This window comes from Mobula birostris, chromosome 3 (assembly GCF_030028105.1).
Source record: "Mobula birostris isolate sMobBir1 chromosome 3, sMobBir1.hap1, whole genome shotgun sequence".
In the NCBI taxonomy this organism is placed as follows: Eukaryota; Metazoa; Chordata; class Chondrichthyes; order Myliobatiformes; family Myliobatidae; genus Mobula; species Mobula birostris.
The window spans coordinates 24,593,273-24,665,361 of NC_092372.1; positions in this window are offsets into that span (position 1 = coordinate 24,593,273).

Genomic DNA, 72,089 nt, shown 5'->3' on the forward strand with positions numbered 1-72,089 from the left:
AGAGCTGGACAGGTGATTGGCAAAAGGGGATACGAGAGGATCATGGGACAGGAGGTCCGGGAAGAAAGACAAGGGGGGGGGGACCCAGAGGATGGGCAAGAGGCATATTCAGAGGGACAAAGGAGAGTGAGAGAAAGAATGTGTGCATAAAAATAAGTAACAGATGGGGTAGGAGGGGGAGGTGGGGCCTAGCGGAAGTTAGAGAAGTCGATGTTCATGCCATCAGGTTGGAGGCTACCCAAACGGAATATAAGGTGTTGTTCCTCCAACCTGAGTGTGGCTTCATCTTTACAGTAGAGGAAGCCGTGGATAGACATGTCAGAATGGGAATGGGATGTGGAATTAAAATATGTGGCCACTGGGAGATCCTGCTTTCTCTGGCGGACAGAGCGTAGATGTTCAATCCCTTCCGACCTATGATTGTGACACTTCTCATGCTCTTAAACTTTTCGATGATTTTAAGTTCCCTGGCCCTCACCGCTTTATTTTCTCCATGGATGTCCAGTCCTTATATACTTCCATCCCCCATCAGGAAGGTCTCAAAGCTCTACGCTTCGTTTTGGATTCCAGACCTAATCAGTTCCCCTCTACCACCACTCTGCTCCATCTAGCGGAATTAGTCCTTACTCTTAATAATTTCTCCTTTGGCTCCTCCCACTTCCTCCAAACTAAAGGTGTAGCTATGGGCACCCGTATGGGTCCTAGCTATGCCTGCCTTTTTATTGGGTTTGTGGAACAATCTATGTTTCGTGCCTATTCTGGTATCTGTCCCCCACTTTTCCTTCGCTACATCAATGACTGCATTAGCGCTGCTTCCTGCACGCATGCAGAACTCGTTGACTTTATTAACTTTGCCTCCAACTTTCACCCTGCCCTCAAGTTTACCTGGTCCATTTCCGACACCTCCCTCCCCTTTCTAGATCTTTCTGTCTCTGTCTCTGGAGACAGCTTATCCACTGATGTCTACTATAAGCCTACTGACTCTCACAGCTATCTGGACTATTCCTCTTCTCACCCTGTCTCTTGCAAAAACGCCATCCCCTTCTCGCAATTCCTCCGTCTCCGCCGCATCTGCTCTCAGGATGAGGCTTTTCATTCTAGAACGAGGGAGATGTCTTCATTTTTTAAAGAAAGGGGCTTCCCTTCCTCCACTATCAACTCTGCTCTTAAACGCATCTCCCCCATTTCACGTACATCTGCTCTCACTCCATCCTCCCGCCACCCCACTAGGAATAGGGTTCCCCTGGTCCTCACCTACCACCCCACCAGCCTCCGGGTCCAACATATTATTCTCCGTAACTTCCGCCACCTCCAACGGGATCCCACCGCTAAGCACATCTTTCTCTCCCCCTCTCTCTCTGCATTCCGCAGAGATTGCTCCCTACACAACTCCCTTGTCCATTCGTCCCCCCCATCCCTCCCCACTGATCTCCCTCCTGGCACTTATCCGTGTAAGCCGAACAAGTGCTACACATGCCCTTACACTTCCTCCCTTACCACCATTCAGGGCCCCAAACAGTCCTTCCAGGTGAGGCAACACTTCACCTGTGAGTCGATTGGGGTGATATACTGCGTCCGGTGCTCCCGATGTGGCCTTTTATATATTGGCGAGACCCGACGCAGACTGGGAGACCGCTCTGCTGAACATCTACACTCTGTCCGCCAGAGAAAGCAGGATCTCCCAGTGGCCACACATTTTAATTCCACATCCCATTCCCATTCTGACATGTCTATCCACGGCCTCCTCTACTGTAAAGATGAAGCCACACTCAGGTTGGAGGAACAACACCTTATATTCCGTTTGAGTAGCCTCCAACCTGATGGCATGAACATCGACTTCTCTAACTTCCGCTAGGCCCCACCTCCCCCTCCTACCCCATCTGTTACTTATTTTTATGCACACATTCTTTCTCTCATTCTCCGTTGTCCCTCTGAATATGCCTCCTGCCCATCCTCTGGGTCCCCCCACCTTGTCTTTCTTCCCGGACCTCCTGTCCAATGATCCTCTCGTATCCCCTTTTGCCTATCACCTGTCCAGCTCTTGGCTTCATCCCTCCCACTCCTGTCTTCTCCTATCATTTTGGATCTCCCCCTCCCCCCTCCCCCCTCCCCCTCCAACTTTCAAATCCCTTACTCACTCTTCCTTCAGTTAGTCCTGACGAAGGGTCTCGGCCTGAAACGTCGACTGCACCTCTTCCTAGAGATGCTGCCTGGCCTGCTGCGTTCACCAGCAACTTTGATATGTGTTACTACAATCACCAAGATCCTTTTCCATAGTGAATACTGAAGTGAAATATTCATTAAGTACCCCTGCCATTTCCTCCGGTTCCATACACACTTTCCCACTGTCACACTTGATAGGTCCTATTCTTTTACGTCTTATCCTCTTGTTCTTCACATACTTGTAGAATGCCTTGGGGTTTTTCTTAATCCTGCCTGCCAAGGCCTTCTCATTGCCCCTTCTGGCTCTCCTAATTTCCTTTTTGAGCTCCTTCCTGTTAGCCTTAGATTCCTAACATTACCTAACTCTCCGAACCTTTTGTAAGCTTTTCTTTTCTTTTTGACTGCATTTATTACAGCCTATGTACACCACGGTTCCTGCATCCTACCATAACTTCCCTGTCTCATTGGAACATACCTATGCAGAACTCCACACAAATATCCTCTGAACATTTTTTCTGTACCTTTCCCTGAGAACATCTGTTCCCAAGTAAGCTTACAATTTCCTGCCTGATAGCTTCATAATTCCCCTTACTACAATTAAATGCTTTTCTAACTTGTCTGTTCCTATCTCTCTCCAATGGAGATAGAATTGTGATCACTATCTCCAAAATGCTCTCCCACTGAGAGATCTGACACCTGACCAGGTTCATTTCCCAATACCAAATCAAGTACAGCCTCTCCTCTTGTAGGCTTATCTACATATTGTGTCAAGAAACCTTCCTGAGCACACCTAACAAACTCCATCCCATCTGAAACCCTTGCTCTAAGGAGACGGCAATCGATATTTGGGAAATTAAATCTCCCATCACAACAACTCTGTCACTATTACACCTTTCCAGGATCTGTTTCTCTATCTGCTCCTTGATATCCCTATTACTATTGGGCGGCCTATAAAAAACACCCAGTAGAGTTATTGACCCCTTCCTGTTCCTAACCTCCACCCACAGAGACTCCATAGACAATCCCTCCATGGCGTCCACCTTTTCTGCAGCCGTGACACTATCTCTAATCAACAGTGCCACGCCCCCCACCTATTTTGCCTCCCTCCCTGTCCTTTCTGAAACATCTAAAGCCCGGAACTTGAAGTAACCATTCCTGACCCTGAGCCATCCAAATCTCTGTAATGGCCATCACATCATAGCTCCAAGTGCTGATCCATGCTCTAAGCTCATCCACTTTTTTCACAATATACCTTGCATTAAAATAGACACATCTCATCCGTCCATCAGAGCACATCCCTTCTCTATTACCTGCCTATCCTCCCTCACACACTGTCTCCAAGCTTTCTCTATTTGTGAGTCAACCGCCTCTTCCCCAGTCTCTTCAGTTCGGTTCCCACCCCTCAGGAATTCTAGTTTAAACTCTCCCCAATAGCCTTCGCAAACCTCCCCGCCAGGATATTAGTCCCCCAGGATTCAAGTGCAACCCATCCTTTTTGTACAGGTCACACCTGCCCCAAAAGAGGTCCCAATGATCCAGAAATCTGAATCCCTGCCCCCTGCTCCAATCCCTCAGCACTCACTTATCCTCTACCTTATTCTATTCCTATACTCACTGTCACGTGGCACAGACAGTAATCCTGAGATTACTACCTTTGCGGTCCTGCTTCTCAACTTCCTTCCTAACTCCCCATAGTCTTTTTTTCAGGACCTCTTCCCTTTTCCTACCTATGTCATTGGTACCAATATGTACCACGACCTCTGGCTGTTATCCCTCCCATTGCAGGATATTGTGGATGCGATCTGAAACATCCTGGACCCTGGCACCTGGGAGGCAAACTACCATCCGATTTTCTTTCCTGCGTCCACAGAATCGCCTATCTGACCCTATCACTACTGCCTTCCTCTTCCTTTCCCTACCCTTCCGAGCCACAGGGCCGGACTCTGTGCCAAAGGCTGTTCCCCCCACCCCCCCACCCCAACAGTACTCAAACAGGAGTACTTATTGTCAAGGGGTACAGCCGCAGGGGTACTCTCTAGTACCTGACTCTTCCCCTTCCTTCTCCTGACGGTTACCTACTTGTCTGTCTAATCATATTAGAATATAATTATAATATATAAAAATAATATTATTAAATACATTGTTATTTATAATAATAACTATTATTATAACGTGAAACACCCTGGCTTCCTTTGCTGCATAAGTTGAGGGAAGACACTCTCAAGTCCTGCTAAACCCAGGAGATTGAGACGGTTTGTCCCACCCCAAACCCCGGTTTGTTTGGATGCTGTGTAATTTGCTACCCTGTTACAAATTAGTGCCATAAAATTACAGACAGTACACTGCATATAATTAAAGGAATTATATTTATGAATCTTAACTCTTCTAAAGGGTTAGTAAATAACAAAAAGAAAAGGGCTCATTCTAATTAAACAGTCAAATGTGGACAAGTTGGAGCTCATCTTGAACTTCTCAGTCACTCACTCGCTGGGCCCTCGGTCAGCGTGAACGCCCACACCACCTTCCGAACGTCTCTCGTAATCAATCTCAAACAAACGGGTCTCCCACTGGGTCGTATGCTAAGACCAGTTCTCCCTAGCATCTTCTCTCTTCATCTCCCAATGAACAAAAGCCCAAAACCAACCTTATTGTCCCTCACCAAGAAAACCTCCTGCTAATTGGATGGCACACATTCCACATTATCCCTTATTCCCAGCAATAACTCAAACAGACTGAAAGCAGAACCTACTGCTCTTACAGAGCTGCTGAATGAAATACCTACAGCATAACAGCAAAGGTGTGAACCAGGGTATTACACATGCAGCCTCTCCCCTCCCCACACATGTAGGTTGTAAGCACAAATTGATACCCAGCTAGTATTTACTTATTGTTGGAACAATAAAGGGTTTTATTTAACACCATTTAACAAAGGTTTCATTTGTTACCTCAAAAGGTAGAGACTGTAGTTTGAGATTGTCTTTCAGACACAGATCTGCAAAACTTAATGAGAGCTTATTTTTTCCATTGACGGGATCAATGGAAAAAATGCTGTTGAATAAACAGGCCATTTAAAATAGAGTAAAATAAGTCTCTTGAGGACCTATGTTCTTCCATCTGGCAATAGTCGCTATTCAATGAATACGTTGTATGTTTTAGCTCATCGAAACAAAGGCTGTTTTGATTTACTGCATCTTTATATGAATGATGACATTAGCTAGCGGAGACACAAGAGACTGCAAGTCAAAAGCGTAAAATGTGCTACCAGGGGGAGCTTGGAGGATCAAGCAAAATCTGTGAAGCAAAGAGATAGTCAGCAATTTGGGTTGAGACCCCACGTCAGAACTGAGAAGTTATGACTTCATTTTCTCAGCCAACTGCTATCCTCCACAAAAGTTAATGGTTCAGTGTAGGTCCAGGTATGCAAACTTTCACACAGCAAACAATTCTTTAAGAACCTGAAGTCTTTGGTCATCTGGAGATGAGCTGCCTACAGTTTGCCCCATGTTTGAGACTTCCCAAAGTCCACAATGTTTTGATGACATTTGAGACTAACTTTCCTCCCAAAAGCACAAAGGCAAATTAAGGGACAATTTTATGAAATGTATCAGGATTCTAGGAATATCTAACAGAACTGGTGAGCGTTTAATGACATTTATCAAATGTCACACAGTGGTGCTTAATTACATTTGGAGGTCATAAATGAAAAGTGATCAATCTGCAATGGTAATTATATTTTCCTAATAATTGTAGATGAAATAATTTCAGATTTTTACTTTTTTTCAGTTTTTGAACATCCATGTGCTAGGGAAATTCTAAAGAGTCTCTAGAGTAGGTTACATGGTCGGCACAGTATTGTGGGCTGAAGGGCCTGTAATGTGCTGTAAATTTCTATGTTCTATGTTCATGATATCTTGCTTTAGTGTTTACTAAATTGATATTCTCAGGCATTTTTATTGGGACTAAATTGAGATCTGCTTATCAACAATTTGGTTGAGGGTAATCAATTTTCATATTACTAAGTTTGCTGATGGTACAATACTGGAGGAGGGGAAACTTATGAATTGGAAAGAAAATATAAAGAGGCTTCCAGTGTATGTAATCATGCTGAGTGAATGAGCATCAACATGGCAAATGGACTACAATGTGAAGCACTGGGACATGTTCCACTTTGCTGAACAGTAGGTTTTACTTCAAATAGTGACAATCAGGAAATATTGATATTCAAAGAGGCCTGGTGTCCTTGCCAAAAGTCTTGCAAAGCAAATTTGAAGGATCATTTGCAATTAACAAGGCACTTAAAAAAAAATTTCAAGAGAACTTGAGTATAGATATCATGTTACAATCACAGGGTCTCGGTGGATTGGACCAAGAGAAACCACGTTCATTTTTAGTCTATTTATATAAAGAACATATTATATAAAGGAAACAGCCTCCAAACTGAACAGAACTAGACTGATCCCTGGGATAATCTGATGCCATATGGAGAAGAGATTGAATAGACTATCCCCGTGCTCTGTCAAGTTTAGAAGAATAAGAGTTGATAGTTCCTTACTACAACAATCTTGACTCTTAACCTTCCAACCTATCTCATTTTAATCTTGCACCTATTTGTTCACCTACACTACACTTTCTCTGCAGCTGTTGAACTTTATCCTGCATTGTTATTGTTTTACCTTGTATTTCCTCAATACACTGTGTAACAAACTGTTCTGTATGAACGGAATGCACACCAAGATTTTTGCGCTACTTTGGTAAATGAGACAATAATAAACCAATTCCAATTCCAATTCCATCTCTTTGAAACTTACAAATTTCCTGCAGGGTGGCTGCAGGGAAGACGATTCCCCACACTGAGGTAGAAGTCCTAGGATAACGTTAGACAGGCAGGACTGAGAAGAGGAAAATGCCTTTACTTAGAGTGTGGTGAATATTTGAATTCTTTATCACAGAGAACTATGGCACTTCGGGTATTGTACTCAATACAAAGTTAATAGACTTCCAGATATCAAAGGAATCAGGGGCTTTGTGGACAGTGCAGAAAAAAAAATACTAAGATCGAAGATCAGTCATTCTCCTGACAAATGGAGAAGAAAGTTGCTATAGTTGCTCCTAATCCTTATGTTCATAGTTGTGGATGTTTCAGAACAAATGTGTACTTTGTGGTTATTAAATGGGCAAGTAAACATAGTGAGTTAGGGAAAGATTTATTATTTCATCAAGGTTGCCACCTTGAGGGATGTAGAGGGATGCAAACCCCAACCCAAATGAGAAAGCAGTATGCTAATATTTCTCCTGATTTTAGACCAGAAGAATGAAAATCCTTACAGTCTAATAAAGTGTAAACACTACAGAGAAAATGGAGTGCAGACAAACAATAAAGTGCAGGATTATAACAAAATACTGAAGATTAAGAGGGCAAGAGTCCATCATATAGAACAAGCGGTCCATTCAGGAGTCTGATAGCAGTGGGATAGAAGCTGTTCTTAAGCCTAGTACAATGTATTTTCAGACTTCTGTATCTTCTGTACAATGCAAGAGGGGAGCAGAGAGAATGTCCATGTTGGCTGGGAGCTTTCATTATGTTGGTTGCTTTCCTTTTGAGGCAGTGAGAAGTAGAAAACTGGAAAAGTTTTGCGAAGCCCTTTACTGATACTAGTACAGTATTATAGCGTCAAGATTCAGGGGTGTAGATAGAGGATGGAGATGAGGAGGAACTGCTTTTCTCAGAGAGTGGTGAATCTGTAGAATTCTCTGCTCAATTTAGCAGTGGAGGATAGCTGGGAGCCAACATAGGAGCCTGGTGTCCCGTTCACGTCCACAGAATCTCCTGTCTGCTCCTCTAACTATGGAATCCCCTTATCACTACCACACTCACCCGGTTGCTGTGGCTTTCCCTTGGTACATCGTTTCCCACCATTCCCTCCCCCCAAGAATATCCAAAGCGATATACTTATTATTGAGGGAAGAGGCCCTTTCTCTCTCCTGACAGGTATCCAGACACCTGGCTTCTGCATCATGGGGTGGCTCTGTCCCTGTGACTTATATTTTTTTTAAATCATAAGCACATTGCTAATTACCTAATGAAGAGTTTTGGCTTGAAATGATGACTCTTTATTCTTTTCCAGAGATGCCACTCAATCTGCTGACCTCCAGCATTTTGTGTGTGTGGTACTCCAGATTTCCAGCATCTACAGAATTCTCTTGTATTACAGAATGCTAATTATACACTTTTGTAAAGAAGCACGTCAACAGTTGTAAGTATGGCACTCATTTAAAATCTATAAATGGCTTCATTCATTCATCTGTTATGCGCCTTGTCTGTCTTCCTTCAGAAGGTTAAAATAATTTCATCACTCTACAATGTTATATGTATTTACTACAGACTCACCTCTAGTTTATAATTTTAGGATGGTTACTGCCACTTAGGAGTTATGGGGTGGAGATATATCTCTACCAAATGAGGGGTAATGCACTCCTTCCTTCCGCTAGCCTGCTAATCACTTTTGGGCAAGGTGTACCACCTGCTTATCCACCTGGTCAGGGTCATATGAAGCCATCTGACAGGTTGTAGATGGTGGTATGAGCAGCTGGTTCATATCACAAGTCCTGGTTATGCGACCAATGACATCAGGCAGACAATCTCTGAAGAGTATAGATAATGGCTGGGGCCACCCATCTTGTGAAGACACTGCCCAGAGGAAGATATTAGCAAACACTTCTGAAGAAAAATCTGCCAAGAACAATCCTGGTCATGAAAAGACCATGATAGACCATGTCATGCTACTTGGAATATAACAAACAAACTGCCACCTGTCCCGATCATTTCCACAGAATCTCCTGTCTGCTCCTCTAACTATGGAATCCCCTATCACGACCACACTCTTCCCCCACCCCCCACGTGACCCACCCTTCTGAGCCACAGAGCCAGACTCAATGCCAGAGCATGTCAGAATGTTGTCAAGGTATTACAGTATGTAGCCATGGGTTGATTCACTTACTGAGGAGTTACAAGTGAAATTGAATATCATGTGATCATCATCCAACATCCACATTTGTGACCTGGTGATAGAGGAAATGTCATAGATGAAGCTGATCTCTGGGTGTTATATGGTGTCAAAGATAATAAATTAACTTTGAGCTTTGTGGTTGGACCAAGGACAGTGCTCTGAGTAAGAACTCCAGAGCTGCCCTGTGGCTGGGATAATTAACCAGAGATAACAATAACTATTTTGCTTTGTAGCATTGTAAAGATGTTAATCTTTGTGCTTGTCAAATGTCTTCACCACCACTGTAGCCTTGAACGTAACAGAACTTGCTGCAGAAGCTTTGGTTACAACCAAAAGAATGCAATACTACTGTGAGAGCATGAAAGTCAGGTGAACACAGGGGTGTGACTCATGAAGAGTGATGACAAGCAATGATTGGTTCTGGTTCAGTGGTATTAGCTGGTGCTAATATATTAGTCCGCTTGCTGCAGCATTTCATATCAGTGAGAAAGGTATAACAATAGAGTGGTTGGGGCTATGAATACATCAGAATCAGAAGCAGGTTTTTATTGCTGACATATGTTGTAAGATTTGTTGTTTTGTGGTAGCAATACAGGGAAAGACAAAAATTACTATAGGCTACAAAAATTAATGGTGTGAAAGAGAAATAGCAAAGTAGTGTACATGCGTTCTTGGACTGTTCAGAAATCTGATGGCAGAGGGGAAGACGATATTCCTAAGACATTAAGTGTGGGTCTTCAGGCTGCTGTACCTCCTCCCTGATGGTAGCATTGAGAAGAAGGCATGTCATGGATGGCGAGGGAGTTCAATGATAGATGCTGCCTTCTTGAAGTAACACCTTTGGAAGTTGTCTTCAGTGGTGGGGAGGGTTGTGCCTGTGGTGGAGCTGTCTCAGTGTATAACCCTCTGGAGCCTCCCTCGAATTCTGTGTATTGAAGTCTCTATACCAGTAAGAATGCTATATATCTGTAGAAATTTGCTCGAGCCTTTGCAGACATACAGAATCTCCTCCATCACATAATGATGTATAACCATTGGTGTGCCGTCTTCAAGGTTGCATTAATATGTTGAAGATGCTGAAGTCATATCCCTTAATGACTATCAGAACCAGAATCCTGTTTAAAATCATCAGCATACGTCATCAAATTTAAGGACAAACCAAATCTCCTCAAACTTCTAATGAAATATAGCCACTGTCTTGCTTTCTTTATAGTTGCGTTGAGATGTTGAGAGCCTCAAAGATATTGACATTCACGAACTTGAAATTGCTCACTCTCTCCACCTCTAATCCCTCTATGAGAATTGGTTCACGTTCTTTCATCTTACTCTTCCTGAAGTCCATATTCATCTCTTTGCTTTTACTGATGTAGAGTGAAAGGTTGTTGTTGTGACACTACTCAACTAACTGGTCTATCTCGCTCCTGTATGCTGTCTCGTCTCCATCTGAGATTCAGCCCTTAATGGTTGTATCATCAGCAAATTTATAGATGCCATTTGAGCTATGCCTAGCCACACAGTAATGGGTATAGAGAGATTAGAGCAGTGGGCTAGTAACACATTCTTGAGGTGCACCAGTGTTGCTCGTCAATGAGGAGGAGATTTCTTTACAAATCCATATAGATTGTGGTCTTCTGCTTAGGAAGTCAAGGATCCAAATGCAGAGTGAGATACAGAGGCCCAAGTTTTATAACCTTCCATTAAGTACTGTAGGAGTAATGGTGTTAAGTGCTGAGCTATACTTAATGATCAGCATCTTGGCATAGGTGTTTGTATTGTATTGTATTGTCCAGGAGATCTAAGGCCGTGTGAAGAAGCATTGAGATAGTGTCTGCTGTAGACCTATTGTGGTGATAGGCAAATTGCAGTGGATATTACTGAGGCAGGAGTTGATTCTGGCCATGATTAACCTCTCATAGCATTTCATCACTGTCGATGTGCGTGCTATTGAACAATGGTCATTAAGGCAGCTCACGCTACTTTTCTTGGGCACTAGTATAATTGTTGCCCTTTTGATGCAGATGTGAATTTCTAACCTCAGGAGTGAGAGATTTAAAATGTCTTTGAATACACCCGCCATTTGGTTGGCACAAGTTTTCCGAGCCTTACCAGGTACTCCACTGGGGCCTGCTGCCTTGAAAGGTTTCACGCTCCTGAAAGTTAACCTGATATCTAGGACAGAGAACACAGAGTCACCTGGTGCAGCACGAATTCTCACAGTTGTAGTTATATCCTCCCTTTCAAAGTGATCTGTCACGTCTGTATTGATGCTTAAAGTAGTTCCTCTCAATGTACCTCTTGAATTCAGCTCTTGGATCTATTACAAACAAGAGATAATCTGCAGATGCTGGAAATCCTGTTTCTTGGATCTATGCTTCGCCCAAAGCCCTGATGCAGCTTGGAACTAACATTCCTGGTAGAATGAAAATCTATGCATCAGTCAGCAGATTGTTGATGAGCATGTGCTACCTGATAGCTTTGTCGATGGAAACTTCCACCATTTCACTTTTGATTAAGAGTCTGTTTGGTTGGTAATTAGTTGGATCTGTCTTGCTTTTCGTGAAATAGACATTTTTACTTATTGTTGGGTAGTCGTCTGTGTAGCAACTATCGTGAAAGACTTTGGTTTGAAGTTCAGCACACTCTGGAGTGGAGTTGTTCAATACAACTGGGATGTTGTTTTCTTCCAAGGCATTCGCTGAATCCACTGCTCCTAGTCATTCCTTTGTGTAAGCGAACTGAATAAAATTGAACAGAGACTGACTTCAGAGGAAGCAGAGGGTTTTATCTTGAACATGACTAGCATGTTGAAGCTAAGAGTTTTGAGAGCTTCAAGTTTGTAGATGCGAACATCACCAATAAATAAACTATCCTAGTCCAAGCATGTTGATGAAACAGCCAAGGAAACTCACTGGGAGGCTAAAGTAATTTAGCATGTTCCTGTAGAACCTTATCAATTTTTATCAATGCAGGACAGAAAACGTTCTGTCTTGATGCATGAAGTGTGGGTATGGCAACAGCTCTGCATATGACTGCAAGAAACTGCAGAGGGCTATGGACAGAGCTCAGCACTGCTGCCTGTCAGGAGTTTGTATGTTCTTTCCGTGACCGCATGAGTGTACTCTGGGTGCTCCGGTTTCCTCCCACAGTCCTCAGACATACCAAGTTGGTAGGCGAATTGGCCACTGTAAATTGTCTTGTGAATACGCTGGGGATTAAATCTGGGGATAGCTAACTGGCCCAGCTCGAGATGCTGAAAGGGCATATTCCACACTGTCTCTCAATAAATAAATAAGTAAAATCACAGGAACCAGCCTCCCTTCTATGGACTCTCTCTATACTTCTCGCTGCCTCATAAATCAGCCAGCATAAGATAAGATTATGAACAGATGGACTGAGTATATTCAGGAATTGTTTGAAGACCATTGAGGCAAAAAACTAGAAACTAAGAAAAACTTTGAAGGTCCAAGTATTTTAAAATCTGAAGTTCGTAATGCAATAAATAAGATGAAGAAAGGAAAGGCAGCAGGTCCTGATGAATTAGTAATAGAAGAAATTATCACCCTTGAAGATTATGGAATTGAAAAACTTACTGATTTAATCAATGACATTTATGAAGCTGGAATAATACCAGAAGAGATGAAAAAATCAGTATTTATCACTCTTCCTAAGAAACCTGGAGCAATAGAATGTGAATTACATAGGACCATAAGTTTAATGAGTCATATCACCAAGATACCTCTAAGAATTTTGATGACAAGAGCTAAAAATAAGATACAAGCTGAAATAGATAAAGAACAATGTGGTTTTGTGAAAGACAAAGGTACAAGAAATGCAATATTGATGTGAAGGATACTATCAGAACGAGCTATTCAAGTGCAAAAAAATTTGTTTGTTTTATCGACTACACAAAAGCATTTGATAAAATGAAGCAAGCACAATAAGCTATTCGAATTATTACAGAAAACTCTAGATCTAGATTCAAAAGACCTCCGCCTAATCAGAAATCTGTACCGGGAACAAACTGCCGCTGTAAGAATGGATGGAGAAATGAGTCAGTTTATGAAAATCAAGAGAGGTGTTAGATAAGGGTGTGTTTTCTCCCCTGATTTATTTAATGTGTACAGTAAAACAATATTACAAAAAATAAGAGATATCTTGGGAATCAAACTGGCAGTGAAAACATCAATAATTCCAGATTTGCAGATGATACTGTTTTAATTGCAAGTACAGAGAAAGAACTACAAAACTTAATTGATATAGTTATTGAAGAAAGTGCAAAGATGGGTCTATGTATCAATTGCAAAAAGATAATGTATGGTGATATCCAAAGAGAAGGAGAATCCTATCTGCAGGCTGAGAATAAATGGGGAAGACATAAAACAAGAACAGAACTTTTGCTACTTAGGAAGTTGGGTGACATCAGATGGCAGGTTCGACATGGACATCAAAAGAAGAATAGGGATGGTAAAAGACACCTTTACGAGAATGAAGAGTATACTGACCAATACTAAATTAGGCATGACAACCCGCCTCAGGGTACTGAAATGTTACGTTTATCCAGTTATGTTATATGGCTCAGGCTGTTGGACAATATCTAGTAACATGAGGAAATGAATTGAAGCAGCAGAGATGTAGTTTTTGAGGAGGATGCTAAGAATATCATGGACGAAACAAATATCTAATGAGAATGTCATGAACAGAGCAAACACAAAAAGAGAAATAATATATGAGATAATTTTCCCTTGATGTTAATCTTTAGTCTTTCCATTTCATTTATCACATTGTCCAATCTTCCTGCTTGATATGGGGTTCTTACATTCCAAGTGGCAATAATTTTCTTTTGTGTTACTTGAATTATATGAGCAGTAGCTTGGTGATGGTTGGGGATCCCCTGCTGACCAGAATCAACCCTACTGAGCAAAGCATCTTCAGAATTGTCTTGAAGATCTTCTTGATGCTGTTGTTGTGTGATACATTTTGTGAGTTTGATCATGGTCTTCTTAGCAAATAGATTCTAGGAAACCTAGTATCTAGCAACGGTTGTTTGCTATTGCCTACCGCCGGGCGAACTAAAGAAATTACCACTTCTCTTCCTAAGTATTTATCTGCCTGTACTATAGCCATTGACATTTGAGGTCCTAGCTCATCCACCTTCTCCATCATAAGTTCAGTTACTAAACCTGCTGGATCTGCCATTGGCCTTTGCTCGTGTCCTGAGCAGGAACCCTTGCAGGTGCTACCGTTCCGGGTCAGAACGGCCCTGGGAGCAATGAATGACTAAGGGGTATCTCTGCTTTCCTCAAAGCTCTGAAAGTCCTGAAATAGAGCCTCATCACCAGAGTTTAGAGTCATACCCAGGACAACTTTTAAGACTACTAAAGCCAAAATCAACAGACACAATCATGTGTAGTTCAGTAAGCAATATTGTTTTAAAACATTCTTAAAAATCTATTGATACTCAAATCTGGAGATATTGGCAGGTCCCGGATGGCAATCTCAGGTTGCGAGTGCAGTTCCCTTTTAAGGAAATGGGAGCGTGGAAGCCGAGTCGGTTTGCAGGTATGATTGAAATGTTAAGGCTTTAGACAATCACTTCCGACCATCCTGCCGATGAATGTACAAAATTGAACACCTCAGAGCAAGATTACTGTACTAGGGGGACATCAGGAACTACTGTGTAAAGGGCTCACACCAGCAGTTTCATATGCAGCACTGCAGCCCAATGGCTTTATCATTCTCTGCAATAACAGGACAGCTCAGTCTTCTAAAGCTGGAGGAGGTGGAGTATGCTTTAACTCAATGTGGTGCACAGACATGGTGGTTTTGCCCCAGTCTTCTCACACAACCTAGCAGCCAAGTGCTGTTCATTTTATCTGCCAAGGGAGTTTTCCACCATCATCCTGGCCAGCTTGAAGAAGTCTCTGAACACCTCAGCAACATAGCAACTGTGGAACCAGAGGAGCCAACACACTTCACCATTGCTATACCACCAACAAGAATGCTTACCACACCATTTCATGCCCACACTTTGGAAAGTCTGATCACCTGGCTGTACTTCTAATCCCAGTGTCTCAGCAGAAAGTAAAGACTGCAGCACCAGTGGTAAGGACCAAGAAGGTATGGTCAAGGGAGACAGTGGAGCACTTACAGAACTGCTCTGTGTCAGCGGAGTTAACAATATTCAGGAGCTTATCTTTGAATCTGAATGAACACAACACTGTTGTCACTGACTTCATCAAGACCCGTGTGGACGAGCACGTGCCTTCAAGAAAATACTGGTCATACCTAAACCAAAAGCCATGGATGAACCAGGAGATTCATAGTCTGCTGAGGGTCAGATTTGCGGCATTTAAGACCAGTGATCCAGAACTATTCAAGAAGTCCAGATACAGCCTATAGAAGACTATTGTAGGGGGATAACAAATTTTGATTGAGGTTAGAGATGGAATTGGATAAATGTCAGCTTTGGCATTTGTTCCTACCAAGAAAATCCTAACATCAGGAATCGCTGTGATGCTTCACTCCCAGATGAGCTCAATATCTTTTATAGATGCTTTGATAGGGAGAATGAAACTACTCCCGTGAGAATCCTTGCAGCACCTGGTGACCTTGTTATTTCAGTCTCAGAGGCGGATGTCAGAACATCTTTCAAAAGGCTGAACCTTCACAGGGTGATTTTGAACCTGTAGGGCATTGAAAACCTGCACCAATAACTGGTGAAAGTCTTCATGGACATCTTCAATCTTCTTACTGCTGCAGTCAGATGATCCTAGCTGCTTCAAAAGGGTGACAATCATACCTGGGCCCATGAAGATTACAGTGAGCAGCCTCAATGACTATCACCTAGTTGCACTCACATCTACTGTGATGAAGTGCTCTCAGAGTTTGATCATGGCCAGAATTAACTCTTTCCAAAGCAATGACCTGCCATTTTCCTAACACCACAATATGTCTATAGTGGATATAATATCACTGGCTCTGCACTTGGCCTTAGAAAACCTGGACAAAGCAATACCTACATCAGACTGCTGTTTATTGACTACAGCTCTGCACTCAACATAATCATACCCTCAGTTTGAATCAACAAGCTCCAAAACTTCAGCCTCTGTACCTCCCTCTTCCTGATAGCTTGAACCAGTCTGGCCATTCTCCTTTGACCTCTCTCATTAACAAGGCATTATTGTGCACAAAATTGCTGCTCACTTAATGTTTTTTTTTTGTTTTTTTGCACCATTTTCTATAAACTCTAGAGACTGTTGTACATGAAAATCCCTGGAGATCAGCAGTTTCTGATATACTCAAGACACCTCATCTGGCACCAACAACTTGAAGTCATTCCACAGTCGAAGTCACTAAGATCATATTTCACAGGATTAATAACAGCTGCAGAAAGTTGCAAACTCATCCAGTTCAACTATGGGCAATAGCCTCCCCAGCACCAAGAACTTTTACTTGTAATTTATAGTTTTTAAAATTATTATGTATGAATTGTGCTGCTGCTGCAAAACAATAAATTTCACAGCATATTCCAGTGATATTAAACCTAATTCTGATTCTGATTCTGATAACTGGAAGTGCAAAGGTATTACAGAAGAAGAAGAGAACTTTTGAAGTGTTAATACTTGAAAAAAATTGATTTTACATTATCTTAATATGATCTAAATTGGCATCACTAGCATGACTCAGTGTTGATTGATGTGTGATTGTTTGGCATTTAATTCTGCCACCTTATATCTGCTGCCTTCGGCATCTCCTAAATCCAATGACTCAGGACCCTTGGGCAAGATTTAATTCCAGTATTTATACTTGACTGATGGCTGCTGAACCACCTCTGGCACTTTGGCTCTCTCTGGTGTATTCTGTTCTCTCTATGAGTTTATTTGATAAATAGAAAACAATAGTAATTCAAGACTATGAGTGAGAGGCATGGCTCGACAGAAGGAAAAGCCTGGGTTGGATATGAAGTGATGTTCATTGATGGACACCTGTATAATGTTTGGTATTGGGAATGTTCTGCTTGCGAGGGCAGAGAGGGGAATCATGATGATGGAAAAGTAGGGTGATGCGGCCAGACATCCTTATTACCATTGACCATAACTTTCCTGGTTTACTTTATCTGGAAATGCACAGAGGACTGTGTGTCTCACAAGACGATCCGGATATTCCCTAACTGGAAACCTTGGATGAGTTATGAGGCCTAGTCCCTTTTGAAGGCTAGAGCTGCGGCTTTTATGTCCGGGGGTAACAGTCACTACACGGAATCCAGGCGTGAACTCTGGAAAGCCATTAAGGGCACCAAGAGGCAATATCGAGCCAAGTTGGAAGCCCGGGCTAACCAGAGGGATGCTGGTAGACTATGGCCGGGTCTAAATGAGATCACTGGGTGCAAAGAGAAGGCTGGGATATCAATAACTGTGGCGCTTCTCTTCCTGACGAACTTAATGTATTCTACACAAGATTCGAACAGAAGAGGTGCGTTCCACTCCCTCCGGATGAACCGGACCCGGTGGTATTGAGATTCATTGTCACCGAGGAGGACGTTAGAAGGGCCTTCCTGAAGATAAATCCAAGGAAGGTGACGGGACCAGATGGCGTCCCGGGAGGGGTTCTCTGGGCCTGTACAAGCAAGCTAGCTGGAGTGTTTGCTGACATCTTCAACTGCTCCTTGCTTCAGTCTAAGATCCCCTCTTGTTTTAAGAAGGCAACGATAATCCTGCTGCCAAAGAAGAGCAAGGTGGCATGCCTGAATGACTATCGACCTGTGGCTCTGACATCAATTGCCATGAAGTACTTCAAGCAATTGGTTATAGCACACATCAACCACAGCCTACCAGCCAACCTCGACGCTTTGCAATTCACCTACCGGTCAATAGGTCAACCACAGATGCCATCTCTCTGGCCCTACATTCCTCCTTAGGACACCTGGAGAATAAAGATATATATGTAAGGCTCCTTTTCATTGACTACAACTCTGCCTTTAATACCATCATTCCAAATAAACTGATTCCTAAGCTTCAGAACCTGGGCCTTAGCATTCGGATCTGCAGCTGGATCTTCAGCTTCCTCACAGACAGGACCCAGGCTGTAAAAATAGGGGACAAGCTCTCCTCCACAATCACTCTGAGCACCAGTGCTCCACAAGGCTGTGTACTCAGCCCCCTGCTGTACTCACTGTACACCCATGATTGTGTAGCCAAGTTTCCATCAAACTCAATATATAAGTTTGCTGATGACACCACAATTGTAGGCCGTATCTCGGGTAATGATGAGTTTGAGTACAGAAAGGATATTAAGAACCTGGTGACATGGTGCGAAGACAATAACCTATCCCTCAATGTCAGCAAGACGAAGGAATTGGTTGTTGACTTCAGAAGGAGTAACATGACCCCATTTACATCGGTGACGCGCAAGTAGAACAGGTCAAAAGCTTTAAGTTCCTCGGGGTCAATATCACAAATGACCTGACTTGGTCCAACCAAGCAGAGTCCACTGTCAAGAAGGCCCACCAGCGCCTTTACTTCCTGAGGAAGCTAAGGAAATTTGGCCTGTCCCGTAAAACCCTCACTAATTTTTACAGATGCACCGTAGAAAGCATTCTTCTGAGGTGCATCACAACCTGGTATGAAAGTTGTCCTGTCCAAGACTGGAAGAAGCTGCAGAAGATCGTGAACACAGCCCAGCACATCACACAAACCAATCTTCCATCCTTGGACTCACTTTACACCGCACGCTGTTGGAGCAGTGCTGCCAGGATAATCAAGGACACGACCCACCTAGCCAACACAATTTTCGTCCCTCTTTCCTCTGGGAGAAGGCTTGGGAGCTTGAAGACTCGTACGGCCAGATTTGGGAACAGCTTCTTTCCAACTGCGATAAGACTGCTGAATGGATCCTGACCCGGATGTGCGCCATACTCTCCAAATATCCGGACCTGCCTCTCCGTTTTTTTGCACTACCTTACTTTCCCTTTTGTATTTTCTATTTATAATTTATAATTTTAATTTGTAACATTTACTATCGATTTGTACTCCCGGGAGCACGAAGAGCAGAATCAAATATCGCCGTGATGATTGTACACTCTAGTATCAATTGTTTGGCGACAATGAAGTATACTGAGGTCATAACATGATTTCCTGCACTAGATCTGAGCTTGTTTTTTGCCCCTTCTTTTATCTATCTGCATAACCTCTATCTATAACTTTTTAGACTTGTGGTAGGTTTCTTTTGCTCTCTGGGTCCTCAAAGGCCTGTGAACAGAGGGATTTCTGAAGTGGGGTGCGGAATTGTGGTAAACCATGTATATATGTTGTAACTCGGTTACCTGTCAGGACGCACCCCTCTGCTGACTGCCCCTGTGGCTCCTCCCACAGAGTCCTGTATAAAGGTGTTCGTCTTGCCCCTCCCCCTCAGTCCGGGGCAGACACTCACTGTGGAGGTCCTATTGTACAGCGAATAAAAGCCTTTCAGTATTTTACCAAACCTCAGTCTTTTGGAGTAATTGAAGGTGCTTCAATTTTATTCGCTGTACGTTTTAAAACATGGAACAGGCCCTGAGACCAGAAAAATTAGACCTCAATCCGCAAACACCTGAAGCTGGAAATGCTTTCGAACTCTGGCCGGCCTGCTTCGAAGCGTATCCAGAGGAGATTAAAGCGACCGACCCCGTAGTGAAGCGCAGAGTTCTACTCTCCAGGGTCAGTCCACGGGTTTATTCGCTGATCAGAGACCAGCCGAACTACGACGGCGCGATGAACGCACTCAAAAGGCAATACCTGCAGCCGATAAACAGCGTCTATGCTCGGCATCGCTTAGCGACACGGCAACAATGGTCCGGGGAATCGAGTGCTGAGTTTGTCCGGGCCCTACAGACACTCGTGCGGGTCTGCAATTGCCAGGAGCAGACGGCGGCGCAGCATGCAGAACTCCTAGTGAGAGACGCCTTCGTTACGGGGACCAGGTCAGTGTACGTGCGCCAGCGGCTGCTGGAAAAAGCCGATCTTACCCTAAATTCAGCGATCGAGCTGGCTGATACGTTGGAGGCCGCTCTGCATAACTCCGAGGCTCTCCAGGCACACGATCCCCCGATGGCCTCGCGGGTGCCGCAGACCCCGCAACCCGCCGGCGAATCGACCTCGGCTGCCGCCAGTCATGAGTCCGCGAAGTGCTACTTCTGCGGACTGGAGAAGCACCCCCGGAAACGCTGCCCGGCCCGGCAAGCTACCTGTTCCAGCTGCGGAAAGAAGGGCCACTTCGCCAAGGTCTGTAAGTCAAAACCGCGAGCGGGATCGAGCAGCGCCGCGTGCGAGACGTGGGGGTCGCCATCTTCCCTGCACGCTGCCACCGCGTGCGAGACATGGGGTCGCCATCTTGCCTGCTGCCATCTTCCCTGCACGCCGCCACCACGTGCGAGACATGGGGGCAGCCATCTTGGTCGGCGCCACCTCCCACCGCCTACGACCAACGGGTGCTCACGGGGCACCCCACCACGCCGGACCAAGACAGCGACCCCACCCTGGCTTCCGTGATCCTCGACCAAAGCGCTGCCCACCAGCTCGCAAGGTCAATGATGGACATCCTGGTGGAGGGGCACAGGACAAGCTGCCTGTTTGACACAGGCAGCACGGAGAGTTTTATCCACCCAGCCACGGTGCAGCATTGTGGACTAATGATACGGCTGGTAAGTCGGAGGGTCACCATGGCCTCCAGGTCGCATACAACAGACATCCAGGGGGGTTGTACAGCAACGCTAGTGGTGCAGGGCACAGAATATCGGGACTTTACGTTACTAGTCTTGCCTCAACTGTGTGCCCCTGTGCTGTTGGGGTTGGACTTCCAGAGCCACCTGAAAAGCGTGACAATGGAGTATGATGGGCCCCTCCCACCAATTACTGTCATAAATCCCCTGTTTTATAGAGATGTGTCACGTACCCCGCTACTGACCACACACACACACCGACCCGCGCATCCCACCCAACATCATGCCAACTGCCACACTACCGACACCACTTGTGGCCTCTCCACCCTCAGGATCCCTCCCCCACCGCTGGTCGCCAACCTGACCCCCGACTGTAAACCCGTGGCAACTAAAAGCAGGAGGTACAGCGCGGGGGACAGAGCCTTCATTAAGTCGGAGGTGCAGCGACTGCTCAGGGAGGGGGTCATTGAGGCAAGCACAAGTCCTTGGAGGGCGCAGGTGGTGGTTGTTTGGAACGGGGAGAAGAATAGAATGGTCGTGGACTATAGCCAGACCATCAATAGGTTCACGCAGCTCGACGCGTACCCTCTACCCCTTATCGCGGATATGGTCAATCAGATAGCACAGTACAAGGTGTACTCGACCATAGACCTAAAATCCGCTTACCATCAGCTCCCCATCCGCCAGGAGGACCGCCCTTACACTGCCTTCGAGGCGGACGGCAGGCTTTATCAATTCCTGCGCGTCCCCTTTGGTGTCACAAATGGTGTATCTGTCTTCCAGAGGGCAATGGACCGGATGGTGGACCAGTGCCAACTGAAGGCCACGTTCCCATATCTGGATAACATCACCATCTGCGGTCACGACCAGCAGGGTCACGACAACAACCTCCAAAAATTTCTCCAAGCGGCCAAATCTTTCAACCTTATCTATAACAAGGACAAGTGTGTATTTGGGACCATCCGACTTGCTATCCTTGGGTGTGTCATGGAGAATGGAGTCATTGGCCCTGACCCCGACCGTATGCGCCCCTTGTTGGAAATCCCTCTTCCCAATACCCTCAGAGCCCTCAAAAGGTGCCTGGGCTTCTTTTCATATTACGCCCAATGGGTCTCTAACTATGCAGACAAGGCCCGCCCCCTGGTCAAGTCCACCACATTCCCCCTCTCTGCCGAGGCCCATGCGGCCTTCAACTGCATAAAAGGGGACATTGCCAAAGCAGCAATGCATGCGGTGGATGAGGCCATTCCCTTCCAAGTAGAGAGTGACGCCTCTGACTTTGCGCTGGCTGCTACCCTCAACCAGGCAGGAAGACCAGTGGCGTTCTTCTCCCGTACCCTTTAAGGCCCTGAAATTCGGCACTCTGCGGTAGAGAAAGAGGCCCAGGCCATAGTGGAAGCTATAAGGCACTGGAGGCACTATCTTGCCGGCAAAAGGTTCACCCTGCTAACTGACCAGCGCTCAGTCGCATTCATGTTTAATAATCAGCAGCAGAGCAAAATCAAAAACGATAAAATTCTGAGGTGGAGAATCGAACTCTCCACCTACAACTATGACATCATGTACAGGCCTGGGAAGCTCAACGAGCCCTCCGATGCCCTATCCTGGGGAACATGTGCCAGCGCGCAGATCGACCGGCTATACGCCCTACATGTAGACCTTTGCTACCCGGGAGTCACCCGGCTTTTCCACTTCGTGAAAGCCCGGAACCTGCCTTACTCCCTTGAGGAGATCAGGATGATGACCAGGGGCTGCCAAGTCTGCGCAGAGTGCAAACCGCACTTCTACCGACCCGAAAAGGCACCACTCATCAGGGCCACCCGCCCCTTTGAGCGACTGAGTGTTGACTTTAAGGGCCCCCTTCCCTCCACCGACCGCAATGTGTAATTTCTTAACGTAATTGACGAGTACTCGCGGTTCCCCTTCGCCATCCCCTGCCCCGACACCACTACCACGTCAGTTATAAAAGCCCTGCACAAGCTCTTCACTCTGTTCGGATACCCATGCTATATCCACAGTGACAGAGGGTCCTCGTTTATGAGTGACGAGCTGCGCCAATATCTACTGGCTAGGGGAATTGCAACCAGTAGGACCACGAGCTATAATCCCCGGGGGAATGGACAGGTAGAGAAGGAGAATGGCACAGTGTGGAAAGCCACACTCTTAGCCCTCAGGTCAAAGGGACTGCCGGTCTCCCGCTGGCAGGAGGTCCTTCCCGAGGCACTCCACTCCATCCGCTCCCTGTTATGCACAGCCACCAATGCCAGCCCTCATGAGCGGCTCTTTTCTTTTCCCAGAAAATCGACCACTGGAACCACCCTACCATCTTGGCTGACGTCCCCGGGGCCAGTGCTGCTCCGGAAACATGCGAGGAGCAATAAATACTCCCCAATGGTCGAGAGGGTTCACTTACTTCATGCGAACCCCCAGTATGCCTACTTGGTTTTACCTGATGGGCAGGAGGACACGGTCTCCATCCACGACCTGGCGCCCGCAGGAGCTCCGGGCCCCTATCCTGAACACTCCGTGGTGACTATTGACCCCGTACTCACCAATGTATGTACCTACAAGACACCGTGCACCCCAAACCCTATACAGACACCACATGACACTCCCATAACGGGCGTGACGCACATGCACGAGGGATTACCGACGCCTAACGTGCTGGCACCTGAAGTCAGACCGGAGCCAGCACAACCGCCATTGCCGGTGCTACGTAGATCACAGCGACGGACTCGACCGCCTGATAGACTTAACCTGTAAATATACTTCTTGTAAATATTGTCAGTCACTTCACCCCGCGGGACTCTTTTTTAAAAAAAGGAGGGGTGAATGTGGTAAACCATGTATATATGTTGTAACTCGGTTGCCTGTCTGGACACACCCCTCTGCTGACTGCCCATGTGGCTCCTCCCACAGAGTCCTGTATAAAGGTGTTCGTCTTGCCCCTCCCCCTCAGTCCGGGGGCAGACACTCACTGTGGAGGTTGTATTGTACAGCGAATAAAAGCCTTTCAGTATTTTTACCAAACCTCAGTCTTTTGGAGTAATTGAAGGTGCTTTAGGAATCCATTGCATTAGGTCTTTGTCTCCATAACACAACTCCAACTCACTTTGATGTGCCTGTTTGATGGCTTTATAGCATCAGCTGTAAGATTGGGCGTTCAATTCCCGCTGCTGTCTGCAAGAAGTTTCTCCTTGTGACTGCACAGATTTCCGCTGGACGCACTGATTTCCTCCCATCTTCCAAAGATGTACAGTTAGGGATAGTACAGTTGTGTGCAGTTAAGGATAGTGAGTTGTGGGCATGCTATGTTGGCGCCAATGTGTGGTGACACTTACATGATGCCCAGCACAATCCACATTAATTTGATTTGATTCACCAATGCATTTCACTGTATGTTTCAATGTACATGAGACAAGTAAAGCTGATCTTTATAAGCTGTTCATCTTTATAAATGTGAACTTTATGAAATGGATCCAGGTGTGTTGCCAATACACTGGTGAATGTAAATTGTAAAGAAAACCCTGAAATAAAATTCTGGTCAGGCGGCTAATGTAAAAATTAAATAACAAATGTATTGCACTTCTCTATCTCTTATATCCACTTGTATAAACTAAATCCAGCTGAATAAAACTATGTTTTCTTCAGCTTCAGAACAGTTCTTTATCCACCACATTGTTGGAGCTCTTATTACTTTCTTTTCCATCTGACAGACCATATTTCAGATGTCAAAATTCAATATTTAATTGTTGCAGGCTGCTGAACAGGCATACTTTTTCCACTACGTGCAAGAAAAAAATGATAGTCTTATGACCATGCAAGAATGATTCATACTGGTGAACAAGTCAGCAGCATAATGTAACCACAATGCCTGTCTCTGTCTATCAAACAGTCCCAAGGGAGCACACAGATTCCAAAAAAGCAATTTTTCTGAAACTTTGAGGATTGTCCTCACTTTATAAGCTTCAACTGCTCTTAATAATCAGTTAACCAACACCATTTTCTAATCAGCATGAAATCCTGTGCAGGTTTATTTAAAATGGAAGAGTTTTCTCTGGTGCATTTATTAACAAGAATGTCAACATCTCCCTTTGATACAGATCTGCAGATTGAACTTCTGAGATTATGTAGGCAGTATGAAGACTCAGCTCAGTGCTGTGGGTTGCAAGCATGCATGCAGCAAAAAGTGTTCTTTAAATTGCAATTTTGGTGGATCAAAAAAGGGTGCACTTCAGAGAAGCTTGAGCCTGAATTTAACAAGGTGCCATTCTGAATTTCCGGTGCTTCGGTTCAATTCTGCTGTCAAAATTCCCTAACCCATGTAAGGTAATAGGTTAATTGGTTTGGGTGTCTTTGGCTTCAATTTGATATCAGACGTCCCACCTCTCCCGGAAGTCTCCCGCATATTAGTAGTGGCTCTCTGATGCCCGCAAATTATATACAGTATCACGGAAATCAATTTTTTTGAGAGCGAGCAACAGAAAGCAAGAGAGAGCGTGAGAGCAACCACGAGGGAGAGCGCGCGCGTGCGAGAGAGAGCGAGAGCAAGCGAGCGAGAGAGTGAGAAAGAGCGAGAGCAAGCAAGCGAGCGAGGGAGCGAGAGAGAAAGCAAGCGGGAGTGAAAGCAAGCGAGAGCGAAAGCAAGCGAGAGAACTTGAGAGCGCGCGAGTGACCACGAAAGAGAGAGAGAGTGCGAGCGAGAGCGCGCCATGGCAGAGTGTTCCAAAGAAAATATAAAACGTATGTCACCCTAGACTACACTAAAGTGTGCCCTTGCCTAATAGGGGTCAAAAATAATGACAGTGTTGCTCACTGCACTGTTTGCAACAGGTTGAGGTGAGTTTAACAGGTGTCATTCATTCATTAGCATAGCTAACATTATTTAAACTAGCTGGCCAGCTGCTAAGGAGCTACTCTATTGCAGACATCCCAGCCCAGTGGTTATTGTAATGCTTTACAGCACCAGCAACGTGGGTTCAGTTCCCAACGCTGCCTGTACTGAGTTTGTATATCCTCCCTTTGGCCATATGGGATTCCTCCGGTTCTCCCACATTCCAAACGTCTATGGTTATGGTAAGTCAACTGTAGGCATACTACGTTGGTGCCAGAAGCCTGGTGGTACTTATGGGCTGCCAATGAACATCCCAAGACAGTGATGGTTGTTGATGCAAGTGACGCATTTCGACGTTTTGGGGTGGCACAGTAAGTGTAGCAGTTAGCATAATGCTATTGTGGCACCAGCGACCCGAATCCAGTTCCCTCCACTGCCTGTAAGGAGTTTGTACGTTCTCCCCCTGACCACATGGGATTCCTCTGGGAGCTACAGTTTCCTCACTTCCGAAGATGTACGACAGTAGGTTAATTGGTCGCATGGGTAGAATTGGCCAGTGAAAGCTCATGGGCCAGAAGTGCCTGAACTGATTTAAACTCCAAGCTTAAAATCATAAAATCTAGAAGGTTATAACTTTGAAAGAGGCTGTGTAGCTTTTGCTGGAGCTTTGAAAGTACATTCAAACCTCGTCCCTTAGCCCTGCTGATAAATTGTTCATGTACTGAGCAGCAATTATTTATCTGCACTTGTGTTTCAGATAGTGTACAGATGTATTTTTTTCTCTCTTGTGCATTGATTTATACATTGTGGCAGCAGCTTTTGAGGCATGATTTTACTGCAGAGTTTTGTATTGTTAGAGAGCTACGGAGTGCAAATTGCAGGCAATAAATCCTTCGGTGCTGCCTCTGTAATGATTGGGTAATTTATAGATCAATGATCATTTAGGTGCTCCTATCAATAGCCAAGAATCCATTTTAAATATTTGGGAGCTTAATAAGAATTGCCTCTCTTCTCACTCCACGTTCCTCTCCATGTGAGGGTACAGCAAAGTTAATTTATAATTACAAATTCTAAACTGATTTTTAGAAGGTATGAATGCTTATGTAGAATGTTTCAGATTAGATTCTGCACAATAAAAATGTGGGATTATAAAAGTAGTTTCAAAGATTAGCATTCTGTGGTATCACGTTGCCATGAGGTGTGAACATAGTTGTACTTCAATTATTGCCACTTCAATTATTTACATTTGCAGACTGTCTTTATTTGACCTGCACATTATATTCAAATGCCTTAAACTTGTGAATCAATGTAATGGCTGTTTTCTGATTCAAATAGAACATCTATTTTGCTGCCATCTCCTATTCCAACAATACATAACAAAGGAATAAACCTCCTGCCTTTCAAGACTCCCCTACAATTCAATATGATCATGGCCGACTTACCTCTGGTCTCAAATGTTCTTCTGTGTCAGATTCCCAATTTTACACACTAATCTTCCTCCAATTTAAATGATTCTAATGCTCTGGCTTCCACAGCTCTCTATGATAGAACATTATCCTCAGGGAGAAGAAATTTCCATATATGTCAGCATTTAAATAAGACCATAAGACATAGGAGCAAAATTAGGCCATTTGGCCATTGAGTTCTCTCCACCATTCTATCATGGTTGATTTATTATCCCACTAGGCCCATTCTCCTGCTTTCAACCCGCAACCTTTAACACCCTTACTAATCAAGAATACATCAACCACCAGTTTAACTATACTTGGCTTCCACAACTGTCTGTAACAGTGAATTCCACAGATTCACTATTATCTGTTGGCACCACCATACCTACACCTTACTAACCGTAAGCTGTACATCTTTGGAATATGGGAGAAAACTGGAGGACCCTGAATAAACCTACATATTCATGGAAAGGACACACAAACACCTTACAAACAACAGTGGGAATTGAACTCCTGATCATAGGACATAGAACATAGAAATCTACAGCACATTACAGGCCATTTGACTAACAACGTTGTGCCAACCATGTAACGTACACTAGTAACTGCCTCGAATTATCCTGCCACATAGCCGTCTATTTTTCTAAGCTCTATGTACCAATCTAAGAGTCTTTTAAAAGACCCTATTGTATCTGCCTCCACCACCATTAACAGCAGTGCATTCCACGCATCCACCACTCTCTGTGTGAAAAACTTACCCTTGACATCCCCCTTGTACCTACTTTCAATTACCTTAAAGCTATGCCCCCTTATGTCAGCCATTCAGTTGTGAGAAAAAGCCTCTGGCTATCCACACGATCAATGCCTCTCATCTTATACACTTCTATCAGGTCACCTCTCTTCCTCCATCGCTCCCGGAGAAAAGGCCAAGCTCACTCAATCTATTCTCATAAGGCATGCTCTCCAATCCAGGCAACATCCCTGTAAATCTCCTCTGCACTCTCTCTATAGTATCCACATCCTCCCTGTAGAGAGGTGAACAGAACTGAACACAATACTCCAGGTGGGGTCTGACCAAGGTCTCATTTAGCTGTAACATTACCTCACATGATTGATGAAGGCTAACACATCATATGCCTTCTTAACAACACTGCCAACCTCCGCAGCAGCTTTGAGTGTCCGATCGACACAGACCCCAAGATCTCTCAGATCCTCCACATTGCCAAGAGTCTTACCATTAATACTATATTCTGTTTTCAAATCTGACCTGCCAAAATGAACCACCTCACACTTATCTGGGTTGAACTGCACTGTCACTTCTCAGCCCAGTTCTGCATCATGATTGCTTAGGTAAAGCATTATGGTAACCACCACACTATTGTGCTGCTCTGTGTTTGGATATTTAGAAATGAAGGTTTATCTTGCACATTGTTGGTGGGTGATTGTGACCTGAATTTTACTAGTTTCTATAATAAAAAAAATAGGTCCCTGGCTTCATTGGTTGTTATGGCAACGGGTGGAGAATATGTGATTTTCCTGAATAATAGAACCTATGGTAACACAAGGTATCGGAATAAGGATGCAAGTTGCAATTCAGTTTGGAGTGAAAGAAGATTACCTCAACAACAAGGTCTTTCTTAACTGAACTTGGATGTAAATTTACCAGAGATTTTTATGAAGCTTGGAAACACAAAAATGTAAATGTAATTATCAAATCATGAGTTTGTCTCTTGATGTTTCTTTGCCAAGGTTTCTGTGCTCCCTCCCCAGCCACTTACAAAAAGGTCTTGTGAAATGATAGCATTCTGTTGAAACCAGGTCAAATAAATACCTGGCTATACCAAGGAACTAACTTCCATTACTTAACATAGAACAGTACAGTTTAGAAAAATTACACTTTGGCCCACAGTATCTGTGTCGAAAGCGATGCTGAATTAAACTAAATCTTTTCTTCCTGTGCATGATCCCTACAATCCATGCATATGTATGTGCCTGCCTTAAAGCCTCTTAAACACAACTATTCATCCGCCACTACTCCAGCAGTTAGTTACTGGCATTCACCTCCTTTTGTGTAAACAAGCTCTTTTAAAATGTCCTCTTCTCATCTTAAATGCATATTTTCTCATATTTGACAGTTCTTCTCTGGAAAAAAAGATTCTGATTATATGCCCAATCTGTGCTTCTCATACTTCTAAAAACTTCTATCAGGCCTCTGATGCTCCAAAAAAAAATCCATTTTTGCCCAATTTCTCCCAATTTCTCCTTATAGCACATGCCATTTAATCCAGGCAAAATCCTGGTAAGCTGCTTCTGTACCCTTTTAAAAGCCTTCACTTCCTTCCTGTACTGAGGTGCCATGAATTGAACACAATATTCAAGTGCATTCTCACCAAAGATTTAAATAACTTCAACATGACTTCCTGACTCTTATACTCATTTACTCAATGTATGTGCCGATCACCTACTCAATGTTCTGAATAACGAATATGCCAATCTCCTTCTTTACCACCCTATCTACTTGCATGGCCTCTTTCTTGGTGCTTGCTCTAATTGCCATTTTTATCCATACATATATTCTAAAATAGACTCTGACAAAGAAAGTTGGTCAGGACAGCTTTGAATAACACCACTCCCTCGAGTAACCAGCAGTTTTTAATTCATTCTAATGTCTGATAGTGCGTATTTTGCATTAAGTTATTAAAATAATACCTTGCAGGTCAAGCAGCATCTGTAGAAAGAGAGAGATCATGATTAGAAAAACCATTTTATTATTGCTGACCTGTTCTGAAATTTGTTGTTTTGCAGCAGCAGCAGTACACAGCAATACATAAAATATACTAGAAATTACAATAAGAAAAAAAATATATATAGATTCATCCAGTGTATTTATACAGTATAAATTAAATAAGTGGTGCATAAAGAGAGCAACAATAGTGAGGTAGTGTTCATGGGTTCACTGTCCATCAGGAATCTGGTGGCAGAGGGGAAAAAGCTGTTCCTGCAACATTGAGTATGTATCTTTGTGCTCCTGTACTTCCTCCTTGATGGTGGCAATGATAAAAGGGCATGTCTTGGGTGGTCGGGGTCTTTAATGATGGACCCCACCAAAAAGCATTGCCCTTTGAGGATGTTCTCGTTGGTGGTGAGGCTGGTGCCCATGATGGAGCTGGTTGAGTTTACAATCATCTGCAGCTTTTTTTCATTTGTGTGCAACTGGCGCTCCATACTAGACAGTAATACTCTCCATGGTGTATCTGTAGAAACTTGCTAGTCTTAGGTGACATAACAAATCTGCTGAAACTATGTTATAAGCTCAACTGTGCCTCATTTTAACACATGAAGGTTCATAACTTTGTGGAGGCCAGCTCACTGGGCATATTGAGAGCAGAGATTGATAGGTTCTTGATTGGACACGGCATCAAAGGTTATGGGGAGAAGGTTAGGAACTGGGGTTGTGGAAGAGATAGAAAGAAAGGATCTGCCATGATTGAATGGTGGAGCAGACTTGATGGGCCAGATGACCTTATTCTGCTCCTATGCCTTATGGTCTTATAAATGATAATATTAACTTTGTTTTTCTTCCCACAATACTCAATCACCAGCATCCTCAGTATTTTGTTTTTTTTTAAATTTCAGATACCTGACATCTGCAGTATTTTTTTGCATTAACTTCATTCTATAGCATGATTTAAGACTCAGCCCTTCTGCCTTTTCATCTTTCTCCCTTCCTTCCTTCTGTTTCTCTCTTCAGTCTCTAAAGAGCCTGTTGTGTATTTCGAGGACTTTTCCACTTCATTTCACACATGCGTTAATAATGATTATCAGAATATATTAGGGCAAACATTAAAAATACCTTTCAGCTTAAGTAGGTCACATTGTTATTTAGGTTGTTCTTTCTGTCTTGATGTAGAAAATATGGATAATGTGCAGAAGGGATGACTAGAATTGCCACTGTTGTCAGTGATAGAAAACTAATAATGCATAAGTGATAAAGTCATAAAAGAGTTATTAATATCTTGAGTGGAATGAAATGGCTATTACATTAAACATGCAGCAGGACTGGACAAAGTATTGGCGAAGCTAAAATAATACAAATTTATATTCTTCAGTTTAGCTTTGATTGCAATGTGTGCTGTACGCTTTGTTTCCAACTCTGTCAGTGGTGCTGCGTCATGTCTTCCCCCGAGACATACTGAGTTTTCAAATGATAAACTCCAAAGTAAGGAATAATATTCACAAATTTAAATTCAATCTAAATTTAGCTGCTAATAATTCATTTATGGGTTTGAGATCTGGCACTGTTCTGCTGGTGAAAGAAAAACTGTTTCAATAAATGCTTTTCAACCCCTCGTCTTGAGTGTGTAACAATGTTCTGACTGTGAGAAATGCAAATTCATAAGAAGCAATTTAAAGGTACCAGCCAATCACACACACCTTCGCTAATGATCTTTTCACGCTTCTGAAGCAGCTAATGAGCCACATGTCCCTCTATAAATTTTGAGTCCAGGAAGCTAGCTGCAGAATGGGAGGTAATGGCAGAACATAATTCAATGACAGTGCCACAAGCCAGTCTCAGCAAAGGGCAAAGCAAGCATGGGTCACATGCTTAAGGAGAGATGTGGGAATATTTGTAGCAGAGAAAGATACTTCACAAAGTACAAAGGAAGTTCCAAGCTAGGCAAACTCCTACTGATGTTAAAACAGAAAATGCCAGAAATGCCCAGCAGGACAGGCAGCATCTGGAGGGGTATTTGAGAGGAAAGTAAGTTACGGTGAAAATCTGTGGCAGAATGAATTTGCTCTGTGAGCTGGCATATACTCAATAAATTGGTAGTCTCATTACATAAGTAAGTCTGTAACAGGTGGTGAGCCAAAGGGATCTGTATTGTGTGTTTATTACATTTATTATGGTAACTAGTTACATGAGTGGAGGTGTGGTAAATTTTTTTGTGGTAAACGTCTTTGTGCTTTGTCCCTGGCAGTTCACAGCTGGAGATTGACAGATGTCGTTGTTGACCACTCATTTACGCTCAAGTACACATAACTTACATTTGGGTATACTTAAGTTTCATCGCTCCAAGGATGCATATTTGCTAATTGCTAATAAAGGATGGAATACCTATCTTTGACTTTTGTAGCAATCATTATTGGTGCTGAGGGTGAGTCATTCAACTATAACAAATCCAGCAGCGGCAATTGGTTAGAATTGGTTGCTACACCCCTGAACATGATGACTCAGTTGGATAGGCTGTGAATAAAGTGTTCAGCTTTCTTCCTCTCATGGACAGCTGTACTGAGTTTACAAATTGCGGCATTGTGTTGTAGCGGTACAAGACAGTGGTGAGGCACTGCTTAGAATACTGTGTGTATTTCTGATCACTACGCTGTAGGAAGGATTACAGTGTAGCAACAGAAGAAAGAGTGCCACAGAGATGTTCCCTAGGATGGAGGACTTCAGTTATAATGAAAAATTGATTAGGCTGGAATTGTTCTAAATGGAGTGTTGGAAATAGAGGTGTGACTTTCCAGATGTTTATAACATAGTGAGGAGGATAGATTGGGTAGACAGTCACAGCTTTTCTTTCCAATGCTAGAAGAGTCTGAAATTAGAGGACACATGTTTAAGGTGAAAGAGTGAGTATTTAAAGGAGAGCTGAGGGTATAGTATTTCACACAGAGTGTGCTGGATTTATGCAACAATGAGCCAGAGGAGTTGCTAGAGGCAGGTACAATCGTAATGTCTAAAATATACTTGGACAGGAACATTGACAGGAAAGGAATAGTGAGACATGGGACAAATGCAGGAAAATGGAATTAGTATAGACTGGCATCTTGGAAGAGTTTGGCCAAAAGGCTTGCTTCTCTGCTGTATCACTCTGTGACTCTTAACTTTCACCAATAGCTGAAATTTTATACTTCATTTCTAAGATATATGTGCTTTAGTAACTTTACTTTGAAGATCTGCCATTCAATTTGTGAGGCATTGCTGAAAAAAACACACAGGATCTGGGCACCTGTTGTGAATCATCATCTGTAATTACTCCAAATGGGGTGGTTTGCTGGGACATTTTCCGGGGCAATATGAGTCAATTGGTCTGATATAATGCAGATCAGATTAGATAAGGACAGAAGGTTTACTTCCCCCCCAAAACAGTTATGACCATTTGATAATTCATGATCACCATTGCTGAAAGCAGCTTCCTAGATTTATTGAAATATTGTTATTTAAATTTTCACATTGTTGTGGTGTCTTCAAGCCCATGTTCACAAATCACGTTTCCAAATTGAATGTCCACGCCTCCAGATTCCAGCTGGTGCCTTAACCAATGCACATGCCTTAATAAATTAAAATGAATGCAAAGCAGGAGGATGTTTGTGAACATGAGGCAAAGTATCTGTAAAAATATATCTGCTAAAATACACTTTCCACAAACTGTACAGAAACTGGTAAGTTAACAGCTTGTACCAAGTAAGGTGTTGAAATGAAATTAGCAGGGTTATGCAAATCACATTTTTTATGCAGTGAAGTAGAGGTAAGTGCCTTGTAAGTAGGAATTAGACACTAGAATACTACAGCACAGTACAGGCCCTTCGGCCCTCAATGTTGTGCCGACCCATATATTCCTTTTAAAAAAAATGTACTAAACCCACACTACCCTGTAACCCTCTATTTTTCTTTCATCCATCTGCCTGTCCAAGATGCTCTTAAATACCCCTAATGTTTTAGCCTCCACCACCATCCCTGGCATGTCATTCCAGGCACCCACCACACTCTGTGTAAAAAAACTTACCCCTGATGTCTCCCCTAAACTTCCTTCCCTTAACTTTGTACATATGCTCTCTGGTGTTTGCTGTTCATGTCCTGGGAAACATGTACTGGCTATCCACCCTATCTATGCCTCTCATAGACTTGCAGACCTCTATCAAGTCCCCTCTAATCCTTCTACACTCCAAAGAGAAAAGTCCCAGCTCTGCTAACCTTGCCTCATAAGACTTGTTTTCCAATCCAGGCAACATCCTGATAAATCTCCTCTGAACGAGAGAGAGAGAGACTGTGTGGCGCGCCACTGCTCACACAGACATTTTCGCAGTATTTTCCCTTTCCTTTTATGAGGTCAAGTTGCAATCTCAACACCCAACCCGGCATGGATGGAAAGCGTACTCGGGAGCGGACCCAACTGGTTTCGAACCCAGGAACCGCAGATCCCGGGTCAGGCGCCGATGTCACTGCGCCACCAGCTGGCCAATCTTGATGTTTTTAAGAAGATCCAGCATGTCTTCTTCCTTAATCTCCACATTGTCCGGTACACAGGTCTGTTCTATTTCGACCTCACCCTGATCAAGGACCTTTTCACTTGTGAATACTGAAGCAAAGTATTCATTTAGGACCTCCCCAACCTCCATCGCCTCCAGGCACATGTTGCCTTCTTTATCCTTTAGCAGCCCCACCTTCATTCTTGTCATCCTTCTGTTCTTCACATACGCATAGAACGCTTTGGGGTTCTCCTTAATCCTACATGCCAAGGCCTTCTCATGTCCCCTTCAAGTTCTCCTAAGTCCTTTCTTGAGCTCTTTCCTGGCTACCCTCTATTTCTCATGAGCCCCTCCTGCTTCCTGCTTCTTATATCTAACATATGCTTCCTTCTTCCACTTGACGAGTTGCCTCACATGTTTCGTCAGGCATGGTTCCCTTTTCCTACCATTTTTTCCTTATATCAGTGGGACAAACCTATCCTGAACCCAGCACAAGTGGCCCCTAAACTTCCTCCACATTACTTATATACTTTCACCCTTCCATCTGTTTCCAAGTTACTCTTGCTAGTTCCTGCCTTATCCCTTCATAGTTAACCCTTCCCCAGTTAAGCACTTTCCCATTTTGTCTGTTTTTATCCTTTTCCATAGCTATGCTCAAGCTAAGGGAGTTGTGGTCACTCTCACCAAAATTCTTCCCCACCAAGAGGTCTGCCACCTGACCAGGTTCACTTACTCAGAGCTAGATCCAGTATGGCCTCTCCTCTCCTCAGCCGGTCCACATACTGTGTCAGGAATCCTTCTTGAACACACCTGACAAATTCAGCCCCATCTATCCCCCTTGCAGTCAGGAGGTGCCAGTCAATATGAGGGAAGTTGAAATCACTCATAACTACAACCCTGCATTTCCTGCACCATTCTAAAATCTGCCTGCTTATCTGCTCCTCAGTGTCCTGAGGGCTATTTGGGGCCTATAGACTACTCCCAGCACAATGATTGATCCCTTCCTATTTCCGACGTCCACCCACACTGACTCAGTGGTCACTCCCTCTGCAGCATCCTCCCTTTCTATAGCTGTGATACTATCCCTGACCAGTAATGCTACTCCCCCCCCACCACCTTTTCTACCTCCCATCCTATTCCTTTTAAAACACCTAAACCGGTACCTGCATCAGCCAATCCTGCCCTTCCTCCAGCCAAGTTTCAGTAATGGCCACAACATCGTAGTTCTATGTACTGATCCATGCTCTAAGTTCATCCTCTTTATTCCTAATACTCCTAGCATTGAAATAGACAGAATTTCTGGAAAACAAACTATTCTGTCTTAACTTGAGTGTTTATCATGTTTAAAATTTGTAACTAATAGGAATATGTACTGAAGGCACTTATGACATAATTGGAAAAAATGTCCATTAAAACACCTTGAATGGTATTGAAAATGGTTTATTATTGTCACATGTACAAGATACAGTGAAAAGTTTTTCTTGCTTACTGCTCATACAGATCAAATCATTACACAGTGCATTGAGCTGGAATAAGGTAGAGCAATAACAATGCAAAACAAAGTGTAAATGCTACTAAAAAAGAGCAGTGCAGGTATATGATAAAATGCAAGATCATAGTGAGATAGACTATGAGGTCAAGAGTCCACGTTATTGTATAAGAGGTCCATTGAAGAGTCTGATATCAGTGTGACAGAAACTGTCCTTCAGCCTGGTGGTACTTATTCAGGGTAACCCAAATAGATACACTCCCTGCGTTCCTAGATGCGGGTTTCCACCATGCGCCCTGTCTGGCCAATATACATTGTTCTGCAATCACAGAACTACTGTGCTGAAGACGAAGGTCTCACTCTAAATAAGAACTGGAATTCAATTGTAAACAAGGTGGGACAACGAAAACTTGACTGGATGAGGACTAACCAATCAGGAGGGAAAGTTGACGGGTGTATATATACCACCATACTGGACATGCCCAGGCATCAGCCCTGATGAAGATGGCAGAGTTTGTCATAAAAACGTCAGTTAAAATTGATACCTATACCCGGATGGAAGCCAAGAAGCATTTATTCGTCATATATGCTGGGAAAGCACTAGATCCTTTTTCAACTGTTGGTTAATCTGCTCTCCTGCAATTTCCACAAATGTTAAAATATATATATTTTTAAAATCTGACTCCTGTTGAAAGTTATTGGTAACTCCATTTTTGACACATTTTTAAGTAGTGTATTCCAGATACAGTGAAAATCAAAACTCTTGACGTAAGTGGATTATAGCCTTCAGACTGTGCATGACAACAGTCATACTGACTTCTATTTAACAAAGTTAAAAACAGCTGTCAACTTCAACAGAAACAAAAATCTTTACTTAAATTACCAATTCAGCCTACATCAGCTGAAAATCAATAGTGTGCTTTCTAATTATAATCTTTCAGTGCAGAACAATCATCTTCCTAAATGTTCTTTAGACAAGTGGCATGGCATTCACAACAAAGAAATTCCCGGGATATATGCTTGTGGAAATTTGCAAAACATCACGTTTAATTTTGACAAGGCTAATTTCTCCTGCTCCTTGCCAGGTTCTGTTATCTTTTGATCGCGAACAATCACTAGTAGCATGACATCTCTAATTTAAGTTCCTGCACTGCGCAAATATAGGGTGCCACGAAAGCGTAGTGCTTAACATGACGCTAATTCAACTCGGATCGTTCTGGAGTACTAAGTTCAATTCCGACAGTGTCTGTAAGGAGACTGTATGTTCTCTTCGTGAAGGTGTGGGTTTCCTCCAGGTGCTCCGATTTCCATTCAGAGTCCGAAGGTGTACCAGTTGCTTGGTTAATTGATCATTGTAAACTGTCCTGTGATTAGGCTAGCATTAAATAGGTGGGTTGCAGGGAGGTGCGGCTCGTTGGGCCAGAAGGGCCTGTTTCATGCTGTAAATCTAAATAAACAAACAAACAAATAAATAAATGTCTTGGTCATGAAAAATTAATGAACATTTTAACAAACAGCAAGCATGCTAGAAATATTCAAACAATCAGAGGGTAACCATGACAAGAAAGGGAAAAGGAGAAAAATACTTGGAATAAAACACTTATTAGAAACAAAGTAGGAGGGAAGGAGAAAATAAAAGTGACACACACACAAAACGATGGAGGAACTCAGCAGGGCAGTAGCATCTATGGGGGGGGCGCTGAGAGCCTTCGTCAGGGCTGGAAAGAAAGGGGACTGAAGCAGGAGCAAGAGGAAGGGTACAAACTGGCATGTAATAGATGAGATCAGGTGAGAGGGATCATAGCTGGGTGAGTAAGGGAGGGAAGGTGAAGAAAGAAGCTGTAAGGTGACTGGCAGATGAGGTAAAGTGCTGAACAAGAAGGAATCTGATGGACAGTGGATGAAGGAATAAAGAGAAGGAGGTGGGGAAGCAGAGAGAGGTGATGGACTGGTCATGAAGGATTGGAAATTGAAGAGAAAGGAGGAGAAGGTCACCAGAATTGTGGAAAAACAAAGGGAGAGGGAGGAAACAGAGGGGGGTGGTTTCTAGATGACATCAACTGTTTATTTCCTTCCATAGATGCTTCCTGACTTGTTGAGTTCGTCCAGCATTTTGTGTGTGTTGCTCAAGGTTTTCAGCATCTGCAGAATCTCTTACATCAATAAAGGTGTAAAGTTGGTTAGATTAAATGACTAAATTACTGCAAGTGCAAAGTGAATGAAAGTGATTTTGGAAGAAAATTGATTTAAGTTAGCACCTGCTAGGTAATGGAAAGAAGGAGGAGCAGCAGAGAAGCCCTAATTCATTGAGTAACACTGTAGGAGATGCAGATCCTCTTATGGTTACCAGGATCCACAGAACATTTTGGATGGCTGCTATGTGTAAGTGGTTTGTACGTTCTCTTCATGACCACCTGGGTACTCCAGTTCCCTCCCACATGGTACAACCGAGCAGTGTGATCTCATTGAGCTGGAGGGGCCTGTTACCATGCTGTATGTCTAAAGAAAGAAAGAAAATGACTTCATACCTGAATGGAGGTTCTGTAAAATAACTCTCAGAAAAGTCTTGCATCATCCTGTGAGGAGAGTCGAAAATCATCTCAAGAAATAGTCCAGCCCTTCCTAAAGTTGAACCCCTGATTAGATCATTCCGAGTGACTAGGACTTTTGCCAGATAGTCCAATAGATTTGTTGGAGGACATCTGAGTGAGCTAACAATTCAGAATCAAAATTAGTTTGATTATCACTGACATATGTCACAAAATTTGTTGTTCTGTGGCAGCAGTACAGTGCAGACACAACTAATCACCTTAAGTTACTATAATTGAAAATAAATAATCAGAACAAAAGAGAAAGAGCGAGGTAGTGTTAATGGGTTTGTGGACCATTTAGATATCTGATGGCAGAGGAGAAGAAGCTGTTCCTTAAATGATTTTAGCCTTTTGTACCTCCTCCCTGATGGTAGTAACGAGAAGAGGGCATATTCTGGATGATGAGGGTCCTTCATGATGGATGCCTCTTTCTTGAGGTATTGCAATTTGAAGATGTCCTCGATGGTGGGGAGGCTTGTACCCATGATGGAGCTTGGTGAGTCTACAACTCTCTGGAGCCTCTTGTGGTCCTGTGCTTTGGAACTCAGAGTGAGGTCTGGAAGCTGGGATTTTTCTCTTTACATCAATTGGAGTTGTCTGTTGTACATGGTGCTCCTCATGCAGCCTTCTCTACAATGGAGATACCCAACTTAAGTTGGGGAACTGCATTGTCAAGCATTTCTGCTGAAAGTGGAATTTCCCTGCAGCCAGATATTTTAATTCCTATCCCTATTCTCATTCTGACATGTCAGTCCTTTGCCTCCTCTTCAGCCTCTGGATGTAGGAGCAGCACCTCATATTCCGTCTAGGTGGTCTCTAACCTGATGGCATGAACATCGATTTCTCCTTTCAGTAATACCTTTTTTTTTTCTTTTTCCCTCCCCCTTTCCTCTTCTATTCCCCACTTTGACTTCTTATATCTTTGTCTCACTTGCCTATCACATTCCCCTGGAGCTCCTCCTCCTTCCCTTTCTCCCATGGTCCACTCTCCTCTCCTTTCAGATCCCTTTTCCAGCTCCTTACCTTTCCCGCCCATCTGGCTTCTCCGATCATCTTCTAACATGTCCTCCTACCCCTCCTCCCAACTTTTTTATTCTGGTATCACCCCACTTCCTTTCCAGCCCCGATGAGGGATCTTGACGCAAAACGTTGACTGTTTGTTCATTTTCATAGATGCTGCCTGACCTGCTGATTTCTTTTCCAGTCAAGTCAAGTTTATTGTCATTTAACTATAAACATGCATACTGCCAAATATTTCTCTAGACCAGAATGTAGAGCACAGTAGTACACATAACACACAATAACTTAGGAAAGTAAGAAAAAAATCTGTGAATGAATTTTGCGTAAATAAAGAAGGTAAAGTGCACAACTTAAATATTGTGGAGTACAGAACAAATTCACTAGTGAGACTTTGAATGCGATGTGGCAGGGTGTTCAGAATCTGAATGACCCAGGGAGAATTTCGCTGCGTGTCATACTTCTTATAGCAGGATTAGTAATGAGGAATTTAATGTCTATGTCTAAGACGATGCAGAAAATATTGGCAGGTGATTTAGATTTAAGATAACTGGCAGAAGTCAGGGATGAAGGTGAGCAAAGGTACTTTAATGGCAGGGTTCATAATCACAAAAAATTCCGCAGATGCTGGAATTCCAGAGAGAAGCACAAAAGTTGCTGCAGGAGCTCAAGGTGTCTGTCAGCATCTGTGGAAAGGAATAAGCAGTCAATGTTTCATCAAGACCCTGTTGAATGGTAGGGTATTATTTCAATCTTGAATATATTACCTGACAGATTCATTGCAAAAACCAAGCGGGAAAGAATATTCTCCTAAAGGGAAAAGTTGTTAAGGGTTATTGGAAATAAGCTTGGGTATAGGATGGGATGAATGGCCTCATTTTCTATTATATCATTCCATAATTTCATAAAGAACTCATTCATGTAGTGGACAAAACTAGTATTTTTAATCCATAGCATTGAATGAACTGGATAAGATTTCATTCCCTTGATGTCCTATTAAGAACGGGTACAAATTTCTGCATGTAAATGCCTCATAACAAGCCCTTTACCTTTCCTACCCTCCTGGCTTTACCAATCACCTTCCAACTACACTGCTTCCCCTCCTCCCACCTTCCCCCTTCCTTCTCAGTCCTGAAGAAGAGTCTCGGGCCAAACCGTTGACTGTTTACTCTTTTCCATAGAGGCTGCCTGGCCTGATGAGTTCCTCCAGCATTTTGTGTGTTGCTTAGTGATGTTAAGTTTTAACTTCATACTTTTGTAGACTGGTCTCCCTGAACTCCAGCAAAATGAACAATAAAGTGTTGCCTGGTTCCTCAGTGACAAGGACAGCCACTGAATGTTGAGAAGTCACACTGACGAAGTGGAGGAATGCTGCATGAAAGCTCACATCTGCACTTACAATTCAAGTCAAGTAGGCCATCGGTGTGTTGAAAGAAAAATTTACATGTCCCTCTATTATATTCCCAGAACTCTGTCTTGAATTGTGATGATCTGCTCTGTGCTTCATCATTTCCTTCAGAGGAACCCAAAGGAGCAAAACGTACCTGCAGCTGAACTACTGAGACCAAGAAGCGTGGACAGAAAGGAGCTTTAGGGCCTTAAACAGCAGACAGGAGGGAGTATAATGACAGACGTATTCAGGACACATATGGCACCGCGTAATCTAATTCTTCTTTCACCACTTCTGTAATAATCCGATTTTCTTCAGCATCTCTTCCAGAGACAGTTTAAAAGAAGATCATGTCAACCCCAGCGACCATTTTATACTTTTCCAACATCTCTTTCAGATTAATTATAAACATGTTCCTTATCTGTCAAACAACAAGAATTTGAAAAGATGTGCAAGTTTAAAAAAACTGAAAAACATTTGAAATTACATTTCACTGGATCTTGTGGTTCCAAATTCTCCAAATAGTGAACATTTTCAGTGTAATCTGTAGGTGTGGGATCTGCCTTGTGTGTAACAGTTTATGATGACAAAATGGAAGAAAAATTAGCCTTTCAACTCTAATCATTTGCAGGTTATATAATGCTAGATGGTTATAAATTTTTGATCGTTATACTTTCTGTGACATTAAAATCAATAGTGCAGAATGTCCAGAGATGAGAATTACAGTGTCTATTTTGCAAACATTTAATGGGATTCAGAGATAAATTTGTTCTACACAAGGAGGAAGTTTGGCACTTACTGAGGTGGATCAGACTAATCATTGTCTTCAAGTAAAACCATACCGGTTATGAACTAGAACAAGCCACTGCTGTGTGCAGTTTATTATGGTATGATTAAGCCATTCTTAGCATTTGAAGCACACTGACCAACATCATTATTTACTTATCTGTTATTTCTGTCTTCATTATTATCAACTGGAGAACAAGGCTCAACACTATGATCATAACAATAAGTTTTACTTCTCCAGTCCTGCTGAAGGGTTTTGACCCAAAACATCGACTGCACTCTTTTCTTAGATGCTGCCTGGCCTGCTGAGTTCCTCCAGCACTTTGTGTGTGTTGATCAGATTTCCAGCATTTGCATATTTTCTCTTATTAATAAACTTTATTTGTCACATTTACATTGAAGCCTGGCACCATACCATGAAATGTGTTGTTTGTGTCAAATCAAATCAGCAAGGAATGTGCTGGGGGCAGCCCGCAAGTGTCGCCCCACCACTGGCACTAAAGTAGTCTGCGCACTACTTACTAACCCTGAGTATTAGATTATGAGAACACTCAGTCCTCTTTCATTGTCATTTAGAAATTCATACATGCATTAAGAAATGATACAATGTTTCTCCGGCGAGATATCACAGAAAACAAGACAGACTAAGGACTAACACTGACAGAACCACGTAATTATAACATATAGTTACAGCAGTGCAAAGCAATACCATAATTTGATGAAGAACAAACCATGGGCACAGTAAAAAGAAAGTCTCAAAGTCCCGAGTCGATCGACTCCCGAGTCCCCAATGGCAGGTGACAAAAGGGAGAAACCCCCTGCCATAAACCTCCAGGCACCGTCAACTTGCCGATACCTTGGAAGCAGCCGACGCTGAGTCCATCCATCCAAAAACTTCGAGCTTCCGACCAGCCTCTCCGATACAGCCTCCCGAGCGCCATCCTCTGCCAAGCGCCTTCAACCTCTCCCCGGCCGCTGAAACATGCAAAGCTGAGGATTTCGGGGCCTTCAGCTCCAGAGATTCCGGTTACCACACAGTAACAGCGGCAGCAAAGCGGGCATTTCAAAAGTTTTCCAGATGCTCCTCTGTGCTCTCACGTCTGCCTCCATCAAATCAGAAGTGTGCATGGTCCCCTGCTTGACAGATAACAGGTATTCATCACCGAAGTGGCCGTGTGCACTGCCGTCGCGCCACCATCTTCTCCCCCCTCTCAGGAGAATAGCCTGAACCTCATATTTATTTAGAAATCTAGTGTGGAGTAAGCCCATCTGGCCCTTTGAATTGCCTCAGCAACCATTAGACAATTTATAATGACCAAGTAACCTCCTAACTGGTGCGTCTTTGGACTGGGGGAGAAGACCTCTGCACCTCTGTAAACATGTATTCCACAGGAAGAACATACAGACTCCTTACAGATGATGTCAGAAATGAACTCCAAATTCCAAAGCCCAGAGCTGTAATGGCATTGCGCTAACCACTACACTACCATGGCGGCCCGTGGTACATATAGGAAGAACCGGAGAACCTGAGAAGAAATATGTAAACTCCTTATAGGCAATGGCAGGAGTTGAACATTCGGTAGTCGCTGGCACTATAAAGTAATACTATAACCAGTACACTACTGTGCCTCCTCATCATGATGGAATAGTCTCACCTGGACTAATTTCACATTATGCTAGCTTGCTGCTTTGTTCACTCTCCAAAATAACACAATACTGACACATAAAGAGTTGACTGCCCAGCTTTAAGTATCAGTGTATACTGCTGGAACATCTGCCAGTGATCACAGGTCATGTTTAAAAGGCACAAGACCTCTGGCAGACGGAGCCAGGAAGGACCCAGGCACCATTTCCTGGTCATCTGTGTGTTCTGCAAAGCCTAGAGAAGACCAGAAACTCCTCAGTGGGTAAATCATATGCTTGAATTTTGCCTGTTATCAAACCATTGAGTACATGAAAGAACTATTTCAAAAAAAATCTAATCTTTAATTTATTTTTAAGCAACAATGATTGAATATTTCTCAGAAAGAATGACAAGATAATGGAAACCAATACCTTAGATATTGGATCAAGGAAATGTTCTTTATTAATTTGACTTTTCTCTTTCATCTAGCTTTGAAGCATTGAAATCTTGTGAAGGGCTGTATTTTTGTAATACTCATTGCCGTTCAAGAGTTTCTAGATAGAAAATTGTCAGCTGAACATTGGAGAAACAAATACCAAAACAGGTTTCAAACAGCAGTTCTGAACTTGATCCTTCTCTTCTTTTAAATGTTATGTTTGCACCTGTAGCCTGTTACACTCTGTGGTACCCGAATGACTGAGTTTTGATCCATCAAGGAACAGCACCTTCAAACAACAAAGGCAGAAGACTTTGAAGTGCTCCTTTCACTGTGCCTTTTATTAAAGGATAAGTAACCATAGCATTTGGGATCAATGATACACAATGGTGCATAGCAGCTAACATAAACACACTGTTCCATCAATTTCTGACTTTTAAGCACCATTCCCTGAGGTTTTGTGAGGTGATGAAAAGTCACATGATTTTGGACACTTCACATTTTAGTCAGTGAGGCTGGTTGACAATGCCATAATGGGTTTCTGGGAAGGTAGAAATATGTCAAGCAAGGGAAGGGTCTTTGCCTTTTGCTCAGAGCAAGAGTCCATGCTGCTAAGTGTTACAGCTGTCAAGTAAGCATGAAGTACAATGATGGATCTAATAATACTCCAGCAAATGTCACGCTCTGTGATACATCATTACCCATGCCTGCATCTATCAGTTCAACACAATATTAATGCATTTTGCATTTCAATTATACACTATAGAGAGCAAACGAAGGAAGAATTTAATAAATATTCTTGCACCTGGTTCTCGATATGGGTTTACAATATATCATTGCACTTTAACACATTTTTGTGTTGAGTAAAGAAATTCTTCATTTCTGTTTTGCACAAAGGCTGCAGAATTCTAAATCTTGTGATCATTTACTAACCTCAAAAAGAGGTTCTTCAATATATTCATCTCTTTTTGAAAAACCTCAAAAAGAGGTTTTTCAAAAAGAGATGAATATATATAAGAACAGATTTTAAACATTGCAAAATCACACTCTCTTATATGTCTTTGATACTTTTATGTTAGAGATGTGTGAGAAGATTAGAATTATCATTATTTATAACTGAAGAAGTTAGTTAACATTATGGAGGCAAGCTTGATTGAAATATTAAAAAGAAAATTGCTCAAAATACATTGAAGCTTCAGTTTTTAAGAGTTAAGTTGTGTCTAAATATCAAAGCTGATAGATATCAGAATCAGGTTTATTATCATTGGCATGTGACGTGAAATTTATTAACTTAGCAGCAGCAGTTCAATGTAATACATAATCAAGCAGAGAAAAAAAAATAAAACATAATAATAATAATAATAAATAAATAACAGGAAATATTGTGTATTAAAAAAGTGAGGTAGTGTCCAAAGCTTCAATGTCCATTTAGGTTGCTGGTGAACGCAGCAGGCCACTGTGCCTTCTCTTCACCAGCAACTTTGATGTGTGTTGCTTGAATTTCCAGCATCTGCAGAATTCCTGTTGTTTATGTCCATTTAGGAATCAAATGGCAGAAGGGAAGAAGCTGTTCCTGAATTGCTGAGTGTGTGCCTTCAGGCTTCTGTACCTCCTACCCCGATGGTAACTGTACCTCCTACCTGAAAATAACTTTTTACCTTCAAGCCATCTCTTGACACACATTGGCTTTTTTATTGGAAATTTTTTGCTAATTGTACTTCTCTTTTGCAAGACAATGAATATCAGACCAATCATTTGTATGCAGAAGTCTCCTAATTTTTAGATAAGTTGAAGCCATGAGCAAATTCATGCGTCCTACTTTATTAACTTGAGATAAGCAGCAAAAAAAGGTGGAAGGTTTGAAACTCCATTCATCTCAATGCAAAGTGATATTTTGTTATTTTATCAGATGACACCTTTGGTAATGCCAACGTTTATTTTTCATTTCTAATTGCACTGAATAGACGGGGTAGTTAAATGTCAAGAGCACTGGTACAGAGACATATACAGGCCAGACCAGGGAAGGAGAGTGGATCTCTCTCCAAGAAACTGGCATATAATTCATCATAAAATATGGAGTCGTAGAGTTCTGCAGCACAGAACGTGCGTTTTGGCCCATCTTTATGCCCGTCGACTTGAATTGCATTTATTTGTATTAGGTCCATAGCCTTCTAAGTCTTGCTTATTCAAGTTCCTGTATAATTGTTTTTTTTTAAATTGTTTCTGACTCTCTCTGGCCAACTGATTAGGTGGCCCTATTGCCTCCTGCACAACTCGACATCTGATCCCTGGACCCACTGAGCTGGACAGTTTAACAACAACGTGACACATCCACGTCATTGGATATTGAAGACCCAAGTGCAGACCAATGGTTTAGACTCTGGCCTGACCTCTGAACCCTGGTAAAGGAAGCCATTGAAACTGAACCAGAAGAAAAGTATTTTAACAAAGGTGAAGGTCTCCTTCTAAGTAAGAACTGGAATTGGATTGTAAGCAAGGTGAGAGAGCGGAAACTTGATTGAATGAGGACTACTCAAGCAGGAGAGAAGGAGTACAGGGGTATAAATACCACCGGACTAGCCATGCCCAGGCATCATCCCTGAAGAAGGTGGCAGAGTTTGTCATCGCAGCAACAGTTATAATTAATAACTGTACCTGGCCTGAAACCCGAGAAGAGTTTAGTCACCATATATGCAGGGGAAGCACTAGATCCTTTGGCATATTATAATCACCTTCCCTAAGAGATCTTTTAGCTGAAGCTCCCTAATCAATTCTGAGTCTCCTATAATCCAGATCCTACAATAGCTGATCTCCTAGTGGGCTTAACCACGAGCTGCTTTAAAAAGCCATCTCATAGGTATTTTAGAAATTCCCCCTCTTGGAAATCAGCACCAACCTGATTTTCCCAATCTACCTGCATATTGAAATCCCACGTGACTATTGTAACATTGCCCTTTTGGCATGCATTTTCTATCTCCCATTGTAATTTGTAGACTACATCCTTACAATTCTCATCAGGGTCCTTTTACCCTTGCAGTTCCTTAGCTCTATCCACAATGATTCAACTCTTTCTGACCCTACATCACTTCTTTTGCTGCACCCTCTGCCTTCCTGCCTGTCCTTTTGAAACAATGTGTATCCTTGGACATTAAGCTCCCGGCTATACTCATCTTTCAGCCATGATTCAGTGATGCCTTCAACATACATGCCAATCTGTAACGCTGCTACAAGTTCATCTACCTTATTCTATATACTGCACTTTTTCAGTCCTGTAAGCACCCTTTTTGATTTTGTCTGCCTTTTACATTGCAACTCATCCTGTTGACTGTAATTTTGCCCTATCAACAGCCTCCCTTCACTACACATTGCCTCTGTTTGTAAACTATCTACCTCTTCTCAGCACTATCATCTGCCTTTTCTATGATACTTCTTGCATTGAAATATATCCAGCTCAGGACACTAGTTGTACCATGCTCAACATCTTGATTCCTAACTTTGTCTGAAGTCTTACCAACATCTACCTCCCAACGTCTCCACTAACTGTTCTGGCACTATAGTTCCCATACCCCTGCAACTCTAGTTTAAACCTCACTGTGCAGCATTACCAAACTTCCCACTAGGATATTAGTCCCCCTTCAGTTCAGGTGGAAACTGTCCTTTCTGTACAGGTCCTACCTTCCCTGGAAGAGAGCTTATATCTCAACTTGTTGGAGCAATATTGAAATGGTGAGCTTACCGACACAAGCGATGGGTATGTAATCATTCAGCCAAAGATTTTATCCTCGGATTCCTGATCAAAATAATCATTAGCAGCAGGATACAAGCTTTGGCTGAAAAACCTATCCAAAACATTATTTTGTTAAATGATTACTAAACCATGGATCATTTAATATTGACAGAAACATGCTTAATGTGTAGACAAAAATTACTAAAACTTGATTTCATGTCTCTTCTCTAATCCATATTTGATTAAAGACAATCACAGTCATAAATCACAAGAAAACGTGAAACCTATATAAACCATTTCTGTTGCACTTCAAACATAGCAAAACTGAAGACACTGTATCACACACAAATTACTGGAGGAACTCTGCATATCAGTCAGTATCCACGGAGAGGAATAAACAGTCTAACTGCCTGCCTGTCTGAGATGGCATTGCGTTTGAAAGCAGTGGCCAAACAAAGGTGTTTTTGTCTTTTTTATGATCACAAGACAATGTTGGATATTTAGAATTTCAAAATCATCATGTCTACACCATCAGCGAGCTACTTGATGGGGAAGGAGTGGGAGGAGCTGGAAATGGTGTGGACCATGTTACAGCCTGCTACAGGAAGGTATCGAAATCGGTGTGCGAAGGTGGTGTACAATCTAATAGCGAGTGATTGTTTTTGACAATTCTCCAGTGATCACAAGACCCTGATGGATATTGGTAAGGTAAAATGCTGCAAGTCTGTTTCCCTTGTTTATTGATGAGACAAACGTGAGGGAAGATGTGAGGCCTCATTTGTAGTGAGGATTACACCTCAAGCCGTGGGCTTGCCTGTTGCAGCAGTACTGAATAGGAAATGCCGGAGGTGGTGTAGTGCAGCATCGATGCTGGATTGGGTCTGGATCCTCCAATTAGTGCTGCCACACAGTGATCAATCAGCTGAATTACAAACTGGATTGTCTTTTCCATTCTCCAGTGTAGCTGCTGGGCCTGTTGAATATTTCCAGATTTTGTAATTTGTTTCAGATTTTCTGTATGTAAGCTCGTTTGCTTTTGAAGCTGCATTGATTCGTGGGAAAGTTAACAAACAAAAATTGACAGAGATAAATAGGATATAGATTTTAAGGGAACCAAGAAACATGGGGTTGATGCAGGTATAAGTCAGCCATGATCTGATTAAACCACAAAGGGACAAATGTCCTTCCCCTGTTTCTCCTTCTTATGGCACCAAGCCATTTAATAAAACATTAGAAGGCATGTCTCAAGGAATAATCAGAGTGGGTTTTAAAAAGAATGAAAGATGAAACGGTGATATAGAAGCCATTTAGCAACAGAATTCCAGCTTAACAGCCTCAGCAACTAAGGTATGACAACCAGTGGTGGTGCTATCAGGGATGATGAAGATGCCAGAGATGGAGAAAGATTCTGAGGATTCCAAAGCTGGAAAGTATTCAGAGATAAATGATGGAGGCCGATGAGGGCAGGCCTGAGGCACGTTAGAAAGCAAGTGTGAGAACTGTTGTGCTTTGAGAGGTTGGTGATGAAACATCACCTCCTGCCTAAGGAGAACTTGGATCCATTCCAATTTGCCGATAAATTGCACAGTGCAGAGTATACTGATTGGCTGCATTACAGACTGGTCAGGCTACTCCAATGCCCTGAAATGGAAAAAGCCAATAAAAAGTAGTGGATAAGGCCCAATCCCTCATGGGCAGAGTCCTTGCCACCTACACGGAGCGCTGTCACAGGGAAGCATCATCCATCATCAAGGCCTCCCACCACCCAGGCTGTGCTTTCTTCTTGCTGTTGCTATCAGGAAAGAAGTACATGAGCCTCAGGTCCCACACCACCAGGTTCAGGAATAGTTGTTACTCCTCAATCATCAGGCTCCTGAACCATTGAGGATAACTTCACTCACCCTATCACTGAATTGATTCCACAACCTATGGACTCACTTTCAAGGACAGTATAACTGATGTTCTCAATATTTATTACTTATTATTATTATTTGTTTTTTCTCTTTGTTTTTGAACAATGTGCTGTGTTTGTCTGTCTTTGTGTTCAGTTTTCACCGACTCTATTGTCTTTCTTAGTATTTTCTGTGAATGCCCACAAGAAAATGAATCTCAGGGTATCATATGGTGACATATATGTACACTGTTTATAAGTTGACTTTGAACTTTCTACTGAATCGAAGCAATGCTTAACCAGAAAGCGTAGAGGTGAAGGGAAAATGGAACTGTGTGCAAGTTAGGATAGTCAGAGTGAGGTAGAGTGAAGGAAACTATCCTAGACACATGGCCTCATCTAATGCCAAATGGGGTCACTCTCATATTGGAGAAACAACACCTTATATTCTGATTGGGCACTGTCTACCTGATGGCATAAACAGCAATTTCTCTAACTTCCGGTAATTTATCCACCGCCCCCACCCCATTCTCTAATTTTCAATTCCCCATTCTGGCGACTTTCTTATCCCTTCTCATCTCCTCACCTACCTATCACTTCATTCTGGCGCCCCTCCTCCCCTTTTTTCCATGGTCTACTCTCATTTCCTATCAGATTCCTTTGTTTCCAATGGGTGGACAGTCGCAAGGCTGCAGGCCTGGATGGCATCCCAAGGCAAGTACTCTGGATGTGCGCAGAACAACAGGCAGGTGTGTTTACAGACATTTTTAATCTCTCCCTCTCCCAGTGTAGAGTGCCCTTCTGCTTCAAATTATCCACAATTTCCCTGTACCAAAAAAGACCAAGGTAACATGCCTGAACGACTGGCGTCCTGTTGCACTCACCTCAATAATAAGCAAATGCTTTGGGAAGCTGATCAAGGACTCCATCTGCAGTGTGCTACCGCCCACACTGGACCCCCTACAATTCACCTACCGACACAACTGATTCGCAATAGCCACTGCTTTACATACAGTCCTTGCACATCTGGAGAAGAAGGATGCTACGTGAGAATGCTGTTCTTGGACTACAGTTCAGCATTCAACACCATAGTTCCATCCAGGCTTGACAGGAAGCTCAGAGACCTTGACCTTGACCCTGCCTTGTACAGCTGGATCCTAGACTTCCTGTCAGATCGTTGGCAGGTGGTAAGAGTGGGCTCCCTCACCTCCACCCCTCTGACTCTCAACACAGGAGCTCCTCAAGGCTGTGTACTAAGTCCCCTCCTTTACTCCCTGTATACCCATGACCGTATCGCCACCCACAGCTCTAATCTGCTAATTAAATTTGCTGGTAACACTACATTGATTGGCCTAATCTCAAACAATAATGAGGTGGCCGACAGGGAAGAAGTCATCTCTCTGACATACTGGTGTCAAGAAAACAACCTCTCCCTCAATGTTGCAAAAACAAAGGAGCTGGTTGCGGATTTCAGGAGGAATGGAGACGGGCTAGCCCCTATTGACATCAATGGATCTGGGGTTGAGAGGGTAAACAGCTTTAAGTTCCTCAGCATCCACATCACCGAGGACCTCACATGGTCTGTACACACCAGCTGTGTGGTGAAAAAGGCACAACAGCACCTCTTTCACCTCAGATGGTTGATGAAGTTTGCTATGGGCCCCCAAATCCTAAGAAGTTTCTACAGGGGCACCATTGAGAGCATCCTGACTGGCTGCATCACTGCCTGGTATGGGAACTGTACCACCCTGAATTGTAGGGCTCTGCAGAGAGTGGTGCGGACAGCACAGCGCATCTATAGTTGTGAACTTCCCATAATTCAGGAAATTTACAAGAACAGGTGTGTAAAAAGGGCTTGAAGGATCATTATGGACCCATGTCACCCCAACCAGAATCTATTCCTTGCTGCTACTATCTGGCACAAGAGCCAGGACCAATAGGCTCCGGGACAGCTTCTTCCACCAGGCCATCAGACTGATTAATTCACACTGATTTGACTGTATTTCTATGTTACATTGACTGTTCTATTTATTATAAATTATTATAAATTGCTATGATTTCTCATTGCACGCTTAGATGGAGATGTAATGTAAAGATTTCTACTCCTCATGTATGTGAAGGATGTAAGAAATGAAGTCAATTCAATTTAATTTTTCATAACCCTTGATTCCCCTATCCATAAGATACCAATCTAGCTCCTTCTTGAAATCATCCAGAGAATTGGCCTCCACTGCCTTCTGAGGCAGTGCGTTCCACACCTCCACAACTCTCTGGGAGAAGAAGTTCCTCCTCAACTCTGTCCTAAATGATCTACCCCTTATTCTTAAACCATGCCCTCTGGTACTGGACTCTCCCAGCATCTGGAACATATTTCCTGCCTCTATCTTGTCCAATCCCTTAATAATCTTATATGTCTCAATCAGATCACCCCTCAATCTCCTTAATTCCAGTGTGTACAAGCCCAGTCTCTCTAACTTCTCTGCATAAGATAGTCCAGACATCCCAGGAATTAACCTAGTGAATCTATGCTGTACCTCCTCCACAGCCAGGATGTCCTTCCTTAACCCTGGAGACCAAAACTGCACACAATACTCCAGGTGTGGTCTCACCAGGGCCCTGTACAAATGCAAGAGGATTTCCTTGCTCTTGTACTCCATTCCCTTTGTAATAAAGGCCAACATTCCATTAGCTTTCTTCACTGCCTGCTGCACTTGCTCATTCACCTTCAGAAACTGATGAACAAGTACTCCTAGATCTCTTTGTATTTCTCCCTTACCTAACTCCACACCGTTCAGATAATAATCTGCCTTCCTGTTCTTGCTCCCAAAGTGAATAACCTCACACTTATTCACATTAAGCGCCATCTGCCAAGTTTCTGCCCACTCACCCAGCCCATCCAAGTCACTTTGAATTCTCCTAACATCCTCATCACATGTCACACTGCCACCCAGCTTAGTATCATCAGCAAACTTGCTGATGTTATTCACAATGCCTTCCTTTAAATCATTGACGTAAATCGTAAACAGCTGTGGTTCCAATACTGAGCCTTGTGGCACCCCACTAGTCACCACCTGCCATTCCGAGAAACACCCATTCACTGCTACCCTTCGCTTTCTATCTGCCAACCAGTTTTCTATCCATGTCAATATCCTCCCCCCAGTGCCATGAGCTCTGATTTTACCCACCAATCTCCTATGTGGTACCTTATCCAATGCCTTCTGAAAGTCAAGGTACACCACATCCACTGGATCTCCCGCGTCTATCTTCCTGCTTATATCCTTGAAAAACTCCAATAGATTAGTCAAGCATGATTTGCTCTTGGTAAATCCATGCTGGCTCGGCCCAATCCTATCACTGCTATCAAGATATGCCGCTTTTCTATCTATCATCTGCCAGACTCTCACTTCATTCCTTCCCCTAACTCACCCACCTTCCCCTCACTCACCTACCTTCACCTCACTCACCTACCTTCCCCTCACTCACCCACCTTCCCCCTCATTTACTCACCTTCCCCTCACTTACCCACCTTCCCCCTCACTCCCACCTCCCCCTCACTCACCCACCTCCCCCTCACTCACCCAACTTCCCCTCACTTACCCAACTTCCCCTCACTCACTCACCTTCCCCTCACTCACTTTCCCCTCACTCACCCACCTCCCCCTCACTCACCCAACTTCCGCTCACTCACCTTCCCCTCACTCACCCACCTCCCCCTCAATCACCCACCTACCTTCTCACTCACCTACCTTCCCCCTCACTCATATTCCCCTCACTCACCCACCTTCCCCTCACTCTCCCACCTTCACCTCACTCACCCACCTTCCCCCTCACTCACCCACCTTCCCCCTCACTCACCCACCTTCCCCCTCACTCTCCCACCTCCCCCTCACTCACCTACCTTCACCTCACTCACCTACCTTCACCTCACTCACCCACCTTCCCCCTCACTCACCCACCTCCCCCTCACTCACCCACCTCCCCCTCACTCACCTACCTTCTCCTCACTCACCCACCTTCCCCCTCACTCATCTTCCCCTCACTCACCTTCCCCTCACTCACCCACCTTCCCCCTCACTCACCCACCTTTCCCTCAGTCACCCACCTTCTCCCTCACTTGGCTTCACCAATCACCTGCCAGCTTGCACCCCTCCCCTCCCCTTACCTTCTTAATTTGGCTTCTCTCCCCTTCCTTGCCAGTCCTCAGGAATGGTCTCAGCCTGAAACATCAGCTATTTATTCCCCTCCTTAGATGCTGTTGAACTTGCTGAGATCCCCTAGCATTTTGTGTTTGTTACCCAGGACTATATTAAAATCATTGTCTCATGGTAGCAAAGCTTAAGGTTCCAACTGCTGAGGTTGACATAATTAGCAAACCACATTGAAGGGGGACAGGCAGCTCACTGATAATGGGGAAGGCACAGTGGTGTAATGGTTAGAATTAGACCATAAGATATAGGAGCAGAAATAGACCATTAGGCCCATCGAGTCTGCTCTGCCATTTCATCATGGCTGACCAAATATTCCTCTCAGCCCTAATTCCTGCCTCTCCCCGTATTCATTCATGCCCTGACCAATCCAGAATTGATCAACCTCTGCCTTAAAAATACATAAAGACTTGGCCTCCACTGCTACCTATGGCAAAGAATTCCACAGATTCACCACTCTCTGGCTAAAGAAATTCCTCCTCATCTCCATTCTAAAAGGATGCCACTCTATTCTGAGGCTGTGTCCTCTGGTCTTAGACCTTCCTATCAGAGGAAACATCTTCTCCACATCCACTCTATCAAGGCCTTTCATCATTCAATAGTTCTCAATGAGGTCACCATTGATTCTTCTGAATTCTAATGAATAGAGGCCCAGAGCCATCAAACGCTCTTCATATGACAAGCTATTCAACCCTGGAAACATTTTTGTGAACATCCTTTGAACCTTCTACAGTTTCAGCACATCCTTTCTATGACAAGAGGCCCAAAATTGACCATGGTACTCCAAACAATGCTTCATCAGTGCTTTATAATATCTCAAAATTACCTACTTGCTTTTATATTTGAGTCATCTTGAAATGGATGCTAATATTGCATTTTCCTTCCTCACCACAGATTCAATCTGCAAATTAAGCTTTTAAAGAATCCTGTACAAGGACTCGAAAGTCCCTTTGCACCCCAGATTTCTGTATTTTCTCTCCACTCAGAAAATTGTTGAAGCTTTCATTTCTTCACCCAAGCTGCATGACCCGGACACTGTATTCCATCTGCCATTTCTTTGCCCATTCTCCTAATCTGTCTAAGTCCTTCTGTAGCCTCTCTACTTCCTCAAAACTACTTGCCGCTCTGCCTATCTTCATATCATCTGCAAATTTTGCAACAAAACCATCAATTCCATCATCCAAATCATTGATATATGACGTAAAAAGTATTGGTCCCAACACAGACCCCTGCGGAATACTACTAGCCACCAGCAGTCAACCAGTAAAGTCTTCCTTTATCCCCACTCTTTGCCTCCTGCCAATCATCCACTACTCTATCCATGCTAGAATCTTTCCTGCAATGCTATGGGCTCGTAAATTGTTAAGCAGCCTTACATGTGGCAGCTTGTCAAAAGCCTTCTGAAAATCCAACTCCACAACATCAAATGTTTATCCTGCTTGTTACTTCTTCAAAGAATTCCAACAGATTTGTTAGGCAAGATTTTGCCTTGAGGAAACCATGCTGAGTACTGCCTATTTTATCATGTGCCTCCAGGTATCCTGAGACCTCATCCTTAATAATTGACTCCAACATCTTCCCAATCATTACATTTAGACTAACTGGCCTATAGTTTCATTTTTTCTACCTCTTCCCCCTTCCTGAAGAGTGGAGAGACATTTGCAAGTTTCCAGTCTTCCGCAGCCATTCCAGAATCCAGTGATTTTGGAAAGATCCTTTCAGATGCCTCCACAATCTCTTTACCCACCTCTTTTAGAACTTTGGGTGTACACCATCTGGTCCAGGTATCTTATCTACCTTCAGACTTTTCAGTTTCCCAAGAACCTTCTCTCTAGTAACGGTAACTTCACATCTGACATCTGGAATTTCCACCATGCTGCTAGCGTCTTCCACAGTGAAGACTGAAGCAAAATACTCATTCAGTTTGTCCATCACTTCCTTATACCCTATTGCTACCTTTACAGTGTTGTTTTCCAATGGTCCTATGTCCACTCTTGCTTCTCTTTTACATCTGAAGAAACTTTCAGTGTCCCCTTTAATATTATTGGCTAGCTTACTTTTGTGTTCTGTCTGTACCTTCTTAATGATCTTTTTAGTTGTCCTCAGTTGGATTTTAAAAGCTTCCCAATCCCCTAACTTCCTACTACTTTTGGCTCTATCATATGTCCTCCCTTTGGCTTTTATGATGACTTCAACTTCTCTTGTCAGCCATGGTTGTGTCATCTTACCTTTAGAATACTTGTTCGTCTTTGAGAATATATAGCCTGTGCCTTCTGAATTGCTTCCAGAAATTCCAGTCATTGCTGTTCTGCTGTCTTCCCTGCCAATGTTCTTTTCTGATCAATTCAGGACAACTCCTCTCTCATGCCTCTGTAATTCCCTTTACTCCACTGATACATCTGACTTTAGTTTCCCTTTCTCAAATATCATTGTGAATTTGATCATATTATGATCACTTGCCTTTAAAAGTTATTTTACCTTAAGCTCTCTAATCAATTCTAATTCATTGCACAACACCCAGTTCAGAATAGTTGATCCCATAGTGAGCTCAACTATGAGTTGCTCTCAAAAGCCATTTCCTAGGCACACTAGAAATTCCCCCTCCTCAACACCAACTGGATTTTCCCAATCAATCTGCATACTGGTATCCCACTTGGCTATTGTAACATTGCCCTTTTGGCATGCATTTTCTACCTCCCATTGTAATTTGACGGCCACATCCTTACTAATGTTTGGGGGTTCTGTATACAACTCCCATCAGGGTCTTTTTACCCTTGCAGTTCCTTAGCTCTATCCACAATGAATCAACACCTTCCACCCCTATGTCACCTCGTTCTGATGATTTGATTTCATTTTTACCAACTAGAGTAATGCTACCTCCTGCTTGTCCTCTCATTACAATGTGTGTCCTTGGACATTAAGCTCCGAGATATAATCTTCCTTCAGCTATGATTCATTGATGCTTACAACATCATACCTGCCAATTTGCAACTGTGCCGTGACTTAATCTACCTTATTCCATATACTGCACACATTCAAATATAACACCTTCAGTCCTGTATTCATCCTTTTCAATTTTGTCCATCTTTGACATTGCAACTCATCCTGCTGACTGCAATTTTGCCCTATCAACAGCCTCTCCTCACTACACCTAGCATCTGTTTATCAACCAGCTACGTCATCATTTGTCTTTTCTCTGATACTTCCTGCATTGAAATATATGCAGCTCAGGACACAAGTTACGCCATACTCATCCTTTTGATTCCTAACTTTGTCTGAGGTCTTACCAACATTTGCCTCCATAGCCTCTCCACTTCCTGTTCTGGCACTCTGATTCCCATTCCCCTGCAATTTGAGTTTAAACCCCACTGTGCAGCATTAACGAACTTTCCTGGTAGGATATTAGTCCCCCTCCATTTCAGGTGCAAGTCATCCCTTCTGTACAGGTCCCACCTTCCCTAGAAAAGAGCCCAATGATCCCAAAATCTTATGCCCTCCCTCCTACACCAACTCCTAAGCCATGTACTAAACTGTAATTTTTCCTGGTTCTGGCCTCATTAGCACATGGCATGAGTAACAATCCTGAGATCACAATGCTGGGTGTCCTGCCTTTTAACTTCACACCTATCCCCCTGAACTCCCTTTGCAGAACCTCATCATTTGTCCTACCCATGTCATCGTAACCTACGTGCACTATCTCGTTAACCCCTTTCCCCTTCCTGACTGTCAACCAGTCTCCTGTGTCTCGCACCTAGGGTGTAACTTCCTCTCTCTATATGTTCTATCTATCACCCCCTTAACCTCCCAGATGATCCAGAGTTCATCTAGTTCCAACTCCAATACCTTAACATGGATTGTCAGAAGCTGCAGCTGGATGTACTTCTCGCAGTTGTAGTCATCAGGGACACTGGAGCTCTCCCTGTCTTCCCACATCCCACAAGAAGAGCATTCAATAATCCTGCCTGGCATCTTTTCTATCATCCTAACTGAGCAGATATAAAGAAGGGAATGAAAAAAAAAACTAAACCTTGAGCTTTTCTTTTCTTTCTCTGACTGAACCCTCAAGGTCACCACTCTGACTCTGTCCACACAGATGCTGGCCACCTACGCTTGCACCACCTTCCTTTAATTTGCTCTTGCTAATCAATCCACAACACCTGTTGGTCACTGGTCAAAGTCCCTTCTTGTTCTAGTGACCAGCTGCTGGCTCTTCCACTTGGGGATTGGACCTGAGTGAAAACCTTTCCTTTCAAAACTTCCAATTTAACAATTTACAGAGGCAGTGACCAGGGTTCAATTCCCTTTCCTGTCTATAAGGAGCTTATACATTCTCTCTGCTACTGAGTGGGTTTCCATTGGGTACTCCAATTTCCTCCCGCATGGCAACACTTGCGGGCTGCCCCAGCACATCCTTGGACTGAGTTGGTTATTGACGCAAATAATGCATTTCATTCCTCATTTCATTGTTTAACGTACATATAACAAATAAACCTTATCTTTAATATTAATTTTTTATCTTTAGTTGTGATATGGACTTGAGGCCTAACGTCAAATAAATAGAAAGTTGTAATGATCCTTTTTCTAATTCAAGAAAATGCTGAGAAGGCAATTGACATTTTTTTTTGGAAAATAGAATTTGAGGAAGAAAACGAATGATTTGATTTTGTCGGAGGAAACCAGTTCTTTTAGAGAAAAAGAAGGTAGAGGTGAAGAAAGAACTTCTTCCCATCTGCCATCAGATTTCTGAATGGACCATGAACCCTTGTACTCTACCTTATTTAATTTTTTTTGCTCTCTTTTAGCACTACTTATTTAATTTTAAAAATATATTTACTTGTAACTTGCAGATTTTTTATTATTATGAATTGCATTGTACTGCTGCCACAAAACAACACATTTTATATCAAATGTCAATTATATTAAACCTGAATCTGATTCCTTGTACGAGTGGAAAATGTTAGCATACTTTTGCTGTTGAGTGACATCATGTAGATGAAGCACAGGTAGAAGCTTTTTGAGAAAAATGTGCAGGAGAAGAAGCTATGTTAATGCTTCTCTGGCTATGGCTGGATGGATATGCTGTAAATGAAAACTGGGAGCTTTCGTCCCACCCAGCTGGTAAAGTGCTGTAGCAAGAGGATGATGTGGTCCGCTATGTAAAGGCTGAAGGTACGTCAAAGGTAGGCTTCAATCACTGCGAGCACTCACTTCTTGAAAAGGCCAAAGTGTAAAGAGAGCCCAGGGCCTTTCGGGATTTTCAACGGGCTTCAATCATGACGATCTATTAGGCACTTGACAAAGGCCAATTAAAAAAAAGTGAGTTGTAAGCAGAACTGCCATTGTGTGAGTAGGCCTGTGTTAGAATGGTCAGGCTTTGGCTCAAGACACTTACACAAGAAACATAGAAGCATAGAAACATAGAAAATAGGTGCAGGAGTAGGCCATTCGGCCCTTCGAGCCTGCACCGCCATTTATTATGATCATGGCTGATCATCCAACTCAGAACCCTGCCCCAGCCTTCCCTCCATACCCCCTGATCCCCATAGCCACAAGGGCCATATCTAACTCCCTCTTAAATATAGCCAATGAACTGGCCTCAACTGTTTCCTGTGGCAGAGAATTCCACAGATTCACCACTCTCTGTGTGAAGAAGTTTTTCCTAATCTCGGTCCTAAAAGGCTTCCCCTTTATCCTCAAACTGTGACCCCTCATTCTGGACTTCCCCAACATCGGGAACAATCTTCCTGCATCTAGCTTATCCAATCCCTTTAGGATTTTATACGTTTCAATCAGATCCCCCCTCAATCTTCTAAATTCCAACAAGTACAAGCCCAGTTCATCCAGTCTTTCTTCATATGAAAGTCCTGCCATCCCAGGAATCAATCTGGTGAACCTTCTTTGTACTCCCTCTATGGCAAGGATGTCTTTCCTCAGGTTAGGGGACCAAAACTGCACACAATACTCCAGGTGTGGTCTCACCAAGGCCTTGTACAACTGCAGTAGTACCTCCCTGCTCCTGTACTCGAATCCTCTCGCTATAAATGCCAGCATACCATTCGCCTTTTTCACCGCCTGCTGTACCTGCATACCCACTTTCAATGACTGGTGTATAATGACACCCAGGTCTCGTTGCACCTCCCCTTTTCCTAATCGGCCACCATTCAGATAATAATCTGTTTTCCTATTTTTGCCACCAAAGTGGATAACTTCACATTTATCCACATTAAATTGCATCTGCCATGAATTTGCCCACTCACCCAACCTATCCAAGTCACTCTGCATCCTCTTAGCATCCTCCTCACAGATAACACTGCCACCCAGCTTCGTGTCATCCGCAAACTTGGAGATACTGCATTTAATTCCCTCATCCAAGTCATTAATATATATTGTAAACAACTGGGGTCCCAGCACTGAGCCTTGCGGTACCCCACTAGTCACTGCCTGCCATTCTGAAAAGGTCCCGTTTATTCCCACTCTTTCCTTCCTGTCTGCTAACCAATTCTCTATCCACATCAATACCTTACCCCCAATACCGTGTGCGTTAAGCTTGCACACTAATCTCCTGTGTGGGACCTTGTCAAAAGCCTTTTGAAAATGAAGTCTCTAAGTAAAATTCCGATAAGTTTTATTTTCTTTTTTTGTCATAGCTAGTGCAGTGAAAATGGGTTCAGTGTTCATAGTATGTTCTTCATGTATAATACACAAACTTGGGAGACCTCCATTCTCCCTAATAACTTACTTCTGCATGAAGTGCATCAGCATGCATCTCCTTACAAATGTTGCTAAGGAACTCGAGCTGCAGCTGGATGACATTGAGCTCATAAGGGAGAATGAGGAGGTGACAGCTAAGAACTGCAGAGAGGTAGACAACCCTATGTTGCAACAGACAAGTAGCTGGGTAAAGAAAATAGGCCAAGAGCACAGAGTATCTCTGAGGTTATTTCCTCAATAATAAGAATATCACCTTGGATACTGTTGGGAGAGTGGGAATGACCTACCAGGGGAAGCTGCAGCAACTGGGTCTCTAGCTCTGCACTGTGGCTCAGAAAGGAAGGGACAGAAGATGAGTGCAGTAGTGATAGAGGATTCCATAGTTAGAGGAGCAGACAGGAGATTCTGTGGATGTTACAGAGACACCTGGATGTTATGTTGCTTCCCAGTTGTCAGAGTCAGGGAAGTCTTGGATTGGAACCAAAGCATTCTAAGGGGGGAGTGTGAACAGTCAGAAGTTGTGTTACATATTGGTGCCGACGACGTAGAAAAAGGGATGAGGTCCTGAAGAGAGAATATAGAAAGCTAAAAAGCAGGACATTAGGGGTAGTAATCTCTGGAGGAGGAGGCACTGTGGCTGACAAGGGAAGTCAAAGGCAACATAAAAGCAAAAAGGTATGCATATATTATATTAGTTGGAAGTTAGCTGGAAGCTAAAGAATTGGGAAGCTTTTAAAACTAACAGAAGACAACTAAAAGAACAACAAGGTGAGAAAGGATAAAATATGAAGGTAAAGTAGCCAATAATAAAAAAGAGGATACCAAGTGTTTTTCAGATATACTGTATAAAGAGTAAAAGAGAGGCAAGATTGGATATTTAACCACAGGAAAATGACACTGGTGAGTAATGGGGGAACAAGTAAATGGTGGATGAACTTACTATGTTGCACTAGCTTTCACTGTGAAAGACAGCAGCAGTATTCCAGAAATTCAAGAGTCAGAAGTGAGTGCAGTTGCTATTGATAATAAGGTGCTTGGGAAGCTGAAAGGTTTGGAGGTAGATACATCACCTGAGCTAGATGGACTACACCCCAGGGTTCTAAAAAAGGTAGTTGAAGAGATTATGGAAACATTAGTAGTAATCTTTCAAGTATTACTGGATTCTGGATACTGAGCAAAATACATGTTAGTAGGGAAGTGGTGTTAGGTAAATTGAACGGATTGAAGGCAGATAAATCCCCAGGGCCAGATGGTCTGCATCCTAGAGTGCTTAAGGAAGTAGCCCAAGAAATAGTGGATGCATTAGTGATAATTTTTCAAAACTCGTTAGATTCTGGACTAGTTCCTGAGGATTGGAGGGTGGCTAATGTAACCCCACTTTTTAAAAAAGGAGGGAGAGAGAAACCGGGGAATTATAGACTGGTTAGCCTAATGTCGGTGGTGGGGAAACTGTTGGAGTCAGTTATCAAAGATGTGATAACAGCACATTTGGAAAGCAGTGAAATCATCGGACAAAGTCAGCATGGATTTGTGAAAGGAAAATCATGCCTGACGAATCTCATAGAATTTTTTGAGGATGTAACTAGTAGAGTGGATAGGGGAGAACCAGTGGATGTGGTATATTTGGATTTTCAAAAGGCTTTTGACAAGGTCCCACACAGGAGATTAGTGTGCAAACTTAAAGCACACGGTATTGGGGGTAAGGTATTGATGTGGATGGAGAATTGGTTAGCAGACAGGAAGCAAAGAGTGGGAATAAATGGGACCTTTTCAGAATGGCAGGCGGTGACTAGTGAGGTACCGCAAGGCTCAGTACTGGGACCCCAGTTGTTTACAATATATATTAATGACTTGGATGAGGGAATTAAATGCAGCATCTCCAAGTTTGCGGATGACAACTGGGTGGCAGTGTTAGCTGTGAGGAGGATGCTAAGAGGATGCAGAGTCACTTGGATAGGTTGGGTGAGTGGGCAAATTCATGGCAGATGCAATTTAATGTGGATAAATGTGAAGTTATCCACTTTGGTGGCAAAAATAGGAAAACAGATTATTATCTGAATGGTGGCCAATTAGGAAAAGGGGAGGTGCAACGAGACCTGGGTGTCATTATACACCAGTCATTGAAAGTGGGCATGCAGGTACAGCAGGCGGTGAAAAAGGCAAATGGTATGCTGGCATTTATAGCGAGAGGATTCGAGTACAGGAGCAGGGAGGTACTACTGCAATTGTACAAGGCCTTGGTGAGACCACACCTGGAGTATTGTGTGCAGTTTTGGTCCCTTAACCTGAGGAGAGACATCCTTGCCATAGAGGGAGTACAAAGAAGGTTCACCCGATTGATTCCTGGGATGGCAGGACTTTCATATGAAGAAAGACTGGATGAACTGGGCTTGTACTCATTGGAATTTAGAAGATTGAGGGGGGATCTGATTGAAACATATAAAATCCTAAAGGGATTGGACAGGCTAGATGCAGGAAGATTGTTCCCGATGTTGGGGAAGTACAGAACGAGGGGCCACAGTTTGAGGATAAAGGGGAAGCCTTTTAGGACCGAGATTAGGAAAAACTTCTTCACACAGAGAGTGGTGAATCTGTGGAATTCTCTGCCACAGGAAACAGTTGAGGCCAGTTCATTGGCTATATTTAAGAGGGAGTTAGATATGGCCCTTGTAGCTATGGGGATCAGGGGGTATGGAGGGAAGGCTGGGGCGGGGTTCTGAGTTGGATGATCAGCCATGATCATAATAAATGGCGGTGCAGGCTCGAAGGGCCGAATGGCCTACTCCTGCACCTATTTTCTATGTTTCTATGTTTCTATGTTTCTATGTTTCCAGAGGACTGGAAAATTGCCAAATGCCGCTCCACTCCAGATGTCACTGGGGGGAGGCAAAAAACAGGAAACTATAGGGAGTTAGCCTGACTTCAGTGGTTGGATTCTCTCATGGAGGTTGAGTTTTCAGAGTACTTGGAGGTACATGATAAAATAGGCCAAAGTCAGCACAGCTTCCTTAAGGTGAAATCTTACCTGACAAATCTGGTGGAATTTGTTGAGGATGTAATAGGCAGGATAAACCAGGAGCCTGTCAAAGTGCAACACCATGTCCCTGTCGTGATAGGTAGAAACAAGTGAAGCCAGCTAACAGTGGACTGGTCCAACTGTATAGGCCAATCCCCTGTACAGAGGATACAATGGATTGCAGAAATATTGATGAACTCCAACCATACCATTGACTTTCGACAATGGAGGTGGGAGGACTTTGATGGCCTATGCTGCGTTGGGAGCTAAAGCCCAAGAAGAAGAAAAATATAAGGAAGGGAAAGTCAGTGGATGTTGCTTAATTGGATTTTCAGAAGACCTTTAACAAGATGCCGTACATGAGCTACTTTACAAGGTAAGAACTCATGGTATTACAAGAAAGATACTAGCATTGATAGAAGATTGTCTGTCTGATAGGCGGCAACAGATGGAGTAAATGGGGCCTATTCTGGTTGGCTACAGGTGACTAGTGATGTTCTGCAGGAGTCAGTGTTGGGACCTCTTCTTTTCACAATGTATGTCAATTCTGTAGATGATGGGATTGATGTTTCTTGTGGCCAAGTTTGCAGATGATACAAAGGTAGATGTAGGGGCAGGTAGTGTGGAGGATGCAGTGAGTCTGCAGAAGGATCAAGACAGTTTAGAAGAAAGAGAAAAGAAATGGTAGATGGAACATAATGTAGGGAAGTGTTTGGTCATGCACTTTGGTAGAAGGAATAAAGGGATAGAATATTTTCTAACTAGAAAGAAATTTCAGAAATCAGAGGTGCAAAGGGACCTGGGAGTCCTCATGCAGGATTCCCCAAAGGTTAACTTGCAGGTTGGGTCAGTGCTAACGAATGCAAATTCAATATTGGCTTCCATTTCAAAAGGACTAGAATATAAAAGCTAGGATGTAATGCTGCTGTTTGAAATGGCATTGGCCAGACAGCACTTGAAGTATTGTGCGTAGTTTTGGGCCCCTTATCTTAACAAAAGATGCGTTAGCAGTGGAGAGGGTCCAGATGAGGTTCACAAAAATGATTCCAGTAATGTAAGTATGAGGAGCATTTGATGGCTCTGGCCCCATACTCTCTGGTGTTTAGAAGACTGAAGGGTGATCGTGTTGAAACCTACTGAATACTGAAAAGCCTAGAGAGAGTGGATATGGAGAAGATGTTTCCTATAATGGGGAATCTAGGACTGGAGGGTGCTTCAGAATAGATGGACGTCACTTTAGAACAGAGATGAGGGGGCAAATCTTTAGCCGGAGTGCAGTGAATCTATGGGATTCATTTCCACAGAAAGCTGTGGAAACCAAGTCATTGGGTATAATTGAATCGAACATTGATAGGTGCTTGATAAAAGTTCAAGTTCAAAGTAAGTTTATAATCAATGTATACATATCACCATGTATTACTCCGAGATTCATTCAGGTTTTGTGAAAAAGGCAGGAGGATGTGGTTGAGAGGGATAATAAATCATTGATGCTGAAATGCTGGGGCTGATACAATGGGGTGAATAGACTAATTCTGCTCCTACATCTTAAGGTCTTATATTTTAGAAAGGATTTATTATCATTGTTTCAATAAATTAGGTGTCAAATGTTGCTTTGGTAATAGCTACTTCTAGTGGTTGAAGCAGAAAACATGTTAGATGGTATTAGACAAAGATGTGCTGAATGCCTTGGAAGAGGAGAGGGTGGTTAGGTGGCAGTGTGCAAGTACAGAGACAAGATGGCTGCCGTTTAATTGTGGAAAAAAAAACACAGTATCTTAGTTAAGAGAAGCATCAATAAAACCTGAGGAGAGAGAATCATGAACAATAGCAATTGATGCCTAAACTGAAAAGTGAACTTGTGTGCTTACGGACACAGTAACATGTTTTGACTTGAGTGCTTTGGAGTTCATTTTTGATATGCACTCACTTTTAACATTAGTTTTGAAAGAATATGTCAATGCCACAGTGATGATGGAATTTCTTATTCTTTTGGGATAGAAGTTCACCAGTTCTATAGCAAAGAGAAATTGTCCTTAACAAACATTAAATACTTAAATATAATGCTACAATGGTATAATTGACTTTGCCGTATTGGTGTCCTCAGTTAATTTTTATCATAACACTCATGGGTCTTCTTGTTTTAGAATGAAACCTAAAGAAAATTTGAACAGTTAATGAAGGAAAAAAATCTCTTAACACAAAGCTGAACCTGTCTTTAAATGGAATTTAATTGGTGTGACAAATGCAAATGTAAATTCCTTTGTGAAAGCAAAAAGAAGTTAAATTAAAAGAAGTGTCCTCAATTCTTTAAAAAAAAGGTCTGTAATACGGTGATACCTTGAACACAGTTACCTGGCAGTATAATGAGGAAGCAGAGACACTTCATTATATTTTCTGCTGCTGATGAGATTATCTTCCATGGGAACACAAGCTTTCTGTTCATTGATCATTGGCCATCAATGGATTCAGCAAACAATTCAAAGCTTTTACTAACAGACTTCCATCATATTTTCTGGTTTTGCAGCCATTTATTTTGAGAAATAGCTTCTGTGGAGTATCATAGAATTATTCCTGAAAGCTGCTGTAGCATATTTTTTCCCCACTGAAACAGTGGTTGTATTTTTGTGATTAATGGCATTTCTGAACTCTAAGTTCTATACTTTTAATTAACAAATATCTATCAATCTCACCATTGAAAATGTCAATTGAACCAGCACCCAAAGTCTTTTAAAGGAGTAAATATCACAACAGCTTTCAAATTCTGACTACCCTTGTGGTCCCTGTTTTCTCCTTAGAATAGCCTATGTTTAATTTAGGGCTAAAGAGCTGGATATTCCAAAGGAAGAAAGTTTATTTTATAGAACTTTCCACCTGTCTTTACTGAAACACGTGGTTGTATTTTAGTTTAAGGCATTAATTGTTTCATCCCTCAATCTTATACGTACCTTTGAAAGGTATGCAGTATAATTTAGGTTCATTTAACCTCCCTGCCTACCTTTATGTAATGCAGATGAATTTGCATGAGCCCACAATAAAGACATCTTACTTGAGATATTGTGCCCAAAAATAATGATCACAGAAATCCAATTTAAGCTCTGTGCTAGTGAATCATTGCTTCATTTTTACTTTGGAGAAAACACCTACAATCAGTTAATGAGTCACATATGTGAACATCTAAATCTCTTTGCTCCTTTTGAACTCCTACACTCTCTATCCATTCAATGCTGATCAATTCAGGAATTTGAATATTCCTTCAGCAACGTATCAAGTTAAATTCTGAGTATCTGGTATGTGTCTGCTATTTTAAAATGTCCCTTTTACCCAGACTCACCGGCCTGGAATTAGAAGAGTAGAGCTAATATCAGTCAATTCACTCAAGGTTTCCAGCAATAAATTAAATAAGTAGTGCAAAAAAAAGAGCAAAAAAACAGAAAAAAAGGTTGTGTACATGGGTTCATTGTCCATTCAGAAAACCGATGGTGGAAGGGAAGTAGGTGTTTCTAAAATGTTGAGGACTTTCATCAGGTTTGTCTTAAAACAGTATTGGTTTTAATAGATTACTTCTGGGTTTCATGCTGTTAAGGAAAATAAGCATGGTAATGGCATACACAGACAGATTCTGGCTCCATTACTCAAAGACACATGCAAAGGTATACTCAAAGCAAGAATTGTAGACTATTCCATGATGCAGTGGCCACTTAATAGATATCAAAATGGGACACTGCACTTGCAACATGAAACTGGATGCTCTGACCAAAACTGTTCCAGTTCTCACCTGTTGCCCCTTCACAACCCCGATTCATAATGCAAACTGAGTATTGTTTCCTCATGGGTGAAAATGTCTCTGCAGAGGTACAGGTGCAGTAACATGTTACAGGTTAATGAATTTCAAATTGTAGAATACGTCAACCATGAGCATCATAATGGTCTGATTAAGAAGTAAAGGAAGATAAAGAAGACAGACGTGGACAAAGGACATCAAAGTGAGCAAAGAAAACATCTCATTGCAGACGTTGAGAGAAGAAAGTGGTGGTGATATGGTGATGTTAGTGAGATCATTTTTCGTATGTTTCAAACTGGGCAGGTAGGAATTGAAGATTGTTCAGGTGTCACAATGACACAGCTTGTAGAGCTGCTTCTCAGAGTCCCAGCGACCTGTGTTTAATTGTGACTCCTGGTGTTATCTGTGTGGAGATTAAACATTTTTCCTGTGATAGCTTGGGTTTCTCTGAGTCCTCCCAAGTTCCAGAGACGTACAGAATGATATGTCTAATGGTCCCTGTGAAGTGTAAGTGAATCTGGATGTGGAGCTGCTGGGATTGGAGGAGAATGAAATAGCACTGGTATGGGATTAGTTTAAGTGGGAGTTTGGTTGCTGGAATTGACATTTTTTTTATCTGCTCTATGGCTCTATGATGATAAGGTTTTAATTGAGAAGGAAGCAGAACAACAGCAACAAAAACAACAGAACCACAGCAACAAAACAGCAAAACTAAGTCTCTTTCCTGCAAACACACACTCACACCCACACACACAGTCTTTCAACCCCAGGGCAGACCACCTCCAGGCCTCCAGCCTCCAGTGGGCTCACTGACTTGCAGAAATCGGACCTTCGACTTCTCCAGTGGACCTTCAGACTGAGGAATTCAGCTACCAGGCCTCAACTTCCAGACTCACGGTACGGTCTTGGGCCTTTGACCTTCGGGCTTTGATCTTTAGCAGCAAGCATAGGACCCGCTAACAACAGAACTCACACTCCAGACCAGGAGGCTTCTTGAAAAATATGCAATCACCCATTAGCTTGGTTCACAAGAAGGCATGGCAGTAATTGAATTACCCCTAAAGTTAAAGGAGGAAGGAGATTGTCCACAAATAGAAGGAGGAACTGATGAGTGACCCTGCTCACAAGACTGACCTTGTACCCCTTTTAAATTAAACATTGCATTTTCATAAAAATATGCCCATTGTATCATTTAAGGAAGCTCTTAAAAACAATCTGAATGTTTTTGAGATACAAATTGCCATCTTTAAAAAATTTAAAAACTGTCTATTGTTCATCAAAGTAACCAGTAAATAGTTCTGTGGAGCTTTTAGACCTCTTTTGCCTAATTTAACATTGCGTTACAAGGAACGGGAAGTTGAAGCCATTAAATTCCCTGAGATTCTACTCAAAGTTCAAACTTCAATGTAAATGTATTATCAATGTACGTGTATGCCACCGTATACTACTCCAAGAGGTATTTTCATGTTGACATTCAGAGGAGAACAGAGAAATGTAATAAAATCAATGAAAACTACACACAAAGGCAGGCAAAAACTGATGTGCAAATACACACACACACACACACACACACACACACACACACACACACACACACACACACACACACACACACACACACACACTTAATTAATTAATTAATTATGAGTCCTTTAAATTGAGTCTATAGGTTATGGAATCAGTGGTGGAGCTTCACAGCTGAATTTGCCTTCTGCAATTCCTATTTCTTATATTTATATTTCTTTGTAACTCACAGATGGTAGACTAGAGATTCTTATTAAAAATGCTTCTTATTTGTGATAAACAAATTTGCAACAGTATAAATCAAACTGCATCACATTAGGGATCATAAATATCAAGGATGTTTTAATGCAAATATTCATTTTTAAACTTATGTTCATACTGTACATACAACATAGCCATGGATAATTTTATGGATGATGAAATGTCCATGGATTTGTGTAGAAAATACAGCAAAAAAATTAAATTTCAAACACTGTCACAATTCCAAGTGTGTGTTGCACCTGGATTGACAACTGCAGCTAAAGCTGGAACTATATCCCATTGTGTTTTCTTAGCACAACTATCAAACAATCAGAATATCAATTGATAAATATTTAATACTTTCATGTGATATTTTTCTATCTGCTGTTTTAATGCTGGCATTGATCTATTTAAAATAAACAGGTTTGCAATTCCCTTAGAACTGCAATCAGAAAGCTTTGGTGAGTATACATTATGCATTTGCCCCCTCTTACGGCTAACAACAATTGCTGGCCTGCAGTTATTTCAAAGATTATGTTTTAAACATCAATACTTGATGACATGCTGGAAAAATGAATATGAATTTAAATGAGCAAACATCTGCAAAAGTGGTATTAACTCTAATGCATTAATACTCAGCAAGTGTGCACAAAGGATAAAATGAGAGGCAAGTAAGAAAGAAATGATATAAATCAAGGAGATGGATTATTGTACTTCTACTTCGGATGAGTTAAAAAGATTTAAGATTTGTTTTTAGAAAGTCAATGAAACAAAATTGAGCTTTTTATCCATTTGAAAATAAATGAATATAATATTTGTCAATTAAGGTAATAAAATTAACAGCATGAAAACTAAACCATAATGGTCTAAGTACAAAATGCAGTCAGAGATGATATAAGAAACCATCTAAAAACATCTATTACAGATAAATAATAAATCAACATTACTGAACCTTTTTCCTTATATAATTCACATTACCATTCACATTAGTAAGTTGTCAGTACTTTAGAAATCATACAAATAAAAATTTATTTTAAGTAAAATAATATAGTGAATTGATTGGTCACCTATGCAGAGTGGAAATTTTTAATCTAAGCTCATGATTGGATTAAAGGTTTCCTGACCACAGAGATGAAGCTGAGTCATTGGATTAGCTTCATATCTTACGTTCCTCTTGATTTTACCTTTCATCTGATTGTTGAATCCTGAAATGCCTGCACTGTCTATTTTACACACTACCCAATGCTGAATATCACTCCCCCAATTTTAGTTTTCATTCAAAGTTTGCAGACTTAATTGTATCAGATTTCCTAATGATTGGGCATTTATGAAAATTGCCCCAAAATATTCAAATCAACAAGCATTACTGTATATCGATGGTTTGTTTTATCAAGAACTTCAACTCACCTGGAATGTTCAGTCAACATTGCTGATGTATACTTTGCACAGCTGTAGATTAAATAATCAATTTCCTTGTGTGATGAATCGTAAACAAGAGAAAATCTGCAGATGCTGGAAATCCAAGAAACACACACAAAAATTGCTGGAGGAACTCAGCAGGGCAGGCAGCATCTATGGAAAAGAGTAGATGTTTTGGGCCAAGACCCTCCATCAGGACAAGTAAACATTTACTATTTACTCTTTTCCATAGATGTTGCCTGCCCAACTGAATTCTTCCCTATCTACCAAGGAGGAGATACTTCCAGCTAATGAAGTATTTTAAACACAGTTTATTTTATTTGTAAAGATCCAAATGTAAATTTAGACAAATGGTTCTTAACACATATTTAGCACTCCCAAAGGATTTCTGATTTATAAAAGATTTCCAAATTACAGAAGATTCGCAAACTACAAAGGATTTTCAAACACAAGTGCAATTCTAATGAACTGGAAGAACACGCCAACAAGTTTCACATGATCAAGTCGTCCTTCACAGAAACCAAAGCTTGAGGAATCATTTATAGTTCTTGTTCTTGTAACCCCATCTTTCTGTCATTCTCCTTGTCAAAGTTCAAAGCTCAAAGTAAATTTATTATGAAAGTATACATATGTCACAATGTACAACCCAAGATTCATTTTCTTCCGGGCATACTCAATAAATCTATAAATTAATAACCATAACAGAATCAATGAAAGACCACCCAACTTGGGGTTCAACCAAAGTGCAGAAGACAATAAGCTGTGCAATTATAAATAGAAAGAGATAGTAATAATAAATAAATAAGTAATAAATATCGAGAACGTTGAGATGAAGAGTCCTTGAAAGTGAGTCTATTGGTTGTGGGAACATTTCAATGATGGTGCAAGTGAAGTTGAATGAAATTATCTCCTTTGGTTCAAGATCCTGATGGCTTGGGGGTAGTAACTGAACTGGGTGGTGTGAGTCCTGGGGCTCCTGCACCTTCTTCCTAATGACAGTAGTGAGAAGAGAGCATGTCTTGGTGGGGATCCCTGATAATGGATGCTGTTTTCATGTAGATGTGCACAGTAGTGGGGAGGGCTTTACCCAGGATGGACTACCATTCATAACAATCCTCAATGCTTCCAATATTTATACTTTTGCTACTAGATGACATCATCTGCATATGATGTTTTCCAGATACCTTTGCTGGGACGAAGTAATTCACGCAAATGGTCTTAAAACCTTCCGGTGAACTCCCAAACATCCACAATTAATGTTGTGAGTGCTGACCCTCTGAGAACACAAACATCCCAATATGTAAACTCATTTGATGTACTAAGTGACACACAACCCCATTGTTTTGTGTTTGGGTAATGCATACAAGAAGCCTCCCAGTCACCTTCACTTTGCAAAGACATGTCTCCAACTTCAAATTGATTATTGCTAGCAATTTACATTAAGAACTGGGGACTGGTTCTTGTTTATAACAAAATAGCTGAGCAAAGAATATGTGTTAAAACTGTACCTTCAACACCAACAAATTTGACCTTTTGTCACGGTGCTAGAAAACTGAGTTTAGCAAAAAGCCTCTGAAGTCTTTGAAAGTCCATCACACTTATAAAAGCATCTATGTCTCAGATTTTAATATGCTTTATGGGTTCATCCGGCCAGCACCACTAAACATGCTATATAATGGTGCCATTGTTTTGTACTCCATCTCCAAAACTCAGTTCTAAAACAAAACTGAATCCCAGAGGCAAAGGGTTACATGGTGCTGATATTCTCATTATTAGATGAACCTCTAGGCAATTACCTTTGTCAACTGAAAGGACCTAGTGATAATATACAGGATTGTCAG